Source organism: Elaeis guineensis, chromosome 4 (genome assembly GCF_000442705.2).
Source record: "Elaeis guineensis isolate ETL-2024a chromosome 4, EG11, whole genome shotgun sequence".
NCBI lineage: Eukaryota > Viridiplantae > Streptophyta > Magnoliopsida > Arecales > Arecaceae > Elaeis > Elaeis guineensis.
In genome coordinates, this window is record NC_025996.2 from 67780918 (window position 1) to 67835997 (window position 55080).

Below are 55080 nucleotides of genomic sequence, written 5' to 3' on the forward strand. Positions count from 1 at the left end.
CAATCAATTGCCAACGTATATGCCCCCATTGGCGGAGTCCTTTACATAGTCAGGTTGCAATTCATAATGTTTCTTATATCATAATTCTTCATAAATCATGTTTCATATTCTAAATTTCGATAATAAAACATATAATCATGTAGTATCGAAATCAATCAATATAATGCATCATGAAATCAATATGTTCAATCATGCTTCATCATAAATTTCAAATAAGATATTTTCATAACAAAATACCATTCATCCAATTCATCATCGTTTCACAAATCATGTCAGAAGAATACATTATAATTTATCCGATAATCTAGAAAAAGTGAAACATTACTTACCTCGAACGCACTCCAATAAATCCACATAGTTCTATAAATTTTCTTCCAAAAAATTCTGTTCATAGATCATATCGCAATATTTCATGATCAAACATCCACAATCCTATACAGAATCAATTTCAATAATTAGAAAGAATACGAATACCATATTTCAACGGTTTAGATGGGTCCGATCATCTAATTTTATCTAATCAAAATCTAATTAGGACCTAAATGATCCAAAGTTTTGACTATCAGATCAAATTGGATTCGAAGTGATAGGACCGAGGTTTCTTCATCGATTTCATAAAATCAAGTAGAGAAAGAAAATCAGAGGAGAGAGAATTCATGAGGTACAATTCGAATTGATCAGATGACACAATCCAACATTACGATTGATCCAATATCTCGATTGGTGAAATCAACATGATCAAATTAAATCATGGCTAGATCGGAATCATGGATGATCAAATCTAAAGATTCATGGTCTGATTAAGGTGGGTGCCAGTACGCTGTCTGACAATCATGGATCAGGATTCTTCATTAGAATCAGATCAGACTTATTAAAAGAAATTTCTTCATTCACTAACCTTTTTTTAGAGAGAGAATCAATCAAGAGAGAGAATATTTTAGAGAGAGAAAATTCTAGAGAGAGAAAATTCTAGAGAGAGAAAACTCATCTTGAATTCTTCAGACAATATGATTCAACAAATTCTGATCGATCAGATCAAATCATGCTGAAATTATCATGTGGACAATTCAATAAAATCATGAGAAATAAAATCTAAAAATATCTGACCTGATCAAAGTGGATGTCGGTGTACCGTCCGACGATCACGGATCAAAAATCCATCATGAGGATCATTTAAATTCATCATCATTCTTCTCAAAATTTTAGAAATCTTAAGAGAGAGAAATAATCTAGAGAGAGGATTCTAGAGAGAGAAAGTAGAGAGAGAAGTCCAATTCTAGAGAGAGAAATACTAGTTCAGGCTGAAGAGAGAGAGAGAAGAAAGAGAAACTCTCTTTCTCATATTTTATTATTTATCTCATTATTAATTAATTTTATTTTTCTCTTTCTTCTTTTCTTTCTTTCTCTTTTTTTTTTTTCTTGATGGAAGAGAGAGGAGAGAAAATCCTATTTATTATTATTATATTATTATTATTATTATTTTTCTTCTTTCTTTTTCTTTTTTTTTTCTTTTTCTTTTTCTTTTCTTTTTTTCTTTTTCTTTTTTTTTTTCTTTTCTTTTCCTTCTTTTCTTTTTCTTTTTCTTTCCTTCTTCTTCTTCTTCTTTTTTCTTCTCCCGTGGACTTATTTTGGGCTGAAACAGGGGACCTCATGGTCCCCTCGTTGGGTGGCCGGCCGGCGGCGTGGTCGGCGTGAGATGGCCGTCGGCAGGAGGAGAGGCGATCCGCGGTAAGAGGAGGCCAAACCGGTGGTCGACAGTGACCACCGGCGATGGAAAAATGGCAAAAAAAGAAGATTTTTCCGCAATAAAATCCGGCGACTTCGGTCGCCGACGAGCGTGCACATCGGCACGGGAAGGAAGGGGGAGGAGAGAGGAAGGGGAGGAAGCTTACCTCCGACGCCGGCGAGGTTTTTTCCGGCGAGAAATTGGATGGCACAAGGATGGGTCTCCGTGAGAAAATTTCCGACGATTGCCGCCGTTTTGCCCCGGGATTCTTCGGTAGGAAGAAGGGAGAAGGGTCTCCCTTTAAATAGAACCAAAGGAGAAGAGTTTGACTCCTCTCCGGTGAGGTTTCCGACTCTGATTAGGAGCCGGTCGGGAGAAGAAGACTCCCTGTGGGAGTCTTCATCAATTTTTTTTTTTTGTTTGTGCTGCTGGGCTATCATAGTTTTTATCTGAAGAAAATGGAGTGAATCAGATTTTGAACTATATTCCTTTGATTTAGACTTCAACTACCACACATAGTACAGAGTTTCTTCATCGCTAGTCTATGCATAATGGTCTTGCATAAGTATCTTGATTTTTCATGAGAGTTACTAGAGATTGTCTAAATCTCATATCCGCGGCCATGTACAGATACTCTCATATAGGTGAGCCTCTTTAGAGATGTGTGTAGTATCACATCTCGTGAAAAATACCACATCGGATCTCATTCAGAGCTATAGTTTTTTCTAACCATTATATAAGAACACTAATCACCATAGAGATGGAATGGAGTCTATCACTCCTATATCAAATAAATCACGTATGCTTTTTGATCAACCAATTAGTTTGTTGTTACCACGTTGAACCTCTTCAAGAGATCTCCTATCATAAAAGTTGGGTTTCTACTATTGAAAAATCTATTATGAGTAAAGCCCCATCCTCCTTAATAACATTAGGATCTTAATCCTATTCAAGCCTTTTTAAGACAAACTGATATATAAAAAAAATTATAATTTTTAAATAATAAAATTATAAAAGTTACATATCATAATTTTAATGATATTATAAAATGTACAAGCAATCATACACACATTAATGGAAAGCCATGATTTTTCTATAGTACAAGACCAAATAGCAGAAACAGAAAAGCACAATTTGGGCTATAAACATCACAAATGTATCAGCCTACGAGGATGGTGTTTTTTTTTTTCTTCCTTTCTTCTCGATGAGGCCCACAAGTTCTCAATTAACAAGGGCAATGAATCTCCTAATTGCTATAAATCAAAAAAGAAAATGAAATCTTTTTCTAATGTCAGTGGCAGGAACCAAAATTATTTTTCAAAAACTTATAAAATCTCTTATTTTAGGATTTGTTACATATTAAGTAAAAACCAGGAGATTAGTTGTGATGGCTCGGCCCGAATAAAAATCCCAGCCCACCAAAACCCAAACGAAAAAAAAGAAAGAGAAAAACAGAGGAGAAGAACTCCCGAAGGGAGTCTTCTTCCTCCTCTCATCGGCTCCCAACCGGAGTAGGAAACGAGCTCCCTCCGGCTCTATTTAAGGAGGAGATCCCTCCTCTCTCCCTTCCACCAAAGACCTGGGATCCAGTCGGCGGCAATCGTCGGAAAAATCCTCACGGAGACCCATCCCTGTGCCGTCCAATTGCTCGCCGGAAAAGCCTCGCCGGCGTCAGAGGTAAGCCTCCTCCCCTTCCTCTCTTCTCCCCTTTCCTTCCCATGCCTGTGTGCACGCTCGCCGACGACCGGAGTCATCGGATTTTGTTGTAGAAGAACCTTTATTTTTTTGCCATTTTTCTGACGCCGGTGGTCACCGCCGACCACCGGTTTGGCCTCCTCTTGTCGTCGGGTCGCCCCCCTCCTGCCGACGACCGCCCCACGCCGGTTGCACCGTTGGCCAGCCAGCCAACAGGGGATTATGAGATCCCCTATTTCGGCCCAAAGGAATATTGGGTGGATGTCTGGCCAGGACACCACCTCCCAAGATCCTTTCAGTACCACGCGATGCAGCAGGAAGAAAGAAGAAACAAAACAAAAAGAAAACAATCAAAATACGTGAATCAGCCACAAAAGGGCTCGCCTCCACGGGGCATGCAAACTCATTATGAAAAAGAAATTTTACAAGAGGAGACCTCACCCTCAACTCTTGTACACCAAATTCTCTCTCACTAGAAGTTCCCCTCACAAAAGCTCTCTCTCTCTTGGAAGACCCCCTGAACCCCTGAAGTACCTGACGACCGCTGTCCAGGAGCCTCCTGCTCCTTGTCTCTCAGCGCTTCCGCCTCTCTCTCCTTTCTCTTTCGGGTTCCGCGCGGCCTCAGCAGAAAAACCGAACCACCTATTTACTGTTCGTCCACAGGCCCTTTTAAAGGATTAAAACCTAATTAGATTAGGTTTAAGAGTCCTTAATCAACCCAAATCAGGTTCTGAACCATCGGATGAAAAATAGATCAACCACGCCCTCCGATCGCGATCGGTCCACGAAATAGTGCCGTGGATCTCGCGAAATACGTGGGAAATGCCCACAAGGTCCACAGGCCCAACCATGGACCGCCCGGTCCATGATGGACCGGGGCAAAGGGTCAGCAGGGCGCTGGGCCTGGGCCGGCCCGCTCCCGCGTGCGGGCCTGCGCGCGCCTGGGCTGCATGCCCGACTGGGCCGTGCGCCCGCCTGGGCCATGCACCCGCATGGGCCGCGTGCCCGCGTGGGTCGTGCATCCCACGTGCCGTCGCCTGCGGCTGCGTTGCTGTCGCCCGCGCCGGTCGCCGATGGTCCTCTGCCGCCTCGAATCTCGTGCTGACTTCAAAAGCTCGTATCTCCTCCATCCGAGCTCCATTTTGGGTGATCTTGATCTCGTTGGACTCCATTTTTTACCGCAAACCTTATTGTGGGCTCAATGTGGGCTGAATCTCGAGACGTCAAATTCTAACAATCTCCACCTCGACTCGATATTCGGCCTCCTCCAAACTTCGAGAGCTTCTGGATCTCCTCGCCCCCATGCCCTGGGACAATCGCCTACTGATCATGGATGAGTAAACATGGGAGTCGAGCCAGGCTGCTCGATCCCATCTCCATCGTATGCTGTGTTCCTCCTGACCTGAGACCTGCTCAGGGCATCGTCCTACGGCAATAGGAATCTCACCTTGCAACATCGCCTCTCGTCCTTTCGAGTCTCCTGTCTCGTACCCGATCCGCCTCCTGGAGCTCCATCTCACTCTGGGCTCCGCCTGGCTCCCAAAGCTCTACCTCGCACTGGGCTCCCCACCAAGTAATAATGTCCTCTGCTCCCCTTCTTCCCCTCCAGCACAATCCTATTGCCGCGTAGCACCCTCAGGATTCCTCCACCAGCTACCATCCTGTAGCCTCTCGAATCTAGTCTGCTAAGTGAGATAAGATTCCACCTGAAATCGGGTATGTATCGGACCTCCACCAATCTCCTCACTACACCGTCATGTGTCCTCCAGCTGACCGTCCCAATGTCTCTGATCGCACAGCTCGATCCATCCGGCAGATATACAGTGCCCTCACTGTTCTCCAGGGAGTCAAACTGCTCCTCTCTGCAACACACATGATAGAGGCATGCAGAATCTAATATCCATTACTGGGAAGAAGTAGATACCTCGTCAGATATCTCTAGGACATCTCCATCGAAATCGCTGTCGGCCATTGCTACAGCAGCCACAGTCCGATTTTAAGTTGAGGACAATCTTTGACTATATGCCCCAACTCCTCACACCGATAACACCTGATTTTGCTCAAGTCCCTCTAGACTTGGACCGCCCTCGTTGCGATCTTCTGTCGCTCCGTCTACTGCCTCCTGCTCCTCCAGAAGCCACCAAAGCTAAGCTATCGCCATCTGAGCTCAAAGCTGGGTTCTCCCTCCTGAGAACCTCGTTCTGGAGTATCGCCGCGATGACCTCGTCCATCTTGATAGTGCTCTTCCCCACTAGAAGAGCAATCACCAAGGACTCGTACGAAGGGGGAAGCGACGCCAGCAAAACCAGCGCCCTGGTCTTCTCCTTAACGTTCTCGCCAACGCTGAGGAGGTCAGTGAGGATCTTCTGGAAGTGGCTCAAATGCTCCTGCACGCTCTGTCCCTCAGTCATCTGCAGTTGATAAAACTGCCTCCAGAGGAAAAGTGTGTTGGTGAGAGACTTCGCCAAGTACAATCCTCGAGCTTCGACCACAGCACCATCGGGGAAGTCTCGCTCAGCACATAGATCACCACCTCATCCGCTAAGTACATGTGGATGGTACCCACCGTCTGCATCTATAGCTATTTTTAATCCCGCACCTCTATGGTGGTCGGCTTCTCATCGCACAAGAGAGCATCGATCAATCCCTGTTGGATGAGCACGTCCTTCACCCTTGCCTGCCACAAGGAGAAATTACTCTTACCATCGAACTTGTTGATCTCCATCTTGATTGTTCCTGTCTTCTCCATCTTCAGTCTTGCTCACCACCACTGCAATCTGTGTCCTTGTACCGCCTTACTCTGATACCACTTGTTAGGTGGATGTCTGGTCAGGACACCACCTTCCAAGATCCTTTCAGTACCACGCGATGCAGCAGGAAGAAAGAAGAAACAAAATAAAAAGAAAACAATCAAAATACGTGGATCAGCACAAAAGGGCTTCGCCCTCCACGGGGCATGCAAACTTCACTATGAAAAAGAAATTTTACAAGAGGAAACTCACCCTCAACCCTTGTACACCCAATTCTCTCTCACTTGAAGTTCCCCTCACAAAAGCTCTCTCTCTCTTGGAAGACCCTTGAAACCCTGAAGTACCTGGCGACTGCTATCCAGGAGCCTCCTGCTCCTTGTCTCTCAGCGCTTCTGCCTCTCTCTCCTTTTTCTTCTCAGGTTCTGTGTGGCCTCAGCAGAAAAACCGAACCACCTGTTTACTGTTCGTCAACAAGCCCTTTTAAAGGGTTAAAACCTAATTAGATTAGGTTTAAGAGTCCTAATCACCCAAATCAGGTTCTGAACCATCGAATCAAAAAAATAGATAATCACGCCCTCGATCGCGACGGTTCATAGAATAGTGCAGTGGACCGTGCAAAACACGTGGAAATGCCACGCGGTCCACAAGGCCAGCCGTGGATCGCTCGGTCCACGGTGGATCGGGGTAAAGGGCCAGCAGGCCGCTGGGCCTGGGCCGGCCCGCTCCCGCGCGCCTGGGCCGCACGCCCGGCTGGGCCGTGCGCCGCCTGGGGCGCCTGCCCGTGTGGGTCGTGCGTCCCTGTGCGCCCGCCGCCGGTTGCCGATGGTCCTCTGCCGTCTCGAATCTCGGTGCCGGACTTCAAAAACTCGTATCTCTCCATTCGAGCTCGTTTTGGGTGATCTTGATCTCGTTGGACTCTATTTTTTGCCGCAAACCTCGCTGTTGGCTCAATGTGGGCTAAATCTTGAGGCATCAAATCCTAACAAGGAACCCACGGGAAAGAAGAAGAAAGAAAAAGAAAAGAAGGGAAGAAAAGAAAGAAAAGAAAAGGAAAGAAAAAAAAAGAAAAAGAAGAAGGAAAAAGAAAAGAAAGAAAGAGAAGGAAAAGAAAAAAAGAAAAAAATAATATAATAATAGTATATAATATATAATAGGATTTTCTCTCCTCTCTTTTCGTGAAAAAAAAGAAAGAAAGAAAAGAAGAAAGAAAAAAATAAAATAAATGAATAATAATATAAATAATAAAATATGAGAAAGAGAATTTCTATCTCTTCCTCCCTATCTTCAACCTAAACTAGTATTTTTTCTCTCTAGAATTGGACGTTCTCTCTCTACTTTCTTCTCTAAGTTATTTTTCTCTCCTAAGATTTCTAAATTTTAAGAAGATGATGATGAATTTAAATAATCCTCGTGATGGATTTTTGATCTGTGATATCGGACGGTTCACCGACATCCACTTTGATCAGATCAGATATTTTTAGATTTTATTTCTTATGATTTTATTGAATTATCCACATGATAATTTAGCATGATTTGATCTGATCGATCGGATTTGTTGAATCATATTGTCTAAATAATTCAAGATGAGTTTTCTCTCTCTAGAATTTTCTTTTCTAAAATTTTCTCTCTCTAAAATATTTTTCTCTTGATTGATTCTCTCTCTAAAAAGGTTAGTGAATGAAGAAATTTTTTTTTAATAGTCCTAATCTGATTTTAATGAAGAACACTGATTCGTGATTGTCAGACAGCGTACTGGCACCTACCTTGATCAGATCGATATTTATCAATTTAATTATCCATGATCCTGATTTAATCATGATTTGATCATGTTGATTTCACCAATCGAGATATTGGACCAATCGTAATATTGGATTGTGTCATCTGATCAATTCGAATTATACCTCATGAATTCTCTCTCCTCTGATTTTCTCTCTCCACTTGATTTTATGAAATCGATGAAGAACTTTGGTCCTATCACTTCAAATCCGATTTGATCTGATAGTCAAACTTTGGATCGTTTAGGTCCTAATTAGATTTTGATTAGATGAAATTAGATGATCGAACCCAATTTAAACCGTTGAAATATGGTATTCGTATTCTTTCTAATTATTGAAATTGATTCTGTATAGGATTGTGGATGTTTGATCATGGGATATTGCGATATGATCTACGAACAAAATTTTTGGAAGAAAATTTATATAATTTATAAATTTATTGGAATGTATTTGAGGTAAGTAATGTTTTACTTTTTTTAGATTTATCGATAAATTATAATATATTTTTCTGACATGATTTGTGAAACGATGCATGAATTGGATGAATGGTATTTTGTTATGAAAATATCTTATTTGAAATATTATGATGAAGCATGATTGAACATATTGATTTCATGATGCATTATATTGATTGATTTTGATACTACATGATTATATATTTTATTATCAAATTAGAATCTGAAATATGATTTATGAAGAATTATGATATAAGAAATAATATGAATTGACAACCTGACTATGTAAAGGACCCTGCCAATGGAGGCATATACGTTGGCAATTGATTTGTCTTAAGGGTTTACGTCGCCAGAGAGACCAGCGATAAACTGCAGAGAGACCAGCGGTTCCGAAGGACTTTGCTGTTAGATGATTCGCAGCTCACTGCAAGAAGATACGCAGTGTTATGACCCTGTCACAGGAAAAATATGGTCATAGCTCATGGTTGACGAAAAGAATTTAAGAACGAAAGAAATTAAAATCTGGAAAGAAATTTAAATTTTGAAAAAGAAATGAATTTGGCATGAATTATATTGCATAATTAGAAATTGATTTCGAATTGATGAACTCTATATGCTTATTTTTTATAAATAATTATTTACTTAAATACCTGATGAAATCTGTTGAAAAGTGATCATTGCTTACTGGGCTGTCTAGCTCATTACCTTCTATTTTACTATTTTTATAGATGTTGAGGAATTAAGATGATACAAGATATGAATAGAAGAGTGATTAGAAGCAGAATCTTTATACTTTTATTTTAGGTTAAAAGTCTTATTGAATTTGGTGTAAGACCTATGAATCATTGTTGAATTTATTAAGATATAAAAAAAAAAATTTAGATCGTTATATTTTGGATTTAAATTATTGTCTAATTATTTCGCTGTTGTTTTAGGATAGCATGATAAGATGCCTTGCATGCTTATGAGAAGAGTTTTCTATGAGTATGCGGCGGTTGCCATGACCCTCGATTCACAATCTCGGGTCGGGAGCGTGACAATTAATATGGTATCAGAGCATAAGTGGATGAATTATGAAACATAGAATCAGATATAGAATGGGTATAAGTGGATAGACACTAGGGACATTATAGTGTAGATCTTTCATGATTGTAGTGGGAGAAATATTTATAAATTTTGATTAAACATTGAGATTATGTATGAAAGGATCACAAGAGATTATGACATATAGAATTTGAAATATGATGGATGATCTATTGATCATGATATGATTAGTTAGATCTTGATCGAAAGTAATCACAAAAGGATTGACATAAAATTTTATTATGCATTGTGGTTATTAATTTGATCATTGGTTATTCAAGTGAATCGTAAGTTCAAATTCGATATGAGAATAATACTATGATATTATTTCTAGTTGAGAAGTTGACGATTATTGGTAAGATAAAGATTTGACGATAAAATATTATTCCAGGATGGACTAAGAAAAATCTTTTATGATGCTTAATTGAAATATTTATCGAAATTAAATTTGGTATGTGGATTATATATAAAGTGGCATATTAGGATGAATGTATATTTGAGGATATTGCAAAGAAACCTATTTCTTATTGATGAAATCGATTATGAGGTTGTAGAATATTCATCATACTGGAATCTTTAATCATCATCCTTAGATCTAGATAATAGATCTTATTATGTCTCTTGGAGACTACATGATGTGTATGAAATTTTAATTTAAAGATTTCGTATCTAAGTTGATCAAGAGATTTTCTGATATTATTATTGAGGTTGTTAATGAAAAATTGATATCTTTAGATTAAGATAAAAGATCTGATTTATATTTATTTCAGATTAAGAGATCCATGTGAATTTACAATTTAAAAATTTTAGATTTAAGAATTAATATGGAGTTCCTTTGCTTTTGTTAACGAGGTCCCAAATTGAATCTATTATTAAATGGAGATTTGATTTTTGAAGCTTGTATGATTGTTATGAAAGGATATTTGATAGATATTAAAGATCCTGATGATAGAAATTTTAGAAAAAAGAAATAATGATTTGAAATTCTTATATATTCAGATTATGTCCAAATTTGGTGGAGCATCGAAGGATTTTCTCGTTGATTTGACTTATAAAGATTTGATTTAGAAATAATCAAATTGAATTGATATGAGAATTAAGATTTGATTCATATTGATTATAGTAAATCTATATGATGGTTTAAATATGATATTGGACTCAAGGATTAATCAAGATTATTGTACACTAGTAAATGTATGAATGAGAATCAGAAGTTAATCTTTAGCTTTAATTAAAATTTAAAATTTAAAATTTTTTTTTCTATTGATAAGGTAAAGAAATAATTTGATCAAAATTTTTTATGAAGCTAAGAAATTTTGATTGTTAGATCAAAGTGTGCAGCGGAAGCATGGTAATCTGGATTACTTTGAGTAAGTCAGGAATGTTAATTCTTTGAGTCAAAGAATTATGATAGATGATATAGTTTGATACAAGAAATTCATTGATATTAGAAAGAATAATATTTTAAAAATTTTGAATTATTTTAGATATCCTAATGTGATTTTTAAAAGTAGTGCTTCCACCTACTATGTTACAAAAATAATTAGCATCCTAATTCTAGGATGAGTGGACCTCTGATTTTTGATTTTAGATTTAGAATATATAGAGATAAATTTTCTCTATCCTAAAATTAAATTTTACAATTCTCTATTTATTAGGAAGAATTTGAGATTGTTTATCGAATAATGATTTCGATCTTAGATTATTATACTCAAATATTTATCTCCAGGGTATAATAAAATTTAAAGTTTGAACTCTTTTGATTATTATTATTTCTCTGACTAAATGAAAAAGATTGAGGTTATCTATTGATATTGACGATTGTTCTACAAAAGATGGATTGGAGTTATTTATAATTTAATTTGATAATGAATCGATTAATTAAGAGTTGTTAATGTTTACATAAAGAAGATTGATATACTTACTTAGAATAAAGACATTGATTTTGATTATAAGAAAAATATAGTTTTGATTTAGAACAATATTTGAGTTATTGATTTTTATTATGGAATGACTTAATGATAAAATTTGCTTCAAGAATTAGAATATTTAAGAGTTTGAGGGTTTGAGTAAAAAAATTTTGATAACTAGAAATAGTGATATTGATTCAATCAACAATGGTGATATTGATCTTTATGAAATGACTTAATGATGAAGTTGTATCGAGAATTAAAATATCAAAAGTTCGAGAATGAAATTGAAATGATAAATCTTCAATCTTTGAAAGTACGAATAAGAGAAAATATTTTTGAATTTTGATTGATTGGGATGTCATCATATGATTCATAGAAGTATGTTTTTCCTATCTCATGATGGGTTGATTAATTAAGAGTGGTTAATATTTAATAAATAAATAAATAAATAAATGAATGATGATGATGAATGAAGTTCTTATGCAAGAATAGAGATATTGACCTTTTTTTATTCACAAGAAATAGATTTGATTTTAATTTGAGTCGTGAGATATTGAACATGATTTTTATAAGAAATGAGATTATAATTTCAAAATTTTGAAATATTAAAAATCTTTGAGATATTGATCTTGATAAATAAGAAAATGAATGGTTCTGTTTCAGATCAATATTTGATGTATTGACTTTTTCCTTATAAAATGATTTAAGAATGAATTTTATATCAAGAATTAGAATATTGAAACATTTTTGGATGAGATTCAAAGTAAGAAACTATGAAGACTCAAGCAAGAAAAATTTCGAGGATGAAATTTTTTTTAGAGGGGAAGAATGTGATGGCCCGGCCCGAATAAAAATCCCAGCCCACCAAAGTCCAAACGAAAAAAAAGAGAGAAAAATAGAGAAGAAGAACTCCCGAAGGGAGTCTTCTTCCTCCTCTCGTCGGCTCCCAACCGGAGTCAGAAACGAGCTCCCTCCGGCTCTATTTAAGGAGGAGATCCCTCCTCTCTCCCTTCCACTAAAGACCTGGGATCCAGTCGGCGGCAATCGTCAGAAAAATCCTCACAGAGACCCGTCCCTGTGCCGTCCAATTGCTCATCGGAAAAGCCTCACCGGCGTCGGAGGTAAGCCTCCTCCCCTTCCTCTCTTCTCCCCTTTCCTTTCTATGCCTGTGTGCACGCTCGCCGGCGACCGGAGTCATCGAATTTTGTTGCAGAAGAACCTTTATTTTTTTGCCATTTTTTCGACGTCGGTGGTCACCGCCGACCACCGGTTTGGCCCTCCTCTTGTCGTCGGGTCGCCCCCCTCCTGCCGACGGCCACCCCACGCCGGTTGCACCGCCGGCCGGCTAGTCAACAGGGGATTGTGAGATCCCCTGTTTCGGCCCAAAGGAACCCACGGGAAGAAGAAGAAAGAAAAAGAAAAGAAGAAGGAAAGAAAAGAAAGAAAAGAAAAGGAAAGAAAAAGAAAAGAAAAAGAAGAAGAAAAAAGAAAAAGAAAAGAAAAGAAGAAGGAAAAAAAAAGAGAAAAAAAAGAAGAAAAAAATAATATAATAATAATATAATAATAATAAATAGGATTTTCTCTCCTCTCTCTTCTGTGAAAAAAAAAGAAAGAAAGAAAAGAAGAAAGAAAAAAATAAAATAAAATAATAAATAATGATATAAATAATAAATATGAGAAAGAGAGTTTCTCTCTCTTTTCTCCCTCTCTTCAGCCTGAACTAGTATTTTCTCTCTCTAGAATTGAACTTTCTCTCTCTACTTTCTCTCTCTAAGTTATTTCTCTCTCCTAAGATTTTTAAAATTTTGAGAAGAATGATGATGAATTTAAATAATCCTCATGATGGATTTTTGATCTGTGATCGTCGGACGGTACACCGACATCCACTTTGATCAGATCAGATATTTTTAGATTTTATTTCTTATAATTTTATTGAATTATCCACATGATAATTTCAGCATGATTTGATCTGATCGATCGGATTTATTGAATCATATTGTCTGAAGAATTCAAGATGAGTTTTTTCTCTCTAAAATTTTTTCTCTCTAAAATATTCTCTCTCTAAAAAAGTTAGTGAATGAAAATTTTTTTTTAATAGTCCTGATCTGATTTTAATGAAGAACCCTGATCCATGATTGTCAGACAACGTACTAGCACCTACCTTGATCAGATCCGATATTTATCAATTTAATTATCCATGATCCTGATTTAATCATGATTTGATCATGTTGATTTCACCAATTGAGATATTGGACCAATCGTAATGTTGGATTGTGTCACCTGATCAATTTGAATTGTACCTCATGAATTCTCTCTCCTCTGATTTTCTCTCTCCACTTGATTTTATGAAATCGATGAAAAAACTTCAGTCCTATCACTTCAAATCCGATTTGATCTGATAGTCAAACTTTGGATCGTTTAGGTCCTAATTAGATTTTGATTAGATGAAATTAGATGATCGGACCCAATCTAAACCGTTAAAGTATGGTATTCATATTCTTTCTAATTATTGAAATTGATTCTATATAGGATTGTGGATGTTTGATCATGGGATATCGCGATATGATCTACGAACAAAATTTTTGAAAGAAAATTTATATAATTATGTGGATTTATTGAAATACGTTTGAGGTAAGTAATGTTTCACTTTTTCTAGATTTATCGATAAATTATAATATATTTTTCTGACATGATTTGTAAAACGATGCATGAATTGGATGAATGGTATTTTGTTATGAAAATATCTTATTTGAAATATTATGATGAAGTATGATTGAACATATTGATTTCATGATGCATTATATTGATTGATTTCGATACTACATGATTATATATTTTATTATCGAAATTAGAATCTGAAATATGATTTATGAAGAATTATGATATAAGAAATAATATGAATTGACAACCTGACTATGTAAAGGACCCTGCCAATGGGGGCATATACGTTGGCAATTGATTTGTCCTGAGGGTTTACGTCGTCAGAGAGACCAGCGACAAACCACCAGAAAGACCAGCGGTTCCGAAGGACTTTGCTGTCAGATGATTCACAGCTCACTGCAAGAAGATATGTAGTGTTATGACTCTACCACAGAAAAAATATAGTCATAGCTCATGGTTGACGAAAAGAATTTAAGAATGAAAAAAATTGAAATCTGGAAAGAAACTTGAATTTTCGAAAAAAAAAATGAATTTTGGCATGAATTATATTGCATAATTGGAAATTGATTTCGAATTGATGAACTCTATATGCTTATTTTTTATAAATGATTATTTACTTAAATGCCTGATGAAATCTGTTGAAAAGTGATCATTGCTTACTGGGCTGTCTAGCTTATTACCTTCTATTTTACTATTTTTATAGATGTTGAGGAATTAAGATGATACAAGATATGAATGGAAGAGTGATCAGAAGCAGAATCCTTATACTTTTATTTTAGGTTGAAAGTCTTATTGAATTTGGTATAAGACCTATGAATCATTGTTGAATTTATTAAGATATTAAAAAAAAAATTTAGATCGTTATGTTTTGGATTTAAATTATTGTCTAATTATTCCGCTGTTGTTTTAGGATAGCATGATAAGATGCCTTGCATGCTTATGGGAAGAGTTTTCTATGAGTATGCGGCGGTTGCCATGACCCTCGATTCACAATCTCGGGTCGGGGGCGTGACATTAGTATGAAATAATTGGAAGAGATCAGAAAGAAAGATAGTTGAAGAGCCTTTGGAGATGTTTGGTTGGAGGAATAAAGATATGGAATGGGAATGGAAATGGATAACTCCAATTCTAATTATTTAGTTGGGGGGAGTCTCACTCCGATTCTCATTCTAGAGAAGAATGGGAATGGCCCAATTTTCTGTAACTGAATCAGAATCATCCCCATGGGAGTCAAAGTCTCGTTCCGGTGGAATAAAATAAAATTAAAAAAAAACACCCATCGGTGGGGCAGGGAGCTGGTGTCTACGGGTGGGCGGGGGAGTGCAGAGGTGCGGTGAGGGCGGGTGGGGGTTTGGTGGCGCAGAGAAACCGCGGACCGTAGGGGGGAGCCGCAAGCCATGATGGGGCCGGGTGGGTGGAGGAGGGTGCGGTGGTGCAAAGAAACCACTGGTCGCAGGGGGTGGGGGGCGGAGGAGCTTTGCGATCGGTGCGAAGAGCAATCGGTGGTGGTAGTGGGGATCTTTGAGCTTTTGGATTTGAAAATTGGAGGAGTCGAGAAGAACGAGTCAGTCCCCACCGACGGTCGGAGTCGACCAGATTACCCCAATTTTTGGGTCGGAGAGGACCAGGGTGCCATTTAAGGAGAAGGAGGTGGACTCGGTCCGGAGTGCTGGACGAGCCTGGTTGACGCGCCAGACGGGCAAGGAGGAGGGGAGGTGGAGGACCGTGAGCTCGAGCTGGGTAGTGTTGAAGCGGAGGAAGCCTAGAGAGAAAACACCGTTCGAGTCGGTGAGGAGAGGCTGGAACTCAGAATAGGATGGGTCGTGGGTGGCCGAGAAGCCTCTCTTGATTTGTTTGGCTGGCAAGGATGCCGAGTGTCTAACTCAAGCTGATCCTGTGATGATGGAGTCGCGGATGGTGGATGGCTGGGGGCGGGGTGGGGTAGGGCGGCGGAGGAGTTGAGGATGATGGATCGCCAGGGTTGGGAGGCGCACGTGACGGAGGAGCCCGTGTGGCGTCGGGGGTGGGGTGGATGCAGATAAGGCATGGGCAGAAAGAGCTCCATGCCTTCTTCTTTTTTTTTTATTTTTTTTATATTTTTTATATTTTTTATATTTTTTATAAAATTATTTATATTTTATATTTTATTTTATAAAATATTTCATCTCTTATTTAAAAAATTTTATTTTATATAAAAATCTATTTTGATTTATATTTTTAAAATAAAGATTCATTTCGATTCCTATATTTAGATGAATCAAACAACGGCAATGAAAATCATTCATTCCGATTTCGATTTCAGTCACGAATCAAACGCTTCGAGAAATTTGATCATTTTGATTTTGATTCTAAATTATTTTGATTTTAATTCCTATTCTGATTTTAGTTACAAACCAAATGCCTCCATTATGTTTTAAAGGATATGAGCTTGAGTATGAACACCATTGACAGAGTAAAAATCATGAAGACGAACCGGATTAGATGAAACACGTTTATGCTTTGTGCCTATTATCCCCTTTGAACTGTTGTGCTAACAATATTACTCAGAAGAAATTTTAGCACATTTATAAAATGACAATGCATTACATCGACATGAGACACAGACTAGAAAGCTCCACAAAACTAGAATTTTGTGCCATCAATGCTACTTAATAATTGCTTTGGACGGACAAGGGGGAACAAACTTCTGGATTTCTCTTGTACATGTTTTCCTTAGAAGGATGTTCTAATGATTTCTGTAGATGTAAATTTGCCAAGATGGATTACTGAATAAAAAAAAAACATAACAATCTTCAGAACTAACATTTAAATCATCAGATATTATCTAGCAAAAAAAATTTACCTAGGTTGAAGAGTACTCTTTTGGCTAGGGGTAACAATTGAAACTATCAACCGTCCATCATAAACAGCTTCCTCCGGCAACAACTGGTCGTAGACTGGAATTACCAATCCCGGATTTTTATATGTACTGAACACCATTTGCACCAATCCCAGCTTTTTCAGAGTATGTGTGCTAACCAGGGAAGAAATGGTTGAACAAAGGTGCATACATTAACAGAAATAATATGCAACCACAACCAAAGTAGGAATGCAGTATACCTTAGATTATATGTTACAATTTCTAACAGGAATTCTTTTAATTACTTGCTGGATAACAAATAGAACACGTTAATAATTGAATCATGGTAGCTTTAGGTAAAGTTAGAACACCAATAGAGCAGTCGCAGTCATACCCAGTAATGAATATGCATCGTCAGAATGTATCCTTCTTGGAAATGAGATGGTATTCCCAGCCACACCTTTGCCGAAGAAAGGAAATAAGAACTTGTATCTGTATCTAGTGTATCAAGATGTACAAGACGATCGCAATTATACAGGTTAATTTTGATATGGCTTAGAATTCCAAACAAGCTCTACAAATTGATATCCTGTGATGCTTCAGATGGTAACACAGATTTCATACAATAATGGAACTTCTAAATGAAAAATTGACAAGATCTAAGCTGCTTAAGATGCCCAGAAAAACATCTAATTTTTTTTTCCCCTTTCAAGGTTATACCCAAAGTGCGATAAATCCAGTTAAATTTGTGGACAAAAAAATGCAAAAGAGAATGGAACTCAACACAAACAGATTATATCTTAAGACCTCCAAAACCAACCAGTCCGATTAGATCCACCTGTTTCTGATGCAACGGACGGGGAAAAAACACTATAGATTTTCGTAAAATTCATCCAGATGTACACGAAAGGAACAATAATAATAGTAACCCTAGTACATCAAAAATAGGATGTTTGATTCTTGGAAGACAATAAAGCGGACCAGATTTAATAGTTTGAAATTAGCAATAAGAAACAATATTACTTTCGACTCGAGGGAAAAGAGGACAGCTGAAACAGTATTGATTATCCACTAATTATTAATTTGTAATGATTTTAGAACAATTCACAGCCTAATCATGGATTAGGCCATAGAGTGTTGAAACAATATTTAAAAAATCAGATTTAATTTAGGAAGACTAATAAGAATTTTGATTGTAAAAATTGTAAATAACTTACAAAAAAATCAGAAATAAATAAAAATCAAATCCGGAAGCACGTTGGACACTGTCCTAAGGTGTATTCCCATCCTTCGTGCAGGAATATCCAGAAAAACTATTTTGAGATCGAAATCCTCCACTTGCGAGCATGATCGTAGAGGAGGTTGATGAAGACTCTTTCAATATCCAAAAAAATAACGAGAAAGAACAATAATTAGAGAGAAAATATTAGAAGAAAGAGAGGGAGAGACTTAGATAAGATATCCAAAATCAGGTCTCAAGATGGTCTTTTTTTTATAACCACCCAATATGACCGTTTATGATCGTTTGTGACCGTTATGACCGTTGAAATTTTATTGACCTATTAAAATCTTTAATAAGGAATCCAATGATCAAAATCTTTAACGTAGAGTCTAACGATCAAAAAATAAAAATAAGATTAAATGTACATGACCGTTGGTAATTAAGAGTCCAACCGTCAAAAATTAAAATCATGATAAAAAAGTTAATATATTTAAAAATAAAATTTAAAAAAGATTCAATAAAATTTTGAGTTTTTTTTTTGGATTCTCTCCAACAAAATTATCTTTAGAGGTTGTAGTAAGACAACTCATGCTATCTATTAATATAAGATTTGTTATCTTATTTATGGAATGATAATTGTACATTATATCATCTTTAGTATGCTTAAGGTTATGTATAAGTTTCAAGATCTTACATGTTCTTTAAAGCCGTGCTCTATGGAATACGTGGCCACATCACGTGCCTGGCTCTAGTGGGCTTAGGGCATTGGCAAGTTTATTATCAGAGATATCGGAGTGTAAAAGGGCGAGGTAATTAGTATCTTAAGGTTGTGACAAGTAACGTTTGATCTAGGTTGAGTGCAAGAGCCCAAGAGGCCTTCCGTGAAATTATTCTCTTCGATTGTCCGCCACTTAAAGTACTAGGAGTTTGATTGACCAGAGGATGGTAGTATGATGATCACTTAGTATATAACAAAGCTTGAGAAATTGGCCGGTTATGCCCCAAGCTAATGACGAGAGAGAATGCGAGAAAAGGGCCGAGAGCCGACTCAAGTAGCAGGTGTTATCTTTTGAACTGACCATCTATAAAGAGCTCACAAACAATGCCTTGGGGCTGGAGAAGGGAATCAATGAAACCCAAGTAGAGAGGGACAAGAATGTGAGGAAGAGGAGTAGAAAGGGGATCAATGAAACCCAGGCAGAGAGGGATGAGAATGTGAGGAAGAGGAGCAGACCTAGTGGATCTATGCATCATAACAAAAAGGGTATTGAAGCAAAGGTCAAGAGGCTGACCACTACAACTTCAAATGATAGAGCTCAGCCCAAGGGTGTCATCAAGTGTTTTAGATGTAGTGGACCCTGCGAGATTGTAGGTGGATCCGAGAATTGTTTCACATTTGATCAACAGGACCATGAGGTGGTTATGTGCTCTAGAAAGGAACTACATGTGCGATAGGTGCCTCAATGTACACCAGGACCCCCAGCAACCTAGGTATCTCAGGCATGTCAAAAGCAAGGAAAATGATAGTATAGATCCAGGACCCAATAGCGAGTATTTGCACTCATCCAACAAGATGCCTGGGTTTCAAACTTTGTAGTTGCAGGTATATAATCCATTTGATATTTCTTTATTCATGTTTATGCATGTTTTTTGATTGTCATCTAGACTATACATGTTCTAGGAAGAATTTTAGAATTTGTGATAGGCATGATTGGGGCATCATCTATTTATGCATATATTTTATTTGACCCCCATGCTACGCTTTGTTTTGCATCTACCAATTTCTTTTTGGAGAAATGTTGTGATGTTGTTTGTAACATTGGAGTTTGAGTATATGCCTCTACCCCAAATGGAGGTACCATTTGGTGGATATTGTTTGTGACTCTTATACCATGAGCGTCGAGAAATAGGTAATCATATTCGATTTGTTGGTTGTAGATGTGATGATTTTGATGTGATCTTAAGGATTAGAGGTGCAAATAAGTCGAGCCACTCATAAGCTACTCAAGCTCGACTCGAGTCCAAATTTGACTCAACATGTTATATTATCAAGCTTGAGTAGCAAGATACTCAACTCGAAAATTGATTAGCCTACTCAAATTTATATATATTTTAATAATATTATTTTTATTTATAATATATATTAATATATATATATATATATATATATATATATATATATATATATATATATATATATATATATATATATATATATATATATATATATATATATATTATTAATAGACTAAGACTTGATTTCAAGCTCGAACTCGAGCTCGAGAATGACTCAATTGATATTTGAGTCGAGTCGAGTCGATCTCAAGTTTTGTCTATCTTTTATTGAATCGAGTTCGAGCTTGGATAATAAGACTCAATCGATCTCAAGTCGAATTTTGAGTCGAGTCAAGCTCGAACTTCTAACTACACGACTCAGCTCAGCTTAGCTCAATTACATCTCTGTTCAAGATAGATTGGTTGCATGCATATCATGCTTAATGGATTGTATTGGGAATAGCATAAAATTGCAGAATACTAGCTAACCAGAGTTCAATTCTATAGTTAGCAAATTTAGTTCTCCATCAAGAATGATAAACTATCCAAGCTAGAATGCTTTTAAGAAAAGAGTTACCAAAAAGAAAGGCTTTTAAGAAAAGGGTGTCAGAGATTCTTGATCACTATAGGAGACACTCGACTTAAGAAGAACTGAAGTTGGAGGATATCACTATCAGGAGGGAATTTCTTGATGTCTGTTGAAAAGATTTGCCATGGTTACCATGAATTAGGAAAATCCACAACCTCCTAAATCAAGGATTAACAAATTATGCCCATAAATCTATTCATTAACCTTAATGTACCAATTATATGTATATTATCAACATAATATTGCTCGAAATATATTTTTATTGAGACCAAATGTGAGAATACAAAAATTTGCAATTACATGTTTGAGGATTTTTATGCAATAAAACTATCCTATAGGAACCAAAATAATTATCAGAGAATCTTTCTATAACAAAATTCAACTAGAGGGACTGAATCATAATTTTTTCTTTTTATTTATTTATTTATTCTTTCGACCTAATTGGTTGGATTTCGAATCAAAATCCAAAATCTGAAAAACAAAGTCCTCATCTTCTTCTTCTCGATTAGATAGAGGAGGCCGAATCCAACTGCCCTTACCAAATCTCGACCAGCAACTGCTAGAAACCTTTAATTAGCAGACTATCAGCTTCTCCCGAAAGCTCAAATTCGCTAGTTTCTCCATGATTAAGAGGTGAACTAGGATCCAGTGGTTCCTCTCCTTTTAATCGAGAAGGGGGTCAAAGACTTCATCTTGCCAATGGCCGGCCCTTGAACCTCAATGTTGGTGCATTAACTAGTCTAGTCCTGAGGTGTCAAATTTTTTTTTTGTTCTTCTTAAATCTAGATGTGAAAAGAGAGATCTGTGGGCATTCAATATGGTGGCTCAACAAAGCTCATCATCAGCTGATCTCCAATGGCTACTGGAGACTCATCCCACCATCCTAATTAGAGGACACAATGGTAGGAAAACCATGAGTACCATCATCCCTCTTCTTCTTTCTTTTTTGTATTCTAATCTCCTATAAGATCCGGCTCTAATACCAAATATGAGATTTTTATGGACATCATGTAGGAGATTAGAACACAAAAAAATACATAAAAGTAATCTAGGAAAGATTTAGGCATACCTTGAGATCCCCAAGAAGCCATTGATGATTGTTGCACAGGATCCTTTGGAAAAAAAGAAAATGCAAGAATAGATAGATCTTTCTCTGCTTCTCCTCTTTGAAGTCCATCTGCTCAATGAGGTAGGTGGCTCATAGGAATGTAGGATTCAAGATGCCCTAGGAATTCATATCAAATAGATATATGTTACTACAATAAAAATGATTTTTGGCAATAAAGTGCTTGTGGCATTTCTTATTAGATGCTACTAAATTTCTTATTTTTGCTACATCATAGTAAAAATTGTAAGAAATCGAATAGGTTGCATGTATGAATTTCAAAATGATTTTTGATCGCAGCAGTAAATAGATCTAGGTTAAACCCCTTTAACCCTACATGTAATAGATCTAATCTATACTATCCAAGCCCTGGATCTATGACATACACATAATCTAAAAAATAAAAAAAAAATATTAAGATCAAATCTCAATATCTTTGCACGGATCGATCTACACCGTAGCTGATGATTGTGGATCTGAACGGATTTCTTTAGCCACGCACGCATCCGGTCTCTACAGGTATCTACATGAGGACTCATTTCGACCAGAGATAGGTGTCTTCACCGGGGTGCTAGCTCCATTGCAGAAGATTTCTCTTTGATGGCTAAGATTGTTCTCTCACAGATCTCATAGACTCTCTTAAGAACTAGAGAGAACAGGAGGAGGAAGAAAGAGGGCTAGCTTTTTTCTTATTTTTTTCTTACTTTTCTTGAGGCATCCAAGTATTGAACCTTTTTTATAAGAGGGGCTAGGGATTAGGGTTTGGAGGAAGGGGCACCACCAAAGGTTTCCATAAAATCTCTGATTGGTTTCCTTCTTATCTTCTTATCTAGATTTGAATCAAATTCAAAACAAGAAGGAGATAAGGGTCGTGACTTATTAAGAAACACCATGTCTTATCTTTTTGATTTGAATCATATTCATATTAGAAAATGATAAGGATCATGACTCATCATGAAACCACTTGCCTTATCCTTTTGTTTTGAATCATATTCATATTAGGAAAGGATAAGGATCATGACTCATCATGAAACCACCTGCCTTATCCTTTTGATTTGAATCATATTCATATTAGGAAAGGATAAGGATCAAGACTCAAACCAAATCATTGAGGAGTCCTAAGGTTTTGGGATTCTGGATTTCTTATTTTGTATCAAACCAAATCTTATCTGGGTTGGATCCGAGGGGAGAAGGAAACCTAACCAAATTAGAAACTCAATCTTTTCAATTAAATCCTAATCTAATCAGGTATTGACTGAATCCAAGTCTTGATCAAATCAAGAATTAATCTTCCTCACAATTAGGCTTGATCCAATCAAATTCAATCCAAGTCAAATTGAATCCAATTCAATTAGACCTAATCCGAATCTCAATGCTCAATCTAATTAAGCTAATTAGCAATCAAATTACTAATTAATCCTTCCATGATTCACTGACACATAGTGAATTACCTAATTGCAATATTTGCATAAATTTAATTATCAATCATATTGATGATTTTATCCTTCAATGATTCATAATCATCGATCAGCCATCTGATCAAATAAGAACCTCTTTTGTATGTGATCCCATAGGTTCCATTCTATCTGGTAGTGAGATATATTGTGATCTCCATCACAATATCATCGAAACTTCTTTTGATGGATTAAAAAATTTTAACTCTATCCTTTGAGGGTCATCGATCATCAAGACGACACCTGATGAGTCCCATAATTTACTAGTGATACCTAGCAGTATGTAGTAATAATCTAACAGAATAAAAGTATGAACCCCTAGGTCCAGTTATCATATAAATTATTCTTTTTATTATGAGTCTCAACGTGATGGAGATCATGAAAAATTTATCAAATCCCATCGTCAGTCATATGCAAGATTGACTTGAGTCACTCGTGAATCTTGTGAAAACTCTTTTCTAGTATTCACTCTTTCTCTGGCTAGAGACTTTCTGAACTCAGTCTTATGAATCATATAGAACTGCTCTTTTTCTACCAAGATCAATAGATTCCATCTAGATGCATCCTACTCCAAATAGCAAACTTGAACTTACAATAGCCAATATACAAAACAAGGATCTGAATGGCTAGGGATCAAGAAAATATACAGTCAAACTAAGTAACCTCGCTGCGTATAGCCAACACACCATAGGTCAAAGGATCGTCACACCACTGTAGCATCAAAAAAATCACTGATGAATGAATAGACATCTAAGTGATTTCTCGTGTTGGTCACACTCAGTGCAAGTTATTCTCTAACAACTACCTGCACTCTTATCCCAGTGTCTCTACACTGCAGACTCAAGATCCATCTATCCAGAAGAAAGGTGATCCATGCATCGATCTTAAATAGATTGATCACTATCTTCCATGATGATCTTACAATCGAAAGTATTTAAAAATTAATCACTAATGATATATGTTTCAAATTCTCAATATCTTGAGAATATACAAAATCACCTTAGTTAATTTTTAAGATAAATTATGGACACATACAATATGATTAATAATAAAAAATTATTCGACAAATATAAAAAATATACCTTAGAGAAATGTATACATCAGCTAAGATTGACTTCTAGGATACATATCTAACAAACTTCCACTTGCACTAAAGCTAATCTACTATATATCTGAGCCTCATCTTCTGAAGACAGGCTTTGGTATTTAGCTAGCTAAGTGAATTAGGTCTACCACATTCCTTATGGAGTCTACTCTCTGTATCTCTATGTATTTTTACTTAAGGCAATCGCGTATATCTCCATTCTGTGTGCTTGAATTTTTTATGAAACCTTGGCTCCTTAGTAAGGGCTATGGGCTATTATTTTGTAGTACGATGTTATGGCATTCGATGTCATGATATCAAGCTCCGTAACTATCACAAGAATCAGAATGCATCCTGCACATCTACAGCATATTCAGCTTTCATTGATTAGTTGCTTGAAACCCTTTCAACATATCAATCCAACATAACTCAAGAATACATACTGATGCAGATATTCTACCATCAATGTGTCCTCCCACTCTTAGCTCTAACCTTTCTCCAAAGATCAAAAATAAATTTTTAGTGCTTCTTAAGTACTTAGAGATATTTTTCACAGCAATCTAGTACTCTCAGTCTGGATTCAATAAATATCTGCTCATGACTCTCACAGTAAGATATACGAAATTGAGTACATAGCATGGCATACACCTATGCCCTAGAGGATAACAGATCCCTCTTGAAGATTTCTATGCTGAACCCTTTCAGTACTTCTTCTATATACTTGTCTATGAAAAATCAAATATTCTTTAAGATCTATTTTATAGACCTTCATTCCCAAAATATAGGATGTTTGTACTAGGTCTTTGATGAAAATTCTATATTCAACTATATCATAACTGATGTCAGTATGGGACCCTCCCACTGACCTTCATGTACACACATGATTCTTCTTCATTTTTGATGAAATTAAATAATTTGATTATATCATTAAAACAACTTAATCTGACTTCGAGGTTTTTGCTTAAATCCATAAATGGATTTTTGCAGTGTGATCTTTATCACTGGAAGTAAAATCTATAGGCCACTACATATAGATACCTTTCCAAGCTATCCATTTAGTAGGGCTACTTACACATCTATTTCTCAGGATCGATGTCTAACATCATCTCATTGTAGATTTCAGGATCATCTCTATGTTCCCAATCTCCCTTGAGAAATACTTTCTCTTAATTTTTTGTAAGAATACTAAGTTTCTTTCAGAAGAATGAAAGGTCCTACTAAATCTATGAGGTGGAAAAGGTACTATATGTACTGGCTCATCATGAAAAAATTTTACAGATCTTATGACTTGTTGTTCTTTAAAGACTCTCTCTTTGAGTTCATCCTCCCACTATTTTCAAGAAAACAACATGATTTATCACAATCATATTGTGAACCACTGGAAAGAGTAAGTTGCATCCCAAATCTTTTAGGATATCCCATAAACGAGCTCTCAAGACCTATCTTCTAACTTGTCCGTCATACCATATCTTATACGGTACGATGGAACTAACTTTAGAAGGAACCTAATTTAAATTTCAAAAATTAAAGCTTATTCCTAAAGAAATAAAAGTTAAATCAGTGAAGTTCATAATGGATCGGACTATATTTAATGTAGTATCATTTCTCCTCATAGATACCCCATTGAGTTGAGGTGTACTAGGAGGATTTCATTATGAAACTATACCATTTTCTAGAGATAATCATGAAATTTTTTATTTGGTATTGCATCCTCGATCTGATCGATGTACCTTTAAAATTTTTTTCGATTTGTTTCTCTATTTCATATCTAAATTCTTTGAATCTTTCAAAGGCTTCAGATTTGTATCTTATATATAATCTATACTATGACTGATCATCGATAAAGATAATGAAATAGATATAACCTTCCTCATATGACTCATCAAATGTGCCGTACACATCAAAGTATACTAGGATAAGGATATCAACGGTCCTATCCCTTTATCCCATAAAGGACAGCATGATCATTAATCCTCAAAAAGATGATTCACAAACTAAATATGACTTAACAATCAATGAGCCCAAAGGCTCATATTTTTTCAGTCAGTAAATTATTTCTTCTCCTATATGACCTAGCTTAAGGAACCATCTATATACTTTAGGTTATTTGATTTCTAGATTTCTCAAAACTAATGGCATTCACTGTTTACTTGAATATGTTCACATATGCATCACCATGCAAATATTAGAGAACTAAATTCAAAATAATAATCATCGAGATTAGATGCCCACAGCCACAGTGTAACTTTTATGCCATCGCTGACTCAAAAGAGTCACTTCACCTTTCTTCAGCTCTCTTTCTTTCTTTAGACACTATATTGAAGTGCGTAACATGCACTAGAGTCTAATACTCAACTAAAAGAAGAAAAAATTGTAAGATCAAATTTGAGCAACTCGACATATATTTCAAAGATGTATCTATATTTCTTTAGGCTTTCTAGGTATGTATCTCTAAACTTTTCAAGGTTCCTTTAGTTACCAATATATTGACCAATTCAGTTAAGGTGCTATAATGTTTATTCATATAATAGTTTCACAAACTATTCATTTGAATCAAAAATTGCTGGACCAAATTCATTAGCAATTCCTTGTGCATGATCATGTTGAGCTTCTCAAGCTCTTCAATGTCATTGATCATTGTCAAATAATGATCATGGATAAATTACCTATCACGTATCTCATGCACTGTGTGATTCTAATCATCTATCAACTATTACAGATGAATCAGCATGTCATTAATAGTCTATATGTCCTTATGCACATATTGGAGTTCATCAACCATAGACTCCAATTTATAGCACCTAACCTAATTGTCAATATCCAACTATTTGTTAAGTATAGCTTGTCGACTATGGTTTGGATAGGTTGATGACATTGGGTTAACCTGGTTAAGAACATGACTTAATTTCTAAAAAGTTAAGAACTATTCTTAGATTTCTGAGCCAGAATATGTAACTGATTTCGGTTAAATGGTCGATATCTAGGATTCGAGTTAGAGAATTGAAAGCTGATAGAATTAATCACAGAGAATAAAGATTTAATTAGATAATTATACTTGTAAAAATTTATTCTAAGAATTTTAAAAATAAATAAAAGCTCTCACTAATTTTTTCGAAGCTCTCACACTCCTCGAGTGGAGAAACAAAAATCTTAATACAATGAGTGGTTCTAGTGGGTACTGTGATCCTATCGATATATGGTACCTTAGCTAATAGTTATTGATAACACATACACCAATACATGGATAACTCTTTATCCAGATGCTTCTTCAAGCATGTTACAGTGACTTGATCTCTAAGTCCTATGGCCTCACCTAACAGTTATTGACACATTTCTTAGTTAAGTCCGACCCACCGTTCACTAGCGAGCACAAAACTGTTATTGGGTCCCTTACCTAACAGTTATTGAGCCTAACCCCATCTTTACCCCAGAACATCTAATGCCAATAGAGTGGTTGTGCCTTTTCGATCCAATTAAATCACTGTAACCAGTCGAGAACAATCAACGTCGAAAAAGGCACCCGCATCTCTACAACAGTGGAAGAGCAGTAGACTTAATATTTAGTGAGAAGATTTAGATTCAGGTTTCTTCTAATAGTCACATACAACTGATGTAGATGACTAATTTGGTTTACGTTAGTACATCATCTCATGTCTGACCAACCTATCGGTATGGGTGAACTCGAGTCAACAAGTAATCTAATATAAAATATAATCTCTCAAAATGGTCAGATAAATAAAGATGAGTGGGAGTCTCTCCATTGCTTTCTTTAGATACCAACGAATTAGCTAAGTCAGACAATGAAATCAATTAAAGAATCACCATCTAAGACTTGCTTTAGATACCAAATTGGTTGATCAGAATCGATCAGATTAACTTATAGATCCAGACTCGAACTATTGAGTCAAATTTGATCTTGATTTAATTAATTCACATCATATGTGAATCAATTTGACCAACTATAATTAAACTTAATTTTGAGCCCCTTTGACCTAATTCCAATCAACTTTTGATTAGGTCTGATCAACTGCTCAAAATCAAAAAAAAATTAACCTGATCTAATCATGGACCCTATTGTAGTTTAATCTCTAGACCTAATTGGTTCAACCCATACCCAAGCCTATATTTTTTGCAATTAAAATTTAGATCTTAAATGCATAATTTTTTTTAGATCCTTTAATTTCAAATCTTAATTCTCAATTATGTGTATTATGGATATGGGTTTAGTTTAGATGTTAAAATAATTTTTAATCTAAACCAATTAATATTGTATCACATACAATTTTATTATCCATAGACATGAGTCAACTCACCCTGGATCTCGAGTCGGCTCATCTAAGATGAACATGAATTGTAAGCCTTGGTCTGTAGATTTGAGTCGACTCCAACAAGAACGAGTCGACTCAAGTAGAAATCGAGTTAGCTCGATAGACATGCCAGCTATAATTTTATATTTTGATTTTTTTTTTTGCATCATTTAAAGTTCTAATTTAGATGAGAAATAATTTTTAAATCTAAACAACTTTATCATACAATAAAAAATAAAGATCCTATGGTTTTAGATCTAGGGTTTGATTGAAAAGTGAGTTTTAGACCATGAGTGTGCAAACCATATATCATATACATCATTTTTAGATCTAAAACTAATCAAAAATATATATCAATATATACATAAATATCTAGATCTAAAATAAATCAAAATACATATCTAACATATGTATTAAAGGATCTATATTAAAGCATGTTTCACATGCATGCAGTTTTAGATCTAAACTACAACCATATATCAGACATATATATATATATATATATATATATTAAGTTTTAAATCTAAAATCAATAAAATATATATCTCATACATATAAAATTAGATCTAAAATAATGATTAAAATATTTTAAAAATATTTTTTTAAAAATCGATACGCATCGAACTAGGATAATTTTTTCAATATAGGAGGTAAATTCTATATCAGAACAATCTTATATCAATCTGATGTAAACTTTTAATTATTCTAATTTTAGATTTAATATGATTAAATATATCTAATTTTAGATCTAAAAGATTGATTTAAAAGTTTCAAAAATAATTTTTCAAAAACTATCAATCTTGTGCTAGAACAACCTTTTTAATATAGGGGGTTAATCCTATATCAGGATAACCTTATATCAGTTACAAGATCAATTTTAAACCACTCATACTTTTAGATCTAAATCAAAAATTAGATTATACATATTAAAAAAAAATCAATGGCTCTGATACCATTGTTAGAAATCAGATAGGTTGTATGTATGAATTTCAAAATGATTTTTGATCATAGCAGAAAATAGATCTAGGTTAAACCCCTTTAACCCCATAAGTAATAGATCTAATCTATACTACCTAAGCCTCTGGATCTATGATATGCACATAATCTAAAAAATGAAAGAGAAAATATTGAGATTGAATCTCAATACCTTTACACGGGTCGATCTATACTGCAGCCAATGATCGTGGATCTGAATAGATTTCTTTAGTTGCATACGCATCCGACCTCTATAGATATCTATATGAGGACCTATTTTGATCAGAGGTAGGTATCTTCATCGGGATGCTAGCTCTCTTGCAGAAGACTTCTCTTTGATGGCTAAAGTTGTTCTCTCACAGATCGCACAGACTCTCTTGAGAACTAGGAAGAATGGGAGGAGGAAGAAAGAGGGCTAGTCTTTTTTTTTTTCCTTACTTTTCTTAAGGCGTCCAAGTATTGGACCCTTTTTATAAGAGGCACTAGGGATTAGGGTTTGGAGGAGGAGGCACCACCAAAAGTTTCTATAAAATCCCTGATTGGTTTCCTTCTTATCTAGATTTGAATAAAATTCAAAACAGAGTAAGGATTATGACTTATCAAGAAACACCCTACCTTATCTTTTTGATTTGAATCATATTCATATTAGGAAAGGATAAGGATCATAACTCATCATGAAACCACCTGCCTTATCCTTTTGATTTGAATCATATTCATTTTAGGAATGGATGAGGATCATGACTCATCATGAAACCACCTGCCTTATCTTTTTTATTTGAATCATATTCGTATTAGGAAAGAATAAGGATCATGACTTAAACTAAATCATTTAGGAGTCCCAAGGTTTTGAGATTTTGGGTTTTCTATTTTGTATCAAACCAAATCTTATCTGGTTTGGATCTGAGGGGAGAAGGGAACCTAACTAAATTAAAAATCTAATCTCCTCAATTAAATCTCAATCTAATCAAAAATTGACTGAACTTAAGTCTTGATCAAATCAAAAATTAATCTCTCTCACAATTAAGCTTGATCTAATCAAATTCAATCTAAGTTAAACTGAATCTAATTCAATTAGACCTAATCCAAACCTCAATGCTCAATCTAATTGAGTCAATTAGTAATCTAATTGCTAATTAATCCTTCCATGATTCATTAATACTTAGTGAATTACCTAATTTTACATAAAATTAATCATCAATCATATTGATGATTTTATCCTTCAATGATTCATAATCATCGATCAGCCATCTGATCAGACAAAAATCTCTTTTGTGTGTGATCTCATAGGTTTCATTCTATTTGGTAGTGAGATATATTATGATTTTCATTATAATATCATCGAAACTCCTTTCGATGGGTTGAAAAATTTTAACTTTATCTTTCGAGGGTCATCGATCATCAAGACGATATCTGATGAGTCTTGTTGGGTATAAAAGACCCGCGGCCGAAATTCCCATCAGAACGGCTCCGCCCGGACTCCTACGGGAGCCGGACTCCACCTCCGACAACAGAACGGCTCCGCCCGGACTCCTACGGGAGCCGGGCTCCACCTTCGACATCAGCACAGCTCCGCCCGGACTCCTACGGGAGCCGGGCTCCACCGCCATCAGCAAGTGCAGCTCCGCCCGGACTCCTACGGGAGCCGGGCTCCACCGCCATCAGCAAGTGCAGCTCCGCCCGGACTCCTACGGGAGCCAGGCTCCACCGCCATCAGCGAGCGCTGCTCCGCCCGGACTCCTACGGGAGCCGGGCTCCGTCGCCAACATCAAAACAGCTCCGCCCGGACTCCTACGGGAGCCGGGCTCCGCTCTCAATATCAATCGCTGGTAAGCTCAATCCGGACTCCTATCAGAGCCGGACTTCGCCCTTGACTTTGTTTGCAGTAGCACCTCCCGGACTCCTACGGGAGTCGGGCTCCACCTCCGACACCAGAACGAAAACCTGTTGGTGCAAAAATCCGCCTGCGCCGGAGAAGCTGGAGTTGAGGAGGCCGCGGTCGCCGCCGGGGCCTGCAAGGGAAGTCTAAACCGGAGGTGGGGTTGCTCCGGCAAGACCCTCCGATGCTCAAGTCAGTTCTCTGCCTCAACAAGAATGGAGTGCTCGAACGGAGAATTTAGCAGAGTTTTGAGATAAGAGAAATGAGCTTAAAAAATAACGTATCTGAGTCCCCCCTTTTTATAGGCGGGGGAGGCAGCGGGCTGATGGCGACGTGTGTAACCGTCTGGTAGTGGGCCGCCCATGGTCAGGGAAATTAATTGTGGAGAGTGGTGGGGTAGACTCGTGGCTGTTGTCATAGTCTGCCACGTATGGCCTGTTGCGGATAGTGGGGCGGCGTCCGTTGCCGCTAGCTGTCAGTGAGTAGTGAGATCGTGCAGCACCTGCCGCAGGGAGTGGGACAGAATCGTGGCCGTTTGCTACAGCCTGTCAGGGAGTAATGGGTCCGTTGCTGGAGCCGCGTAGAATCCGCTGTGCGGATCTGTCGATTGAGGTTCGGCCGCGGTTGGAGTCTGGCCTCCGTAGGAGCCCGGGTGGAACCGCTCTGATGTCGAAGGTGGAGCCCGGCTCCCGTAGGAGTCCGGGCGGAGCCGCTCTGATGTCGGAGGTGGAGCCCAGCTCCCGTAGGAGTCCGGGCGGAGCCGTTCTGATGTCGGAGGTGGAGCCCGGCTCCCGTAGGAGTCCGGGCGGAGCCGCTCTGATGTCGGAGGTGGAGCCCGGCTCCCGTAGGAGTCCGGGCGGAGCCGTTCTGATGTCGGAGGTGGAGCCCGGCTCCCGTAGGAGTCCGGGCGGAGCCGTTCTGGTGTCGGAGGTGGAGCCCGGCTCCCGTAGGAGTCCGGGAGGTGCTGCTGCAAACAAAGTCAAGGGCGAAGTCCAGCTCTGATAGGAGTCCGGATTGAGCTTACCAGCGATTGATATTGAGAGCGGAGCCCGGCTCCCGTAGGAGTCCGGGCGGAGCTGTTTTGATGTTGGCGGCGGAGCCCAACTCCCGTAGGAGTCCGGGCAGAGCAGCGCTCGCTGATGGCGGTGGAGCCCGGCTCCCGTAGGAGTCCGGGCGGAGCTACACTTGCTGATGGCGGTGGAGCCCGGCTCCCGTAGGAGTCCGGGCGGAGCTGCACTTGCTGATGGCGGTGGAGCCCGGCTCCCGTAGGAGTCCGGATGGAGCTGTGCTGATGTCGAAGGTGGAGCCCGGCTCCCGTAGGAGTCCGGGCGGAGCCGTTCTAGTGTCGGAGGTGGAGTCCGGCTCCCGTAGGAGTCCGGGCGGAGCCGCTCTGTTGATGAAGGTGGAGCCTGGCTCCCGTAGGAGTCCGGGCGGAGCCGTTCTGATGGGAATTTCGGCCGCGGGTATTTTATACACAACGACGCGGTCGTAGTTTCCTTGAACATAGCAAATTATGATGTCCGTCGCGTTCTCGTCGACAATGGAAGTTCGACTGACATCTTGTTCTACAACGCCTTTTCAAGAATGACCACTCTGGGCGGTCATCTAAGGCCGATGTGCTCCCCCTTGATAGGGTTTACTGGTGACGCCGTTCCTACGGAAGGAACGATAGCTCTAACTGTGACCGCGGGTCAGCATCCAAAGCAGTCCAGGGCTCTGGTGAATTTCCTGGTGGTAAAGGCGCCATCTGCCTACAATGCAATTCTTGGCCGTCCCGGCCTCAATGCCCTCAGAGCCGTTGTTTCAACCTATCATTTGAAGTTGAAGTTCCCCACTGACAAGGGGATTGGAGAAGTTCGGGGAGACCAGGCGCTGGCCAGGCACTGCTACAATATTGCCCTGCAAAGAAGCGATCAAGCGGATCTTTGTCCAGTCGACGGGTTGGATGCGCGCGACGACCTCACTGAAGAGAGGGACGGCCCGATCGAGGACCTGATACCAATTCCTTTGAATGATGGGAACGCGGAGCACGTGGTGTTGATTGGCTCCAACCTGGAGGAGGAGGTGCGGACGCATCTCGTGGACTTTCTCCAAAGAAATGCGGACGTTTTCGCATGGGTCCCGACGGACATGCCGGGGATCGAAACAGAGGTCATGGAACATCATCTGGCGGTCGACCCTAAACATCGGCCAACAAAAGAAAAAATCTGGAGTCATGCCCCAGAGAGGCAGAAGGCGATAGCCGAGGAAGTGGATAAACTTCTCAAGGCCGGATTCATCAAGGAGGTCAATTATCCAGAGTGGATCTCCAATGTTGTCTTGGTCAAGAAAGCAAACGGCAAGTGGAGGATGTGTATCGACTTCAAAAAGCTGAATAAAGCTTGCCCAAAGGACAGCTACCCCCTGCCCAGGATCGACCAACTGGTGGACGCTACCTCGGGCCACGAGCTTCTCACTTTTATGGACGCATTCTCCGGCTATAACCAGATTAGGATGGCATCGGAAGATGAAGAAAAGACTGCTTTTATCACTAGTCGCGGCCTTTACTGCTACAGGGTTATGCCGTTCGGCCTCAAGAACGCAGGCGCAACCTATCAGCGGTTGGTAAACAAAATCTTCAAAGAACAAATCGGCCGAAACATGGAGGTGTACGTGGACGATATGCTCGTGAAAAGTAAATCTTCCGAAAATCATGTTGCCGACCTCGAGGAAGCTTTTGGCGCTCTTCGAAAATACAGAATGAAGCTGAACCCGACCAAATGTGCTTTTGGGGTAACCTCAGGAAAGTTTCTGGGCTTCATGGTGTCAGGGCGTGGGATTGAGGCCAATCCGGAGAAAATTCGCGCCATCCAGGAGATGGCCGCCCCGCGGTCGATCAAGGAGGTTCAGTGCCTCACTGGGAGGATCGCAGCTCTTAATCGCTTTGTCGCGAGGTCGGCTGAGCGATGTTTGTCCTTCTTCCAAACCCTCAAACAACCGAAGAACTTCTGTTGGACCCCTGAATGTCAACAGGCATTCAAGGAATTAAAGAGCTACCTTAGCTCACCTCCACTACTGGCAAAGCCCGAACCTGGGGAGGAGTTATTTTTGTACCTGGCAGTCTCTCCCACATCCCTCGCGGCAGTCCTTGTCAAGGAAGAAATAAAAATACAGCGGCCGGTCTACTACATTAGCCGCGTGCTAAGGGACGCCGAGACCAGGTACACTAAATTAGAAAAACTGACCTACGCTTTGTTGATTGCAGCTCGGAGACTCCGACCTTACTTTCAAGGGCACACGGTGACGTTGCTCACCGACCAACCGATCAAAGCGGTTTTGCACCGAGCTGATATTTCTGGGAGAATGGCGAAATGGGCAATCGAGCTCACAGAATTCGACATCAACTACCAGCCTAGGCCGGCAATAAAGGCCCAGGTATTGGCGGATTTCATAGTAGAATGCACCGTCCCTGAGGAGGCCGAACCTGAACAAAGCAAAATTGACGACCTGAAGACTCAACCGGACTCCTCCGACGAAGAAGCCAGTTCCTTCGATGGCTTTTGGACCCTCCACGTGGACGGATCTTCCAACATGGCGGGCGCTGGTGCAAGCCTGATCTTGACCAGCCCGGAGGGAGTCGTCGCGGAGTACGCTCTGCATTTCGAATTCCCCACAATAAACAATGGAGCAGAATATGAAGCTCTAATCGCAGGATTGAGGGTCGCTAAGGAGCTTGGAATAAACCAGCTCCGGGTGCACAGCGATTCCCAGCTTATAGTGGGACAAGTCAGCGGGAGCTTTGAAGCGCGGGAGGACAGTATGGCCAAATATCTTGAGAAGGTGAAGGAATTCACCCCTGCCTTCAACAATTTCGACATCAAGCAAATTCCAAGATCGGAGAATGCCAGAGCCGATTTTCTCTCCAAGCTAGCAACATCGGCTCCGGCCGAATTACCCAAAGGCGTCCTCTTTGAAGTTTTAAAGCACCCAAGTACGGAAGAACCGCAGCTCGTAATGGATATTGACCACGAGCCCAGCTGGGTCGACCCGCTGATAACCTATCTTAGAGATGGGATTCTCCCCCAAGACGCGAAAGAGGCCCGAAAACTCCGAAATCAGGCATCCCGGTACATCCTCTATGAGGGCAAATTGTACAAGAGATCGTACTCCTTGCCTCTCTTGAGATGTCTCCGACCTTCAGAAGCCGACTACGCTTTATGGGAAGTGCACGAGGGAGCTTGCGGAAGCCATTTGGGTGCCAGATCTCTATCCCACAAACTACTCCGCCAAGGGTACTACTGGCCCACAATGCATCATGATTCAATCGAATATGTCAAAAAATGCGATCGATGCCAAAGGTACGCCAACGTCCAGAGACAACCTGCTACCGAGCTCACACCCCTGAGTGCCCCATGGCCTTTTGCACAATGGGGGATGGATATTCTTGGCCCCTTTCCCATGGCGTCCGGTCAAAGGAAATTCCTCCTTGTGGCAATCGACTACTTCACCAAATGGGTCGAGGCCGAACCACTAGCCAAAATCACAGAAGCGAAAGTGCAGGATTTCGTCTGGAAATCAATAGTGTGCAGGTTCGGTTTACCTCGAGCACTGATCACTGATAATGGACGGCAATTCGCGGGAGCCAGATTTGCTGAATTCTGTGAAGACCTAAACATCTCCCACAAGTTCACATCAGTGGCCCATCCCCAGGCAAACGGTGAAGCCGAGGTAACGAACATAACCCTTTTGCAGGGAATCAAGACAAGGCTTGAAAAAGCGAAAGGAACTTGGGCGGACGAGCTTTACCATGTGCTATGGGCGTACCGAACTACCCGGAGGTTGCCTACGGGAGAGACTCCCTTTGCTCTAGCCTTTGGTACAGAAGCCGTCATCCCGATCGAACTTAAACTCCCAACGGCACGAGTCGTGGCGTTCGACGAACCCCAGAATGCACAAGATCTCAGGGCCAACCTCGACCTACTAGAAGAAAGGCGGGAGATCGCTCAGGTCCGAGTGGCGGCCTACAGACAGAAGGTTGCCCGATATTATAACGCCCGAGTCAAGAATAGGACATTTAGAGCGGGGGATCTTGTACTCCGACGAGCTGCTGTTTCACAGCCGCAGGCCCAGGGGAAGCTAACCCCAAATTGGGAAGGACCTTATGAGATCAAAGAAGTAGTCCGACCTGGGACTTATTATCTTAAGGAGCTCGGAGGGGCCGACCTCCCGCGACCATGGAACTCAGAAAACTTACGGATATACTACCAGTGATTTCATCCTAATCGAAAAATGTGTGCCCACTTGTCTAGGGACAATTCAAGCAGACGGTATCAAAAATGAGAACGCAATCTTACAAAAGTCGAAGGCCCGGTTCCTTTAGACCGGATGGGGGGAGAGGCCTCACAATGCCCATATGTGCCCCCACAGCCCTGTTAGGGACAGGAGGAGAACCTCGCCCTAACTTGAGCAAAGTCGAAGGCCCGGTTCCTTTAGACCAGATGGGGGGAGAGGCCTCACAACGCCCATATGTGCCCCCACAGCCCTGTTAGGGACAGGAGGAGAACCTCGCCCTAACTTGAGCAAAGTCGAAGGCCCGGTTCCTTTAGACCGGATGGAGGGAGAGGCCTCACAACGCCCATATGTGCCCCCACAGCCCTGTTAGGGACAGGAGGAGAACCTCGCCCTAACTTGAGCAAAGTCGAAGGCCCGGTTCCTTTAGACCGGATGGGGGGAGAGGCCTCACAATGCCCATATGTGCCCCCACAGCCCTGTTAGGGACAGGAGGAGAACCTCGCCCTAACTTGAGCAAAGTCGAAGGCCCGGTTCCTTTAGACCGGATTGGGAGAGAGGCCTCACAACGCCCATATGTGCCCCCACAGCCCTGTTAGGGACAGGAGGAGAACCTCGCCCTAACTTGAGCAAAGTCGAAGGCCCGGTTCCTTTAGACCGGACGGGGGGAGAGGCCTCGCAGCGCCCGTACGTGCCCCCGCAGCCCTGTCAGGAACAGGAGGAGAACCTCGTCCTGACATGAGCGGAGAGTAAGGCCCGGACTCCTACGGGAGTCGGGTTCTGCCACCAAAAGGTTTCGCCCGGACTCCTACGGGAGCCGGGTTCCGCCACCAAAAGGTTTCGCCCGGACTCCTACGGGAGCCGGGTTCCGCCACCAAAAGGTTTCGTCCGGACTCCTACGGGAGCCGGGTTCTGCCACCAAAAGGTTTCGCCCGGACTCCTACGGGAGCCGGGTTCCGTCACCAAAAGGCTTCGCCCGGACTCCTACGGGAGTCGGGCTCCACCTTCGACATTAGAGCGGCTCCGCCCAGACTTCTACGGAAGCTAGATTTTACTTATGACTTTGATTACAGAAAAACTTTGCCCTACTTTTTATGAAAACTATGCTGCTTCAACTTCCAGGAGCTTCCTCGAACCTAGCCCCAACTCCAGCGGAGAAAGATCCCAGCAAACCCGACAAGTGGACATCTCCCAACAGCAGGAAAAACCGAAAAGAAGCCCGGCGAAAGACGACCCCACATAAACTGAAAAGCTCGCTGACGGTCTTGGAACGACATGACACAGGCAAAGAGAAGGAAAGAAGTTCGGCAGACAATTATTTGACACGAGAGGTAAACAAGGTACTGAAATCACTATTTTACTTGATAGAAGCACACGTTACAGGACCCGACGGGTCAGGAAAGAGAGAAAAAGAAAATACATGTCTCGCAAAGCATGGTTCAGGCAGGATGAACCGGAGGCCGATCCAAGCTGCAAATTCCTCTTCCCGTCTCTGTCCTTCTCAGTCGCATTCTCCAGTGCGTGTAACATCTCTCGCCCCATCTCTCTTCATTCTGTCCCCAAAGTTCCGACCTTAGCGAGAAAGGGGTGGGATTGATCTCCGAAGGCGGCGGGGGTAACAATGGCAGTAACGAAGACCTGTTTCAAGAAGAGCCGTAGCCATGACGGCCGCCACCTGAGATGCTCCGGCAAGGTCGGCATGCGCTACTTCCACCGTCTCCGCAACAAGTTCTACCGCCCCGCCGTCGACCGTCTCTGGTCCCTTGGCCCCAACGGCGTCAAGGATCCCGTCATGACTTGTGACATCTATTCTGCCCTCTTGACCGGTATTGCCCCGCCTTACTGCTCCAAAATTTGCGGGCAGAATAGCTTCTACAACAGCCCCCGATATTAAACCCCTGTTGTTGAAGGAATTCTTCCTTGGGCCCCCTCTGAGATGACAGAGATTCTCACCGACCGTCGTCCTCCTCCTCACCTTCCTCCAAGCCCTAACAATCCCCTCAAGAACAGCCTCCAGAGTTGAGGACATGGTGTGGAAACCCTACGAGAAGGATTGATGGGCAAAAGGCGGCGAGAATTGGCACGAGGGGAGCAAGACTCTCAGGGGAAAAGAAGAACGCCGGGATGAGACCGTGAATGGATCGAAGGGTTTAAATAGCCGGCGGATCCTGGCGCAGTTATGACGGCAAGAATTCCTGGGCCAGATGGTGTGTGCCGCGTGTCGCGCTTATCCGCTTCATTGCTATCGAGGGTTGACCGCTCACAGATTCCCACAGGGCGACGCCTGGGATCGCGTTTCAACGGGGGTTTCGAAAAGACTTTTCAAGTTGCCTTTGCCAAAAAATGGATTCTGACACGCGCACATTAAGTGGGGGCAGCCGCGCACAGGGATCGAGGAGGCAATTTCGGCTGCGCATCTCTCTCTGTGTACTTCCTTCGCTTGAAATTCAAACTTGGAAGTAGGGGGACTGGTGTTGGGTATAAAATACCCGCGGCCGAAATTCCCATCAGAACGGCTCCGCCCGGACTCCTACGGGAGCCGGACTCCACCTCCGACACCAGAACGGCTCCGCCCGGACTCCTACGGGAGCTGGGCTCCACCTTCGACATCAGCACAGCTCCGCCCGGACTCCTACGGGAGCCGGGCTCCACTGCCATCAGCAAGTGCAGCTCCGCCCGGACTCCTACGGGAGCCGGGCTCCACCGCCATCAGCAAGTGCAGCTCCGCCCGGACTCCTACGGGAGCCGGGCTCCACCGCCATCAGCGAGCGCTGCTCCGCCCGGACTCCTACGGGAGTCGGGCTCCGCCGCCAACATCAAAACAGCTCCGCCCGGACTCCTACGGGAGCCGGGCTTCGCTCTCAATATCAATCGCTGGTAAGCTCAATCCAGACTCCTATCAGAGCCGGACTTCGCCCTTGACTTTGTTTGCAGCAGCACCTCCCGGACTCCTACGGGAGCCGGGCTCCACCTCCGACACCAGAACGGCTCCGCCCGGACTCCTACGGGAGCCGGGCTCCACCTCCGACATCAGAACGGCTCCGCCCGGACTCCTACGGGAGCCGGGCTCCACCTCCGACATCAGAGCGGCTCCGCCCGGACTCCTACGGGAGCCGGGCTCCACCTCCGACATCAGAACGGCTCCGCCCGGACTCCTACGGGAGCCGGGCTCCACCTCCGACATCAGAGCGGCTCCGCCCGGACTCCTACGGGAGCCGGGCTCCACCTTCGACATCAGAGCGGTTCCACCCGGGCTCCTACGGAGGCCGGACTCCAACCGCGGCCGAACCTCAATCGACAGATCCGCACAGCGGATTCTACGTGGCTCCAGCAACGGACCCATTACTCCCTGACAGGCTGTAGCAAACGGCCACGATTCTGTCCCACTCCCTGCGGCAGGTGCTGCACGATCCCACTACTCACTGACAGCTAGCGGCAACGGACGCCGCCCCACTATCCGCAACAGGCCATACGTGGCAGACTATGACAACAGCCACGAGTCTACCCCACCACTCTCCACAATTAATTTCCCTGACCGTGGGTGGCCCACTACCAGACGGTTACACACGTCGCCATCAGCCCGCTGCCTCCCCCGCCTATAAAAAGGGGGGACTCAGATACGTTATTTTTTTAAGCTCATTTCTCTTATCTCAAAACTCTGCTAAATTCTCCGTTCGAGCACTCAATTCTTGTTGAGGCAGAGAACTGACTTGAGCGTCGGAGGGTCTTGCCGGAGCAACCCCACCTCCGGTTTAGACTTCCCTTGCAGGTTCCGACGGCGACCGCGGCCTCCTCAACTCCAGCTTCTCCGGCGCAGGCAGATTTTTGCACCAACAAGTCTCATAATCCATCAATGACACCAGCAGTATGTAGTGACAATCTAGCAGAATGAAAGTATGAATCTCTAGATATAGTTATCATGTGATTCAGTCTTTCTATCATGAGTTCTGATGTAACAGAGATCATAAAAAATTTGTTAAACCCCATTATCAGTCATATGCAAGATTGGCTCAACTTGAGTTCACTTGTGAATCCCGTAGAAACTCTTTTTCAATATTCACTCTTGCTTTGGTCAGAGACTTTCTGAACTCAATTTTGTGAATCACATAGGACTACTTCTTTTTTACCAAAGTCGATAGATTTCATCTAGGTGCATCCTACTCTAAACAGTGAATCTGAACCTACAATAGACAACATACACAATAAGGATCTGAATGGCTAGGGACCAAGAAAATGTGCCGTCAAACTAAGTAGCCTTGCTGCGAATAACTAACACACTGCAGGTCAAAGGATCAGTCACACCACTGTAGCATCAAGAAAATCACTAATGAGTGAGTAAATATCCAAATAATTTTTCATATTAGTCACACTCAGTGCAAATTATTCTTTAACAACTACTTGCACTCTCATCCCAGTATCTCCATACTACAGACTCAAGACCCATCTATCCAAAAAAAAAAAGATCCATGCATCGATCTTAAATAGATTGATCACTCCGTGATGATCCTACGATCGAAAGTATTTAGAAATTAATCACTAATGATGTATGTCTCAAATTCTCAATACCTTGAGAATATATAAAATTATCTTAGTTAAGTTCTAGGATAAATCATGGACACATACAACATGGTTGGTAATAAAAAATTATTCGATAAGTACAAAAAATATATCCTAAAGAAATTTATGCATCAGCCAAGATTAGCTTCTAGAGTACACATCTAACAAAAATTATGCTATCCTTCAATAAGTATCTTTCTATTAGTGGTACTTTATTATAAATACTATTATAAATTTATATTTTACAATACATAACTTGAAATGCCAAAAATCAAAACTACTATTATAGTATTTAACTAATGTATCAATAAATAATATCATAATTTATAAAATTTTTAAAAATTATTGCTTAATCTTAAATTATTTATTTTTATGTAGAACTTTATTTAGCCATATTGATCGCATCAAATATGTTATCATACATATATATATCTTAGCATTCTTATATATAAGTCATTAGTTTGATCGGATCTATATTAAAATATTAAGAATTACACATATTTAAGATAAAAATAGAATATAAGAATATTAACATTTTTTGCATCAAAATTATTACTTTTTATTATACCATTAATAAAAGTAATCATGAATTATCTATTCTTAAAAAATTTGTGAAAAAGAAATTATATATGAATATGGAGGCACACAAGAGTTAATTTTTAAATATTTCTAACAAAAAAACTTTAAACATAAAAAATTAAATAAATTAAGTTCATTTTTGTTTTTATAAAAATAAAAAGATTTTAAAAAGATTAAAATATACTTATTTAATGACATGAATATATGTTAGTAAGTTAAATAAACTATTCTTATATGCTAATAATATAAATTGTAGCTTAGTGATTAAGAACTTGCCATTCAAAAAAAAGATTGCTAGTCTGAATTCTTCCTTGGTTCATTTTTATATTTTTTTATCGGTATATGTAAAATATTGGTATTAAAATTTTAAAAACACTTATATATGATAGATTGAAACTTTAAAGGTATTTACTTATGTCACTAAAATAAATACTTTTCTAAAAATATTGATAATTGATTGCCAACACCATCTAAAGATGATATATAAGAAACTATCAAAAAAATATTGGTGAAGATATTTACTACATTCTTCCTAGGTTATAGCGGCACTTGAAAATGATGCTAATAGCTATTTTTGTTGTAGTGTATATAGTAGTAGAATGAAAACCTAGCCCAGATAATATAATTCCACTAGGTCCACTTATTACAGAGTCTATTAACTAATCTAGATTTACAGCAATACGTACTACAGCACATAATTGGGACAACATAGCCCAAGCAGCACATAGCAGGCTGTTTGACATCCTTAACAACAAGTTGCCAGAACTTCTTGCCTTTGAGAAAGCTATATAGAGCTTCAGACAATGAAGCATATTAATCCTAGCATTGATTTTGATGATGTCGAAAGATGTTTGCATATAAATTATATTTACTACTATTATATTTGAGAGTGATTGTAGGTTTTTTCAATATACTCAATTATTTTACTCAAAAGAATGTCCTCTTAAGAAAATTCAAATTTTCAAATAAAAACCTTCAGTTAGAAGCAAAGTACTTAAATATTTTAAAGAAAAAAATCTAGTCTATAAGTGCCTCTCAACAAGCCCACATTTGTATAATTTAAGTTTGAGAAGGTAAATCTAGCATAGAATAAATTTGGTTAAGAAAGCCTATCTAAAATATCTTTTGGCATGCTTGGCATAGAATTGAGTTGATCCAGCATGAAGCTTAATGAACCTCGTATCAATCTAAGGAAAAGATAGAAATCTTAAAAAATCAAAACATATCTCTTAGTCAATCATGCTTACATCTTAGTTGATCAAGATAGAGTCTTAGCTGACTCGAGCTTTTGGATAGCCGATCAAATCTCAAACTCAAGGTGAAGATAGAAAGTTCAAGATTCAAAGTATTTTTCTTGAGCCGAGTAAGTGATCATAATAGCCGATCAAGTTTGAAGCTTAGCTGATCCAAGAAGAAGGATAGCCGACTCAGTCTTAGAAAAATATGAACACAAGAAGTCATATAAATCAACAAATCTTCTAAGCTGATGCAGAGAATTAGCTAGCTGATCAAACATTCAAATTAACTAAGGCAGAATCTGAGCCGATCCAATCTCAGGTAGATAGATCAAAATAAAATATTAATTTTTTGATATTTACTACTGAGCCATCTCAAAATTTTACTTAGTCGATCCAAAATTGAAGGTTAGCCGACTAAGAGCCAGAATAAGCCAACTCACAAAATTATGATAGAATAATGACTAATTTTTTAAAATTTTTAAAATATATCTAAATTTATCTTAATGGCTATTTTTGAGCTTTCAATGGCTAAAGTATAGATAAAGATATTTTTGAGGCCATAAATATGAAGGATTAATGGACAGAACAAAAGCTTTTGAGTCTAAGGAATTTATTGAGTCGTATTCTTCAAAAAAATGAGAGGAACTAAAGGAGAAAGAGGAAGGAATTAAAAAGCATCTTAAATTTAGTCATTCTTATATTCAATTAGACTAATAGAGAGGAAAAGAGCTTTAATTCAAGTTAACTACCATTGAGAAGAAGCATTGAAGGCTGTCTTAATCCTCCTAAGTAATTAAGAAAGAAAGGGAATAGTGTCCCAAAGCCAATCGTCAGCCTGTTGACGGTTGTGCTCCTTTTGTATTAGTACATGAATTATAAATAAATAAAAGTTATTTTGGTATTTTTTCATCACAAATGTTTCATCTTCTAATGAACTCCTGTGTTGTGGTGAAGTCCTTAGGACTATTTAGACTCGACAAAGGAGGATTTGTCGTTTAGTCCTTAAACATGTTCGCGACCAAATGATACGTTGTTACCAAGGATGATAATATTTATCGAGCATAGGTCATTGTGTGCCATATGGGTTGGTTATCCTCATAACCAAAGAGTGTGGAGACACTGGTATGGCATACAGGTGAGATGTAATGGTACATCTGCACTGAACGTGACCAACTCCGGAGCTATTTCTGCTGTCAAGATTTGCTCCGATGGGATATGGGTATAAATGTCCCTCCGACCTGAGACCGCCACGGTGACTTGCAAGCAACTCACTGCACTTAGGCACTGGACTACCTGAATTTCTAATTCAGTGACGGAAGGTTGCTGGGTGTAGTCAAGTACTTGACTTGTCGGTGCGTGTGTCAAGATGGGATTGACCACTCCAGTTTAGGATCTGTGTACAGTCGTATTTCAATTTAGCAAAACCTTGGCCAGGGTAGTCCTAGTGAGGAGTCACAGGACTAATTGAGTTGAGCACGATTCGGATGATATCATCAGGGTTGACAGTTTAACTCTGAGTCATCCTAAACACAGGGGTCAAAAGGGATGAATTATACGGTAACCATATTCACGTAGGTTTTGAATGTTGCGATTGTGATTATTCGACCTATCCGGTCGTCGGGTACCATTGCTAGATGGTCACTTCGATTAGTACAGAAATTGATTCCTGTGCTACCGGCTTAGGTTCGAACCTGCAGGGTCACACACATTAGAGGTTCCTTTCTGATCTGATGGCTGATTATGAGTCTTATCTATCTGAAACTCTATGATTGAGAATTAGGATTCTCTAATCATGAGTTCCACACATTTTGGGTACCGGGGTCAAAATTTTGAATTTCGAATTTTGAATTTGAAATTTGAACTCTTTGATCAGGGTTTCATATCGATGGTCTCTGATGCCTGATTGCCCATCGGATTTGGACTCAACATTTATGAGAGGTTTAATTAGTGATTTAATCACTAATTAACTCAATTTGATTGAGTAATTATTTTTGGATCAAGTCCAATTGAATTGGATTCAGTTTGGATTGACCTGATTAGGTTAAATGTTGACCTAATCGCTAAGATGGTTTAGTCCCTGATTTGATCAGGGGTTAGGTTTAGTTAATTTCTGATTTGATTAGGATTTTATTAAGCCTAATTAAGCCTAATTATGTTGGATTTAATTTGGTCTAATTGTGCTCAACCTATTTTAAACTAGGTTGGCTCAATTTGAATCAAACCATCTTGTTTTAAATTCCCTGCGTCATCCAACTTCCTTGCACCCATTTGAATTCACGAGAAGAAACTTCTCGTGAAATTTTTCTCACGTAAAACCCTTCCCCACGTCCTCATTTGTGCGCCATATGGATGGATAAATTAATTAGTTAGCCATTCAAATTCAAAGCATGTTTGAATTTGAATGGATAACTTATCACTTGCCCTTTCATCCTTATCCATTTTGTGCGCCACATTACTTACACGAGAAAAGGTTTCTCGTGAAACTTTTCCACACACAAAGAGCCACGCCCCTTCTCTTCTCACACCCAAAAGGATAGGGATAAGTTGATTTTCGTTTGAATTCAAATTTGATTTGAATTCAAATGTGTAACCTCTTGTCTTTATCCTCTCACGCGGATAAGACACGTTCGACATTGTTTTAAAAAGAGGAGAAAGGTGGGACGTGCGTAGAAAAATTAGGAAAGAAACTTTGGGGCATGAGGAAGGCTTCTGCGCAAGGTGAAGGTCCAAAACCTTCCGAGAGAAAAAGAAAAAAAAGAGAGAAAATTGGGCGCAGGGTTTTTGGTGTGTACCCTAGGGTTTCTACCTAGGGTTCGGGAAGTGAGATTGGTGTGCCACGAGTGTCGTGAGTCCACCAAATTTCAGAGAGAGATCCATCAGCCTCTCAAGTAACTGTGCAGATGATCCAGAGCATCTGAGAAGTCGGCACACATCGATCGAAGGAGTTCGATCAACATCTGCCATCAAAAGGGTGAAATCACGAACTAGCATTCGTGAGGAACTGATCAGACGGGAGCTTCGTGTGGATGATCCGTAGAGGCCAGACAGTTGGATGGCTGTGACGTGATGATCAAAGCCCTCCGACGGTGATCAGATTGCGGTGATCGACTATCCGCAAAAGGTGATGTGTTCTGAACACAGTACTGTAAAATGTTTTCTGATTCAAATTTGAATTTCAAATTTAAATGCATGCTGTTGTATCATATTTAGATCCTAGTGTAGGGTTAATTAGTATTAATTAATGAGATTAATTAATAATTTTACTGTAAAATAATAATTTTGAAAAAGTTTTAAAATTACCATTTTGCCCCTGCACTAAATTTTTGCTCCAATTGGTATCAGAGCAGGTTCTAGAATATGATACACATATGCATGCGTAGATTAAGGTGTAATCTATAAGTTTAAATTTGAAATTCAAAATTTGAAATTCGAAATTCAAAAAAATTTGAAATTTAAAATTTGAAATTTGTTAGAAGTTTCAAATTTGAAATTCAAAATTTGAAATTTGAAATTTGGTTGAAATTTCAAATTTCAAATTTGAAATTTGAAATTCAAAATTTAAAATTTGAAATTCAAAATTCAAAATTTGAAATTTGGTTGAAATCTCAAATTTGAAATTTGAAATTCGAAATTTGAAATTCAAAATTCAAAATTTAAAATTCAAAGATTGAAAATTTGAAATTTGAAATTTGGTTGAAATCTCAAATTTAAAATTTAAAATTTAAAATTTGAAATTTGAAATTTAAAATTCAAAATTTAAATTTTGAAATTTGTATATTTAGATATACATGATCCAAGTAGCAAGTAATCTAATTGGGTTGGTTGCCATGGCCGTCCGGTCATAGGAGAAAAGTAGGGTTTAAAGGCCCTCTCTTCCCATTCGATGGGGTCTCCTATGGCGGTAGGGGTGTCGATGCAATTATATCCCATGCCGATGAAGCAGCGAAATGACTTAATTAAGAAATTTATCATGAATGTGTTAGATTAGATCTAAAAGAAAATTTATGATTTATTTTGAGTTATTTTCTGTTATGAAATGAGCAATAGAATTGCTGTTTATGAAATGTGCTGACCCGTTTGTGAAATGAGTTAACACATTTGGTGAACAGAAAATAAAATCTTTCAAATTTAAAAATTATTTTCGAAATGCCAAACCCTGACCCATCAGCCCAAGTACTTAATTAAAAGAATTAAGTGTTGTCTAGTAGGTCTAGAATTATGAATTAAGACCTAAGACAATTGCATAAACTTTTGGGTCAATGGGTTAGATGAATTAGGTCCATAATTGGGTTAGACCTAAGGTTAGTTTAAAAAAATGGACTAATTGGAGTAATTGGTCAAATCTAATCAAAAGTTGAATTAGATTAGGTCAAGGATACTCTAGACTCAACTTCAATAGTTGTAGTTGAATGGGTCCATGTCTTTAACTAGACCAAGATGGACTTAATTCATGGCTACGCGGTGGAGCTCTATTTACTAAGTTGATCAAAATTAAAACTAATGAACCGGTTGGTGTCTAAGGTAAGTTCGGCAGTTTTGACCAGTGGTTCTTAAGCGGGAGCTACTCGCATTGATTCGATCATTGACGAGTTAATGGCAAATCCCCACCACTGATCTCACTTACCTGGCCAATCTGGTAAGTTAGATTTTGATTAGATCACTTGGTGATTAGAGCTCACCCATGTCATTAGGTAAATCAGTATGACTGATTTAGGTGCTCCTAATGCCAGCTTTAATTAAATCCTTTTTAATCTGACTTGGTGAAGTCAGTGGGAGGATTGAAATTGGCTGGATGATTTCTTCTCTACTATTCTTTAATAAAATCCTCAAAATTATTAGGTCCCTAAAATGATTAAGTTATAATGATAACTAAGTCATAGCCTCCCATTAAGTGAATGATAATGAGTCCATTAGTTCAATGATCATTGGAGGCCCAAAGGCCTGGTGCTCATTGGCTAATGGAATTATTATTCATAATATGATAATTTGATTGAGTCTTTCTGATGGTGGTTAGGTTGGCCGGCCAAAGTCGGGCCTGATCATTTATTGGTCTGATTCACTAAATTAAGTCATGTTAATGGTTGGACCTAACCAGATCTTTTCAGTGGAGGCCAAAGCCTACTGATTAGGTTCTGAGGCAAAATAAATTACTAGAAGTTGTTTAGAGAAACAACTGGTTAAGAACCTACCCATAGATGCACATGGGTTGACCAACCAAAGTTGGGCTCATGTGTAGTCTGTGTGGATTCTAGTACCCATTAAGGAATTAAAGTAATTTCTCGAATTGGAGGATGAGGCTACCAGTTCGTAAAAATATTGGGAAAAACTTTAGACTAAAGTCCAAGTCTTTAGTATTAATTTATGTACTAATAGAGGTCTCGTTTTCCTTTAAGCAGCTATGGCCACTACCCTGTCGCTCCGGTCATTATTAGATAATGACAAGCTCATGGGACCCAATTTCGATAGCTGGTATCGAAAATTGAAAATCGTCCTTGAGCATGAACGGATCCTTTATGTAGTAACGGATCCAGCACCTGAGGAGCCAGCTCCGAACGCTAGTAAAGCGATCCGAGATACTTACTTGAAGTGGCTCAATGACCGCACCACCGTTCGATGTATTATGCTGGCAGCAATGAATGACGAGTTCAGCCGAAGGTTTGAGAACGCCCAGCCACAGGATATGCTTCAAATGTTGAACGACTCCTTAGGCACGTCTGACGACGTTGAAAGGCACAAAACTAGTTGTGCTATTTTCAATGCTCGGATGAGGGATGGGGCCTCAGTCACTGATCATTACTGTATATGATCGAGATGATTGAGCGCCTAAGCAAATTGGGCTTTCCTCTGCACGAGCAGCTTGGTAAGGATGCGATCCTTAATTCCTTGCCCAAGTCCTTCCTCCCATTCCTTACTCATTTTCGAATGACAAAGCCTGCAGTAAACTACCACGGATTGTTGGGGTTGCTGCAGAACTTTGAGAAGGATCACCAACTCCATAAGGAGTTGGTGAATGTAGTGGGAGGGTCTTCTTCTCGTCGTCAACCCTTTGGGAAGGGGAAGAAGAACAAGAAGAAAAAAAATAAGAAGGTGCAATCTCATGCTGGGACAGTAGCACGGGGTCAGACCAAGAAGCGCAAGCATGACCAGAGCCAGGCGGAGTGCTTCTTTTGCAAGAAGCACGGGTATTGGAAGAGGAACTGTCCTCAATACATTGCCTCCCTGGACCCGAACAGGCCAAAGAAGAAGCAAGGTAATTATATGATAACTCCTTGCAACTTTTCGATTTGTGATACTACTGCCTGGGTATTGGATACCGGAAGCCCTTATCATATTTGTAATTCGATGCAGGGTCTGCAGGTCAGCAGAAGATTTGATGAAGGCGAGAGGTTCCTGAATGTTGGAGATGGAAGCAAAGTTCCAGTTCTAGCTTTAGGAATCATGAGTCTTGTAATCAATTCTCGTAATGTAATTCTGAGTGAATGTCACTATTGTCCAAGTTTTTTATTAAATATTATTTCTGTAGGCCTTTTGGCCATGTACGGTTATGATTTTTTAATAAAAAAAAATATTTGCAATATCATTTTGAATGGTGTTACAATATTTGTTGGACAATTAAATAATAGAATTTACTTACTATCACAGCCTGTTAATGTGGTTCAAAAATTCGGTAAACGCTCTAGAATAGATAATGTGTCAGAAGTCTATCTTTAGCACTGTAGGCTAGGTCATATCAATAAGAACAGGATAAACAGGTTGGCTCAAGAAGGAATTCTTGAAGTTAGTGATTGTGAATCACTTCCACCTGTGAGTCCTGTCTTCTTGGAAAGATGACCAAGTCACCTTTTACTGGAAAAGGTGAGCGAGCCAGTGAACTCTTAGGTCTGGTACATTCTGATGTATGTGGACCCATGAGCTCAAGTGCAAGAGGTAGATTTTTCTACTTCATAACCTTCACAGACGACCTATCTAGGTATGGGTATGTCTATTTAATGAAGCATAAGTCGGAATCATTTGAAATGTTCAAACTATTCCGAAATGAGGTAGAAAAACAAACTGGGAAGTGTATTAAAACTCTTCGATCTGATCGAGGAGGTGAATACCTTTCCAATGAGTTTCTGATGTATCTAGGGGAGAATGGGATTCTCTCTCAGTGGACTCCTCCTGGAACACCACAGCATAATGGTGTGTCTGAAAGGAGGAATCGAACCCTGTTAGACATGGTTCGATCCATGATGGGGTTTGCTGGTCTGCCGATCTCCCTCTGGGGATATGCGCTCGAATCGGCTTGTTACCTTCTAAATAGAGTTCCGAGTAAGTCTGTAGCCAAACGCCATATGAGATATGGATAGGACGTAAGCCAGTACTCTCGCACCTTAGGGTTTGGGGGTGTCCGGCTTATGTTAAACATTTAATTACAGACAAGCTTGGACCTAGGTCTGACAAGTGTAATTTTATAGGGTACCCAAAAGAGACCAAAGGGTATTATTTCTACCTTGCTGATGAGCAAAAGGTGTTTGTCAGCCTTAAGGCAATCTTTTTAGAAAAGGAGTTCCTTAGTGAAGGAACTGTTGCCTCTAAAGTCGAACTTGACGAAGTTCGACAGGTGGAAAAACTGACACATGTTACTGAACCTGAATCGGATTTGATTAGATCAGATCCGGAGCCCATTGATTATGCACCCTTAAGGCGGTCTGGTAGAGTACCACATCAACCGGACAGATATTATGGTTTCTTGGTCCGGGATGGTGATCCTATCGAACTTGATGAAAACGATGAGGATCCGATCACCTACATGGATGCAATGCAGAGACCTGACTCTGAGAAATGGCTAGAGGCCATGAAATCCGAAATGGAGTCCATGAAGGTCAACGATGTGTGGACATTGGTTGACCCACCCGAAGGAGTAAAACCCATAGGGTGTAAGTGGGTCTTCAAAAGGAAGAGGGGCGCAGACGGAAAGGTGGAGACCTATAAAGCCCGTCTGGTTGCCAAGGGATATCGTCAACGTTATGGTATAGACTATGACAGACGTTTTCTCCTGTGGCAATGCTCAAATCCATTCGGATTATGCTTGCGATAGCTGCCCATCTGGACTATGAAATCTGGCAGATGGATGTGAAGACAGCTTTCCTAAATGGAGAGCTGGACGAAGAGGTGTATATGATACAACCTGAAGGGTTCACATCCACAGATGAGTCTAAGGTGTGCAAGCTACAGAGGTCCATTTATGGACTTAAGCAGGCATCTCGGAGTTGGAACATACGTTTTGATAGGACAATCAAAATGTATGGCTTCGTTAAGAACGGAGAAGAACCCTGCATTTATAAGTGGGCTAATGGTCCAGCAGTAGTATTTCTTGTATTGTATGTGGATGACATTCTCTTAATCGGGAATGATGTCCCTGCATTATAGGGAATAAAGATTTGGCTATCGTCACAGTTCTCCATGAAGGATCTGGGAGAAGCTTCCTACATCCTAGGGATGAGGATCTATAGGGATAGATCCAAAAAGTTGCTTGGCTTATCCCAGTCCACGTACATTGATACTATGCTGAAAAGGTTCAGCATGGAAAATTCCAAGAAAGGCTATCTACCGATAGGCCATGGAATTTCTCTCTCGAAAGGGATTGTCCGACAACACCTCAAGAGAGAGAGCGTATGGGTAGGATTCCATATGCTTCGGCAGTGGGATCTATCATGTACGCCATGAATGTACACGACCAGATGTGGCATACTCACTAGGGTAGTGAGTAGATACCAATCTGATCCAGGAGAGAATCACTGGAAGGTTGTTAAAACCATCCTGAAGTATTTGAGAAATACTAAGGACCAGTGGCTTATATATGGTGAATCGGACTTGAGACTTATAGGGTTTACAGACTCTAGTTTCCAGTCTGATCGAGATGATAGCAAGAGTGTGTCAGGATTTATTTTTACCCTTAATGGTGGGGCTGTCTGCTGGAAGAGTTCCAAGCAGCACACTGTGGCTGATTCAGTATGCGAGGCGGAGTATATTGCTGCATCAGATGCTGCCAAAGAAGCGGTGTGGCTGAGAAAATTCATCACCGAGCTCGGAGTAGCACCCTCCCTTGTTGGTCCAGTTCTGCTCTACTGCGACAGCTCTGGAGCCATTGCTCAGGCGAAGGAACCAAAGGCACACCAGCGGACGAAGCATATTCTGCGCCGCTACCATCTCATCCGGGAGATCGTGGATCGAGGTGACGTCGACCTTCAGAAGATCGACGGGAAGGAGAACCTGGCCGACCCATTCACTAAAGCCATTGCGGTGAAGGAGTTCAAGACTACAAGTCGAAGATGGGTATTAGATACTGCACCGATAGGCTTTAGGCCAAGTGGGAGATTGTTGGGAATAGTGTCCCAAAGCCAATCGTCAGCCTGTTGACGGTTGTGCTCCTTTTGTATTAGTACATGAATTATAAATAAATAAAAGTTATTTTGGTATTTTTTCATCACAAATGTTTCATCTTCTAATGAACTCCTGTGTTGTGGTGAAGTCCTTAGGACTATTTAGACTCGACAAAGGAGGATTTGTCGTTTAGTCCTTAAACATGTTCGCGACCAAATGATACGTTGTTACCAAGGACGACAATATTTATCGAGCATAGGTCATTGTGTGCCATATGGGTTGGTTGTCCTCATAACCAAAGAGTGTGGAGACACTGGTATGGCATACAGGTGAGATGTAATGGTACATCTGCACTGAACGTGACCAACTCCGGAGCTATTTCTGCTGTCAAGATTTGCTCCGATGGGATATGGGTATAAATGTCCCTCCGACCTGAGACCGCCACGGTGACTTGCAAGCAACTCACTGCACTTAGGCACTGGACTACCTGAATTTCTAATTCAGTGACGGAAGGTTGCTGGGTGTAGTCAAGTACTTGACTTGTCGGTGCGTGTGTCAAGATGGGATTGACCACTCCAGTTTAGGAGCTGTGTACAGTCGTGTTTCAATTTAGCAAAACCTTGGCCAGGGTAGTCCTAGTGAGGAGTCACAGGACTAATTGAGTTGAGCACGATTCGGATGATATCATCAGGGTTGACAGTTTAACTCTGAGTCATCCTAAACACAGGGGTCAAAAGGGATGAATTATACGGTAACCATATTCACGTAGGTTTTGAATGTTGCGATTGCGATTATTCGACCTATCCGGTCATCGGGTACCATTGCTAGATGGTCACTTCGATTAGTACAGAAATTGGTTCCTGTGCTACCGGCTTAGGTTCGAACCTGCGGGGTCACACACATTAGAGGTTCCTTTCTGATCTGATGGCTGATTATGAGTCTTATCTATCTGGAACTCTATGATTGAGAATTAGGATTCTCTAATCATGAGTTCCACACATTTTGGGTACCGGGGTCAAAATTTTGAATTTCGAATTTTGAATTTGAAATTTGAACTCTTTGATCAGGGTTTCATATCGATGGTCTCTGATGCCTGATTGCCCATCGGATTTGGACTCAACATTTATGAGAGGTTTAATTAGTGATTTAATCACTAATTAACTCAATTTGATTGAGTAATTATTTTTGGATCAAGTCCAATTGAATTGGATTCAGTTTGGATTGACCCGATTAGGTTAAATGTTGACCTAATCGCTAAGGTGGTTTAGTCCCTGATTTGATCAGGGGTTAGGTTTAGTTAATTCTGATTTGATTAGGATTTTATTAAGCCTAATTAAGCCTAATTATGTTGGGTTTAATTTGGTCTAATTGTGCTCAACCTATTTTAAACTAGGTTGGCTCAATTTGAATCAAACCACCTTGTTTTAAATTCCCTGCGTCACCCAACTTCCTTGCACCCATTTGAATTCACGAGAAGAAACTTCTCATAAAATTTTTCTCACATAAAACCCTTCCCCACGTCCTCATTTGTACGCCATATGGATGGATAAATTAATTAGTTAGCCATTCAAATTCAAAGCATGTTTGAATTTGAATGGATAACTTATCACTTGCCCTTTCATCCTTATCCATTTTGTGCCCCATTACTTACACGAAAAAGGTTTCTCGTGAAACTTTTCCACGCACAAAGAGCCACGCCCCTTCTCTTCTCACGCCCAAAAGGATAGGGATAAGTTGGTTTTCGTTTGAATTCAAATTTGATTTGAATTCAAATGTATAACCTCTTGTCTTTATCCTCTCACGCGGATAAGACACGTTCGATGTTGTTTTAAAAAGAGGAGAAAGGTGGGACGTGCGTAGAAAAATTAGGAGAGAAACTTTGGGACGTGAGGAAGGCTTCTGTGCAAGGTGAAGGTCCAAAACCTTCCGAGAGAAAAAGAAAGAAAAGAGAGAAAATTGGGCGCAGGTTTTTGGTGTGTACCCTAGGGTTTCTACCTAGGGTTCGGGAAGTGAGATTGGTGTGCCACGAGTGTCGTGAGTCCACCAAATTTCAGAGAGAGATCCATCAGCCTCTCAAGTAACTGTGCAGATGATCCAGAGCATCCGAGAAGTCGGCACACATCGATCGAAGGAGTTCGATCAACATCTGCCATCAAAAGGGTGAAATCACGAACTAGCATTCGTGAGGAGCTGATCAGACGGGAGCTTCATGTGGATGATCCGCAGAGGCCAGATAGTTGGGTGGCTGTGACATGACGATCAGAGCCCTCCGACGGTGATCAGATTGCGGTGATCGACTACCCGCAAAAGGTGATGTGTTCTGAACACAGTATGTAAAACGTTTACTGATTCAAATTTGAATTTCAAATTTAAATGCATGCTGTTGTATCATATTTAGATCCTAGTGTAGGGTTAATTAGTATTAATTAATGAGATTAATTAATAATTCTGCTGTAAAATAGTAATTTTGAAAAAGTTTTAAAATTACATTTTGCCCCTGCACTAAAT

The 55080-nt window shown here is 39.9% G+C and overlaps 1 long non-coding RNA gene across 1 annotated transcript; it reads right to left on the reverse strand.

Annotated features, from left to right (window-relative positions):
* Positions 1-16621: 16621 nt before the first annotated feature.
* LOC105035306 (uncharacterized) lies at positions 16622-22012 on the reverse strand. The gene is made up of 3 exons (XR_830324.4): positions 21833-22012; positions 16901-17395; positions 16622-16823 (listed from the first exon to the last, which is right to left on the reverse strand). It is a non-coding gene; the product is annotated as an uncharacterized lncRNA (long non-coding RNA).
* Between the last annotated feature and the right edge of the window lie 33068 nt (positions 22013-55080).